The sequence below is a fragment of the Trachemys scripta genome, chromosome 3, assembly GCF_013100865.1.
Source record: "Trachemys scripta elegans isolate TJP31775 chromosome 3, CAS_Tse_1.0, whole genome shotgun sequence".
Lineage (NCBI taxonomy): Eukaryota > Metazoa > Chordata > Testudines > Emydidae > Trachemys > Trachemys scripta.
The window spans coordinates 80,497,257-80,569,345 of record NC_048300.1 but is presented as its reverse complement, the minus strand read 5'-3'; the positions used below and the strand labels follow the sequence as shown (position 1 = coordinate 80,569,345).

The 72,089-nt window shown below is 42.4% G+C and overlaps 1 protein-coding gene across 1 annotated transcript; it reads right to left on the bottom strand.

The window, feature by feature from the left end:
• Nucleotides 1-23,915: 23,915 nt before the first annotated feature.
• DACT2 (dishevelled binding antagonist of beta catenin 2) lies at nucleotides 23,916-39,962 on the bottom strand. The gene is made up of 4 exons (XM_034765191.1): nucleotides 39,514-39,962; nucleotides 33,685-33,817; nucleotides 31,262-31,549; nucleotides 23,916-26,927 (listed from the first exon to the last, which is right to left on the bottom strand). Exons 1-4 carry the CDS (start codon nucleotides 39,745-39,747, stop codon nucleotides 25,126-25,128), a joined length of 2,457 nt encoding a protein of 818 aa, XP_034621082.1. The 5' UTR covers nucleotides 39,748-39,962; the 3' UTR covers nucleotides 23,916-25,125.
• Nucleotides 39,963-72,089: the final 32,127 nt, after the last annotated feature.

Genomic DNA, 72,089 nt, shown 5'->3' with positions numbered 1-72,089 from the left:
TGGCAAGTCAAATGTAAAAATATAATTAGGCTGGTCAAAACAGAATCTGAAGAGCAACTAGCAAAAGACACAAAAACTACGAGCAAACATTTTTAAGTACATCAGAAGCAGGAAACCTATCAAAGAGTTAGTGGGGCCACTGGATGATAGAGGTGCTTAAGGAGCACTCAAAGATGACAAAACTGTTGCAGAGAAGCTAAATGGATTCTTTGCACTGGCATTCACACAGAGGATGTGACGGAGATTCCCACATGTGAACCATTCTTTTTAGGTGACAGATCTGAGGAACTGTCCCTGATTTAGGTGTTAATAGAAGCAGTTTTGGAACAAAGGTAAATTAAACAGTAATAAGTCACCAGGACCAGATGGTATTCACCCAAGAGTTCTGAAGGAACTCAAATTTGAAATTGCAGAACTAACAACTGTGGTATGTAACCTATCACTTAAATCAGCCTCTGTACCAGATGGCTGGCAGATAGCTAATGTAATGCCAATTTTAAAAAAAGGCTCCAGAGGCGATCCTGGCAATTGGTAAGCTTAACTTCAGTACTAGGCAAATTGATTGAAACTATAGTAAAGAACAGAATTTGCAGACACAAAGATGAAGACAGTATATTGGGAAAGAGTCAACATGGCTTTTGTAAAGGGAATCATGCCTCACCAATCTATTAGAATTCTTTGAGGGGATCAACAAGCATGTGGACAAGGGAGATCCAATGGATGTAGTGTACTGGGACTTTCAGAAAGCCTTTGACAAGGTCCCTTGCCAAAGGCTCTTAAGCAAACTAAGTAGTCATGGGATAAGAGGGAAGGTCCTCTAATGGATCAATAACTGGTTAAAAGATCGGAGACAAATGGTAGGAATAAATGGTCAGTTTTCACAATGCAGAGAGGTAAATAGCAGGGACCTCCAAATAGGTGTACTACAACCTGTGCTGTTCAACACATTCATAAATAATCTGTAAAAGGGGATGAAGAGCGAAGTGGTAAAATCTGCAGACGATACAAAATTACTCAAGATAGTTAAGTCCAAAGCAGTCTCTGAAGAGTTACAAAGGGATCTCACAAAACTGAGTGACTGTGCAACAAAATGGCAGATGAATTTGAATGCTGATAAATGCAAAGTAATGCACATTGGAAAACATAATCCCAACTATACATACAAAATGATGGGGTCTAAATTAGCTGTTACCACTCAAGAAAGAGATCTTGGAGTCATTGTGGCTAGTTGCCTGAAAAGATCTGCTGAATATGCAGCTGCAGTCAACGAAATTAACAGAATGTTAGGAACCATTAGGAAAGTGATAGATAATAAGACAGAAAATATCATAATGCCTCTGTATAAACCCATGGCACGCCCACACCTTGAATACTACATACAGTTCTGGTTGCCCCATGTCAAAAAAAGCTATATTAGAATTGGAAAAGCTACAGAGAAAGGCAACAAAAATGATTAAGAGTATAGAATAGTTTCTATAGGAGGAGAGATTAAAAAGACTTTGAATGTTCAGTTCAGAAAAAGAGATGACTAAAGGGGGATGTGATAGGGGTCTATAAAATCACAAATGGTTTGGAGAAAATGAATAGGAAAGTGTTATTTACCCCTTCACATAACACAAGAACCAGGGGTTGCCCAAAATAATAGGCAGCAGGTTTAAAACAAACATACAGAAATATTTCACACAACATACAGCCAACCAAGGGAACTCATTGCCAGGGGATGTTGTGAAGGTCAAAACTATAACTGGGTTCAAAAAAAAGAGAGTTAGATACGTTCATGGAGGATAGGTTCATCAATAGCTATTAGCCAACATGATCAGGGACACAACCCCATACTCTGGATGTCTCTACACCTCTGACTGCTGGAAGCTGGAACTAGAAGACGGGATAAATCTCTTGATAATTATCCTGTTCTGTTCATCCCCCCGAAGTATCTGGCACTGGTCACTGTCAGAGCCTAATACTGGCCTAGATGGACCACTGGTCTGGCCCAGTACAGCTGTTATAAAGTTTTCTACATTTTAAATAAAACTTCTCCCTTTCTTTTTCTTCGTTTCCCCCCCTTTTCATCACTGAATGCAATAAAATAATGACGTCCAGAGTCTGAAAAGTTAGAGTGAAAATAAAAAATGAAACGAAGGCTTTGTGTACACTAGAGAAGTTTTGCTGGCATAGCTATACTGGCAAACGCTCCTAATGTAGACATAGCATATACCAGCATCAAAATTCTTCTTTTGACATAGTTTGCACCTCTTCCTTGAGAGACATAGGCCTGTATCCACAAAAAGACCCAGACTCTGTGATGCTCAGCATAGCAACACCTAACTTTTAGGTACCTAGAAAATCACTAGAACTACACTGGGCTCCACAAACCCAGAGTAAGGCACCAAGGGTCCTTATACAATGAATAGGGAGAGACAGGTGCCTGGGAATGGGATCCACAAAGGCCAGCATGCTAAGCAGGGAGCCACCTAAGCTAGCCAATGAGAGATGCTGATAAGAGAGGTGTGTGCTAAGCCCCACCCCTCTCACCGAGTTCAGTACCTATCTCTGCTTGCGATCCACAACTGGGAACCACCCTCCTGGAGTCAGTCGGCTTAGGATGTCTTTTCTTGTGAGAATGAGTTAGGTGCCGGCCTAGCTCACCACTAAGCAGTCAGGAGGAGAAGGAGAAGGCAGAGGAGCAGCACCCCCTTAGTCCATTGGTTAGGGTATTCACCTAGGATGGGGGTGGGAGCCCCCACATTCAAGTCCTTCGTCTCCCTGATGAAGCAAAGGGATTTGAACAGGGATTTCCCACCCTTCAGATAAGTGCTCTAACCACTGGATTATGTGATATGGGTCCCTTTGCATCTCTCCTATTGAAGTTGTTCAACTTTAATTAAATAATTGAATATTAATTGGTCCAGAGAAAGAACATGAATCACTCTCTTGTCCAGAAGTTAGACAGGTGGGGAAACACCTGCTTAAATCCCATCTCATCAGGCAGAAGGGGGATTTGACCCAGGAGTTTCACATCTGGGGCAAGTACCAGCTGTTTTGTATAGAGATAGGTGGTCCCTGAGCACACCTCCCCTCAGCCAAGGAAGGCGCTCCTCTGCCTATCTTTCCCCAGTTCATAGATCTCACTGGTGCTTAGGTGGCAGAGGGCATCAGCATGCCTAAAGTGAGGCAGCTGTGCACATGCCCAGAGGCAGACATTTAGGCACCTAGGGAACTTTCACTGCAAAAATTGGGTTGCCAAGTGAGTTTAGGCAGTAGCCAAGCAGGAGTTTTGTGGATCACAGTGGATCCTTAAAATGGGACTTAGATGCCTAAATCTGGGGTGGGGTGGGGTGGGGTGGGGTTTGTGCCTAAGTATCTTTCTGGATCTTGGCCATAAGCTATACCAGCAAAAGCACTTACGTTGGTATATACGTGTCTACACTAGGGCTTATACTGTCCCAGCTATGTAGGTAAAAAAAATAAATAGTTACATCCCCATTTGACACAGCTACTCTGTAACTTTTAAAAACTGCTCCCCCTACCCTCACAACCCTTGAATCCAGATCTGAATTTCCCTAAGGTTTAGGACTATTTGGAGTCAGGATTTTGGTTTGTATAATCTATATTTTATAATATACACAGTCTACCATGTACTTTATTAGTAGCTGATATCTATACAAACAGCCATGTTCAGAATGGGTTAGCAGTTTACACGGTCATACCAAACAAGACATAATTAGGACTAACTTTGTCCCTCCTGACCCCCTGCCTAATTCAGTTTCCAAGTGTGGGATTTTATGAAGGCTCAAAGAAAGGCCAAAATTAGCCCGAACTGCATCTAATTTATCATTTAAATGGCCATCTTTTCCCAGCAAGGCTGTTTTTATAAATATCATATCTCTTTCAAGCTGATTTGATCTTTTTCCAACTAGGTTTTCATTAAACACAATGTAAAATGCAATTTTAATTGGTCGTATTTTTTGTAGAAACATATTTCAATATTTTTTATTGCTGTGAAATATTTTAACTGGGAAAAAGAGGCAGAAACGTACGAAATTAGGGGGTGGAATTCTGCAACAAATCTCTATATGCATTAGAAGCATTTAATGGTGCACTGGTGTTCTTCTCTTTTTGAACTAAACATTTTTTTCCAAGTCACAGCCAGTTCGTGTATGCTTTAGATCTAATTGTAGAGTAAGAAAACCCTCCCAAAACACTGGACCAGACCTCAGAGGCATCATTGTCTAGTGACAATAGCTTTCTATTGCTAATTGTAAAAGCAGGACAGTCTCCAGCAGCGAGTTGCTTGGTTGCTGAGTGATGCCTTGACAGATAACAGACAATCAATACAACATTCCAAAATTCCGAGTGAAAAAAAACAAAAGACATTTAATTTAAAAACAACAACCAGGCATCCATTTAGCAATAGCCATTATGCACTGAAAACTACTCTGGGCCATATAGACTCACAATGAGTGTGCTAAGAAACAGGGAAAGAAATGTTTTTTGTATGTGAGTCAGCATATGATGATGAACTGGCCATGACACTGATTAAAATACCAGACCTTTCTTATCTGTGGTGGAGCACTCTAATGTTTGCATATTGGGCCTCAGCATAAAGCGTGGACGCGTTCTGAGTCAAGCCAAAGATTAAATATTATTTTTAAGGATTTTATATCCTTGTATTTGTCAACATATGGGATTTAAACTATTTTCCACATTTCAAAGGGAAGAAATTAAGTTTTAAAGATGTCACTGGGAATTAACAGAGCAGACAGAAGCCATGTAAACAATATCAAAGAAGACAGAACAAAGATCCAATATTAATGCCATTGGAGTGCTTCCTGAACTGCAGCCAAATACATGGCCAGTAATAAGCCACAGGTGGATGCTGTATTCTTTATGAAACCAAAACATACATTAACTGCAATGGGGGTGTGCAGGAAATGTGAGAGCAAGCCCCAGTGAACAGCAAATAAAGCATTGTATCACACCCACATGCCATGAGGTAGATCTAAGTTTGAAATAGGTACACACACAATAAGACCTTTGCCCTCCCTTTAACACATCCATAATTCCCCACAGGTAACCTAACATTACGCCTGATGGGTGAAATTCACCCATGGCCCAGAAAACCAGCACAAGACCTTCCAGGCGGGCTACAGGTAGAACACCCATAAGGTTCCATTTCTGCACCTTGGATCTACCTTAGGTATTAATATGGTCCCCATTGCCATAGTACTGGAGTACCTCACAATCTTTAATGTATTCATCCTCATAATACCCCTGTGAGGTAGGGAAGTGCTGTTCTCTCCATATTACAGATGGGAAACTGAGGCATAGCAAGATGAAGTAGTTTGCCCCAAATCACACAAGAAGAGCAGTGCATTGAACCCAGGTCTCTCAGGTCCCACATTAGTGCCCTGACCACTGAACCATCCATCCTTTGCCCCCTGTACTACAGATGAGAGAATCTGTGCTGGTCCCAAACAGAGCTGAGGCTGAGTTGTAGAACAAGCAGCGATCCCCTCAGAGCCAAGCAACACAATTACTTGTGTAGACAAAGGGAATTGGGTGCTCCTAGTCCCTGCTAGCCTAGGATACATACATTCCCATGTCAAGTGTTCTTTTAAGTCAAATGATCTGTATTCTTCATGTACAGTGCAGAGCTTTCCTAGATAATTTATTATGGAAAATGTAGAGGGACGCATTTATCAGGAAGATATTATCTGATGTGGTCACAAACTATATGAACTTTGCTTTAGCAATGTACATCGAGCTATTAATAGCTTGGCAATCTATCTATCTATCCCCATTCATCTGGCCATGTTTGACTGAGCACAGGAGGAGGATAATACCCATATAAGTTCCTTTTAAGTACCATGCAATGCCATAGAGGCCTTGCTCCTGCATCCATTGAAGTCAATGGTAAAGCTGCCATTCACTTCAATGGTGCAGGATCAGGCACTAAAATGGGACCCTGGGATATCCGACACCAAGAATGAAAGAAGTGAAACCAATGAAATCTTTGTCCAGCTTCGGAAAGAGGAAAAACCCAGCATGCAATCACAACAGCTGGGAAAGCTTTAGAGGAAATGAGGGAGGGAGGCTGAGCAATAAACTTTCAGGGAGCTACGATGAAGGCTACATAGCACCACGATCAATTGAACATGATGAACAGTGTTGGTGTGTGTATCTGTCAATCATATCTCACCAAAAAGCTTGTGGCCCGGCAAGGTTGAGAATAAACTATTAATTCCCATCTGATATGGGAGTAGGGGAGAGTGCACACACCTTATTCTTATGGTAAGCTAAGGAAGTCATGAGGAAAGTAAGTGCAAAATGCAAATTTTTCACACTGGCATCACGTCTGTCTTTTATGGAGCGGAGTCATGGAAACCTACAACATTCAGAGTCCATTGAAAAGAGTTTCTTGCAACATCAGAAATTCTAAGTACAGCAAACCAACCCAAAGCATCAAATGTGGTAAGATAATGAAGATGGAAATATTTAGGACATGCTTGAAGGAAGCCACCAACATGACTTCCCCATCAAGAGCTAATATGGACACCAGCTGAAAAAAAGAAAAAGAAGGTGACCTAGAGAAACATTATGCAGAACAATAGAGAAAGAAGCCAGATCTCTCAACATGACATTCAGGCGGCTGAACAGACCAGCACAAGACCAAAATAAATGCCGGCAACTAGCGGCTACCCTATGGACCTGAGTGTGCTGGAGGATAAAGAAAGAACAATCTACATAAGTTAAATATTGTACCCAAGGGAAACAGGAAATTACAAACAGGACAGAGCAGACTTTTTTAGATGAGATGAGCTACAATAAGTGACCTTTTGACCATGTTCAGTGGATTTTAACACTGCGCAGGAATCCAGGCTAACAAAGAGAGATTTTTTGTGAAAACAGGTGCATTTGAGCTGGGCAACCAAATACAGAGAGATGAACAAAATGAGAATAGTAGAGAAGTTCCTCCCAGGCCCCCTGTGATGGAGCTTTCATTTAGGACCAGAGGAAGTTATCTGTTGCATAAGATACAGTTTGGTCCTGGGGCACCCTGTGGCTGAATGACCTGCCATCAAAAGCTATCCTAGTGCTTTGTCATGCAAGAAAATCAGGCTCTCACGAGTCCCTCTTCATTCATATGTACAGTAAGGGCTCAGAGAGCTTGCAGGAACATGATATAAATTTGGGGATTTTTTTTTAAACTTTTAAATAATATGTGCTCTATGATATTGGAGAACCTAAATAACCATACCACAGATGGCATCCAAAACTATTCAGCAACCTACCTTCTGCTGTAGGAAGGTGGGTCTGTAATTAAAGGGAAAAGTATGTATGTTAGCTTTACTCAGCCCACCCAAGTAAGTACTGCTGAGAAATTCCTAGCCTTTCTGGCCATTAGCCTGTATTTAAAAAACTTCTTTTCATCAGTTTGTTTCTCACTTTTACTGTAAATGGCATGGCTAAATTAAGTGGCTTAAGAGTGTGTGTGTGTGTGTGTTTAGTTTACATCTCTACATATCTATCAACAAAAAGGAAAAATGAAAAGTAGGAGTACAGGTTTATAGTTCCCGTTTTCACATGGGTATTTGTGATGGGAATTCCAGCTCAATTTCATTAAACACCCAAACATTCAGACATGTAGATAAACCCCTGGAGACTGCAAAATAGACCTGAGATCTAGGTCCTGATTTTCCATTGCCCTATACCTTGTGTAGTAATTCACACCAGTATAAAGTGGCTGCAAAAAGCTAGTGACTCAGAATGACAGCATTTTATCCCCACCTTGCTTTGGTGTAAACCATGCAGTGCAATGGAGAATCTGAATGCTTGTGAAAATAGGCTTTCTTGTGGCATTTCCACTACTGATAGCTTCCAGATATGCCACAAAATGCTTTGTGGTTATGGTGTATGAATCTATGAATTGCATAGCTATATGGATGATAAGGCCAGAAGACACCATTGTGTTCATACAGTCTGACTTCCTGTATAACATAGGCCAGGGGTAGGCAACCTATGGCACGCGTGCCGAAGGTGGCACGCGAGCTGATTTTCAGTGGCACTCACACTGCCCAGGTCCTGGCCACTGTTCCGGGGGGCTCTGCATTTTAATTTAATTTTAAATGAAGCTTCTTAAACATTTTAAAAACCTTATTTACTTTACATATAACTGAACTATTGTTGTATATTATAAACTTATAGAATGAAACCTTCTAAAAAAGTTAAAATGTATTATTGGCACGCAAAACCTTAAATTAGAGTGAATAAATGAAGACTCGGCACACCACTTCTGAAAGGTTGCCGACCCCTGACATAGGCCATAGGACTTCACTGAATTAATTCCTGTTTGATTCCAGTGATTGTATCCCTATGACTGTGACTGTGCACTGCACCTTTAAATCTACAAGGATATTGCAATCTATGGAAACTAACAGCCATTGTGTATTTAGTGAAGGCATTTATAGGATTCACACCCTGTATGCTCTTGCGTGCGCGCTCTCTCAGAGAATTTACTTCAATTCTCTCATTTTTGCTCTTTCAATCTAAGATCAAGACCATTTAGACTGAATAGTATCAGTTATCTCCTTTTCTATGGAAACAACAGGTATTATGACATTTCTGCTTCTGGAACTTGAAAGTGCAGAGTGACACTAAAATAAAAATAATGTTTAAAAAAAATCAGCCAACTATTTCAAAATCATTAAAAAAAGATAATGTTTTACACTCACTTTGCAGTGCTGTAAGTGACTGCAGAAGGTGCTGGCCAACAGTGAAGTGACTGATTCTTGAAAAAGGCTCAGGAACAGGACCTCTAGACAAGGAGAATACAGAAATGCATGGAAATCTAGAAATGAAAGGTGATTGCTTTTTAAGTGTTATTGCTTCTACTGCATTTTCACAAGTTTGTTCCTATTTTTCTGTCCTCCGGAATGCAAATAATAAATCACCTCTTCACAGGAGGAAAGAAAAGCAAGATTATGGGGATTTTAGGTTTAACTCTTTTCCCTTTGGTAGATTCTTGGTTTTTCTTTATTATCATTTTAATCCAGAGTTTCCTTATATTTTGCAACAATGTTTCAGACCAATGCTGCATAAACATTAACATTTGCCCTAGTTTGCACCTATCCAGATGTATTTGTATTTTACATAGTCTGGAATATTATTATACCAAAGTTACTAATACAAACATATTTTTCTTTAAAGACCCCAAATCTGTTAATCTCATTCAATTTCTTCCAATAATTCCTGAGCTACATATGACTAAAGCTACCTGCAGTCAAAGGCTGGTAAGCACACTAAATCCATAAATACTTGGGTTTAAGTCATGACGAGCTACTTCTAATTTGTTTTTCCAGGCTCACCAGAGAAAGCTGAAGTGAGTCTGAGGGCTACAGACCATTTCCCACAAAGATAAATTACAGTACACAAAATAGATTAAAAGATTCCGAGATTTGCAAGGCTATTAGATCATCTAGTCTGACTTCCTATATAACACAGGCCAGAAACCATAAATAAGGGTGTGTCAAGTGGGAGGGGGAAATTTTGCAGGATGAAAAAAAGAAAAATAGATTTTCACAGCAAAAAGATAATTTTACTGGAATAATGGCAACATTTCCATCCTGGACAAATTCATGGCAGGATGTAATTTGGTGTGGCTGTCATTTCGTATATTTCACCTGAAAGGGGAATTGCCCTGATCAAATTCACAAATGCCTGTAAAAATACTAGAGGTGGGCTCCAGCTGCAACCCTGGACTCGAACCTGAACTTGTTTAAAATTCAGAGGTGTTTAAAGATGAGGTTTTGCTGTCAGGTCACCTATATATGATTTCATAAATGATTATTCTAAGTGAATGGTGATCATTTTGCATAGCCCTCTTTGAAAGCGTAAGTAGGGGAATGTGTAGCTCAGGAGACTGACAATGGACAACAGAGTATGTAACTTCTAGGTAGGTGGACTGAACCTAGTCTGTTAGGCTCTCATCCTGCAACAGGATCAACAACCCTGGACTTTTGCACCCATGCAGAACCGTGCTGATTTGAGGGGGACTCAGAATGAACTAGAGAAACTTGTTGATGAATGAGAGTCTGGAGACAGGTAATTCAGGGACTGAAAATTGTTACAATTCAACCTGTGGAAAGGAGGTTTTTGAATAGAAAATATATTTAAAGGCCTGTAACTTTAAGAGGACTTTTGAATTTAGCAGTAATTTGTTCTTTCTGGGGACAAGTGAATAAATTAGACTAATGTGACACTGGGCAACCCAGACAAGGCTGACAAATACTGGAGTGGGTTATTTATCATGAAAGCTGCCTTAACTTATTTGTTGTTTTCATATTGTGGGTTTGTCTGTTCAGTAACATGGGTAATGACCTAGGAAGCTACTACTTACCTTGGTTATCTTCCTTCTTTTCTGGAACTTCTTTTCTAGCCAGTAGTTGGAACTTCTTATATCTGAGTTGTTAATGTGAACCCTGACCTGAAGCCCTTGGCCTTGTGGGTAATGTAGTTTAGTGGACATTTTGTTGCAGGCATTGTTTTTGCAACTGGTTGTATTAAAGAATGTGATTTAACTATGGAGATTTTTGCATCAAAGTATTTTTTGAATATACATGAAAATGGGAGCTCTGTCACAGGTTGGCAGGCACAGTGCAATTGAAATGCAGAGACCAACTGCAGCTGGTGAAAAATTGGAAGACCAATAAGTAAATTGTACCCCATGTCCCCTACCTCTATTTCCCGATATATGTTATATGAGCACGTAACAAAGGTGTAAAATACAGCTTCCTCAAATTACTCTAAAATACACCTCTTTGAATACCTACTGTGGCTACATTGGACTAGTGATGCAGAGAGTGTTGGTTTATTTGTAAGTCATGGTCAGGGGAGGAACAACATTAGAACCTAACATTAGTACCTCTAACCAGTGCTTAAACACTGAGAGACAAGGTGTAATGCAGCAAAAATATGCCTATTTCCTTGGTTTAAACTATTGCTGAGTACTAATTAGTGTCACTTTGATGGTGGGTTTTTTTTGAGCTAGCCTGAGACCAATTAAATCCCCCATGGTCTTCCTATTATCTCTCTTCTCCTCCTTATTTGTCCTGATTTTGCTCTATACCCAATAGATAATGAAAACAGAGCGATACAGGATAAGACATTTCTATGAGTTTTCCAGTAGAAGTGCTTAAATAACTCCCAGTTACTCATCAATAGATAGCCAATTTCCTTCTGAAATAGCTCATCAGTGCACAATACTGGCATCGAGAAGCAAGATCCTATTCCAACAGGACAAAACAAAATAAACTGCCATAGGCTATTCTGTCAGTCAGAATGAGTGGTTTCTATAGATTTGTGAATTTCTTGGCTTTTGTGTATTCAAGATTTAAGAAATAAATAAATTGTAGGATAATTCAATCTATTTTACTCATGTGTTTGGTGCAGCATTGAAGTTGGATGGGACAGGGGTGAAAGAGATGAAAAATCAGTGTTTGGTGATGCCTGACTTTTTAGTACGTCAGGTTAGGACCTTATGGAGATTTTCAGTAGAAAAAAGAACACAACAAGCATCATTTGACTGTTTTGAAACTCTCTCATAAATAGATTATTTGTTCTGAATGCTATCTCCTTAATCTTTACCTGTAAGTAAGAGGGCCTGAACTGATTCTCAGCTGGTGTAAATCAGTGTAGCTCCATTGCAACTGAAGATCTGGTCCTCTATTTAGAGCTGCCCCCTAAACTAAAATGCAGCTGGTCAAAATATTTCCCTCAAACATTTTTTTTTACCAGAACTTGTGTTTTTGATTAAATGATTTTTTTGAATGAAAAGTGTCTGCTTTCTCTGGAAAATGTTGACTTTTTGAAACTGAACTGAAAATATTTGACTTTTTGGCCAAAAACTGGGGGAAAAAATTGATTTTTGGAATTGCTGCCCCGGTTCCTCATAGGATTGATAACTCAGGTGCCTCATATGTCCATTTTCTTCTATGGGCTGAGTTCCTCAGTCAGACTACATCTCCCATGATTCACTGTGGTTAGGGACTCTCCTAATGCTCCATGGTGGCTCTGCACCAGGGGAGAGTGTGGTGCATGATGGGATATGTAATCCAACCAGGAAGCTAGGTTTATATAGGACAACAGGGGCACAATGCACCTGAACTAAAAGCTCTACGTGGCACAGCAGGGGTATTTTTTGTAATAGAAATTTTCAATTTTTAAGCCAAAAAGTTTTAGTTTTTGATTTTTTTGCTGAAAAATCAAAATATTCTTTGTGGGGTGAACCTCCCCACCCCAGAGGTTTTCAAATGGGTTACACCACATTATTTTTTTCTTCCCATCAGATTCTTATATTTTCCTCTTTTCTTTTTTATTTTCTTGACTCATTTTTTTAAAGAAAACCTCAGCTCAACCTCATTAAGTAATCTATAAGAAGACATGACGGACAATGCAATGTTGGGTCATTCCAGTTTGTCATGAGTGTGATGAAAAAAACAGGTGACTTTTTAACCATTAAAGAGCCTGATCCAACTTGCACTAAAGCCTATGGAGAGACTCTCTTTGATTTCAGTAGGAGTTGGATTAAGCCACGAGGAACAATAAAAAGATGCATGTCTCACATTGGGCAACCAAATATCAAGGCACCCCAAATTATTGGCCATAGATGAAAATGTTAAATTGTCTGCCTACTCTAGACTGGAACCAGGGGGGGGGTCAGAGATTAAAAAATCTATATCTCATCACCAGTCCCTGAACCATCAGTCCCCAAAGTCTATAGTCTTCCTACACTAGGAATTTTACCCATTGCTGACAACAGATGCCAGGAACAGACAGAGCTGAACCAGTGCTGAAAATAATCCTAGTGTAGACAAAACCCAACAGATTTGAGAAATCTTGGTTGAGCCTTGTTTTGAACAGAATGCTACTGTCCATCATCTTACATGTACAGTGATGTTCATTTGCCTCACCCCTCCTCAGAGATATTTAGTCTTTTCCTTTTAATTTCAGGATCCAGTTCAAACTTGCTACGTTGGGGCCTGGTTCTCCTTTCAGCTACTCCAATGTAATGCAATAGCAACTGTATTGAATTCAGTGGTGTTACGCTGCTGTAGATCTAGTATGAAAGAGGAATAAGGACCCTTGTTTTAAATTCCTCAGTGGATTTGCTCCGTTCTAATTAGAAGACGATGGCTTTGTCTGCTCTCCTTCTGTGTCTCCTGCTCAACTAGGACTCCTCTCTGGAGTCTCACATGGGCCTCATTTGCAGCTCTTGCTACTCAAAAAATGCTCCATCTCTTCACCTCATCAGTTCTCTATCACATTTCAATCCCATTTGAAAGAAGCCTCTCCCCTTTGGACTATTACTCTTAATTTCTCTTGCCTTCTGCTATTTATGAATTCCATAATTATATTATTTGATTGGCAGAGACATTCTGGGATAGAGTTTGTATGAAATAATCCATAAAAAATAAAGTGGTTTTATTGTTATCTAACACTTGCATCTAGCATTATGGCTGCCCAGGGTGCTTTCAATATAGAATAAAGAGACAAGGCCTGATGTTCCATGCACACTGGTGTAAATCAGGTGTAATTCTACTGGTGTCAGTGGTTCAAAACTGGTGGGAGAGGAGAATCAGACACATGTGGGGGAGGCAGATTCACCATTGCCTTGTTGGGTCATTCACATCAGTGTGAAGGGGTGCATAAGGCCACTCAGTCAGAGTGGTAGCATTGTACATGCATTTTGCACAGGTGTAAATGACACCACAAGAAGAAAGGCAGTGGAAAAACCAGTCCAATTGCCCTGGCCCTTCCCCAAGGAAGCCTACAATCTAATTTCTAAGATGTCGTCTGTCCTTTTCTGCAGTTTGTTTAGCCTCATGCCTGCCTCTGGGGTAATTACACCCAAACTCCCTTAACTTGTATTTTGACATGCATACCCCCGTGACATAGAAATGAACCCTAGACCAGAAAACGCATTTCTAAAGATAAGGCAGTGCTGTCTGAGTGCCGATGGATGTCCAAACATTCCATTATTAACATTTCGTACACACACTGAGGTTAATCTTCACAGTTTGATGAGTCTCTGGGGGAAAAGAGAAATTCTTTCAGAGATGATCTCTTGCCAATCTAGGAGATATTCCCAGCTGCTGAGAAGTCTGACAGAGATGTGATTGAATGTGGGTGGAGGGGTAGTGATGGGGAGTGGCAGGGAGGGAAGGTATGTAATCCCTTGAGCAGCTGTCACCATAGGTATAGCTTGGAAAGAATCCTTTGGCTGTTGAGGATGTAAACACATCTGTCATTCAATAACTCCAAATACTTGGCCTCCAATCCCTTTGTATTTATGTGACAAAGATGGTTCCTTGACAACAACACTGATGTTATTTAATATGTGAGATTGTTTGGTGTTTGCATACTAACTACAAGGTCTGAGAATTATTAACCTTGAAATAAAAACAAAACTTAAAATATCCTTTGTTATCTATCTCCCTGCCTATTTGCCAGCCCTACTGGTCATTATCTCAGTCCTCTCTTGTTATCTGGCTAGCTTTGGAGTGCTTTTTTATGCTAACTCATCTCCATATTGTGAAAAAGGTTTTCTTGTTTCAAGTACTGTGGAACTTGTCTTTCTTTTGGGCTCTTAAGACTCCTTATCCCAATTCTTGTTCAGCATCTATAGTGAATATTAGAAATTAACACTGCTAAGCATGTAGTATATTTGAGGCACTATTGAAATGGAAATAATAAACAATAAATTATGATTTTGTAACAACAAAGGTGGCTCAGGAAAAAACAGTTAATACACCAAGAACAAACAAGACCTACAAACAGCACCAAAAACAAGAAAACTTTTCAACAATCATACACATTTTAATAAAAGTATTTTACATTTTTATAGCATCTTTGCCCTGTTTGGGTTGTGTTTTCTAATGTGCCAATTAGTAATGGGTGAAATTGAAATGATTCAGACTTCAAGTTCAATTTGGATAAGCAAGTAAGAGTGTGATTTCTCATCGGAAGCTTATTTGAACCACTTGGGCTGCAAAACTGGGCTAAAAATCTTGCAAGAATTATCTCCTAGAAATTCAGCTCATTCTCAAAGAAAAGCTCTCAATCCTTGGTCAAATTGGCTCAAGTCTGTAAAAAAAAATTCGTCTGGTTTCAGTGTGTAAAAATTTTGCATAGTTCTACTTTTGGTCACTTGTACCTCCTTTCACCTTATTTTCCCTGCTTTTAACACTAGGGATTCATTTCATTTGATAATATAGCCAGAATCATAATGTGATGATACAGAAGCATAAGCATCCCTTTGTAGCCCAGAGTCCTTTCTGCTTTACTTCCAAAGCAATGGCTTTGAAGAGGACTACACACATAAGCGCGCACACACAGGCAAATCCCCTTCCTCCATTGAACACAAAATCCATTCATTTAGCCCAATGCAATAAAATGCTTATGGAGCAATTGAGACTGGGAATCTGTCTAGTTCCAATGCTGTCAGCATGGGATACTTAGGTTATATCCCCAGCAATTACCTTCTTTCAGCTTCTTACTATGGAGAAAGGTTAAAAAAAATAGTTTCCAAGTCACATATTAAGATGCTACCAATTGTCACATTGGTTGCAACTGTCTCTGCTACTGCCTTTGTGTGGCCAAGTGAAGTGACTTAGGGTCAAATCAGGTGACCTTCCCAATGAGGAATAGAGAACTAACTTTTCTAATTCTTAACTTATTTCCTGTCTTTGCTATTAAAATTAATTGCCTCGGGCAAAAGCTAAGAACCCCATGGCTGGAATCTCAAAATTGAACTGACTTAGCCTCAGTTACTCTTCAGAAACAATCTAGCACTATAAACTGCAACGTGTCTGTTGCTAAGACAGCCTGTAATGTACCAGGGAGGCAGTATGCTCAGTATGGAGATAGAACAATTATATTTTCTTTAACTTTTAATTTTTCTTGAAGCTCAACCTCCTTCTGCTTAAAACACAGTGGTAAGGGTACATTTCCAAAGCATTGTACAGAGGGTGCATAAATAGGTAGGGCTTGGAAAATACATTCTGATAAAATAACAACTTCCCCAGCCAACCCTTCACCCCGATATCAAACCGAACCAAACTTTCTGAGGCGATGAAAAGTTAACTCACCTTTTCCCCTCATTTTCCTGTGACTCTACTTTTGCAGCTCCCAGCCTGTAACAAGCTGAAATGTTGCACAAAAAGCTATTGATCCATGAAGCTCAGCTAAGCATCCAGACCTGAGGGTTCTTCTCAGAACTGACTCTCTGGATTTGTTTGAATTTGCCCACTGCTAGTTTTAGTTTGGATCATTGGCTTAGAATTGTGCTGCTGACCACCTGCGAGATGTCTGGAACATATAGATGTTGAATAATAAGAAGCTGTTCCCCTGAAGGTGCAAGTGCTTCAAAGGGTCCTCTGTGATTTTTTTTTAATTGGAAAGGATCTGAGCATTCTAAACCCCTGGCACCATGGAGTAGGAGTTAATTTAAAGGCATTTGGAGAGTGGACTGATGTAGCATCAAGGAGCATGCGGAAATATCATGGATCTTTTCGGAGGACTGTTAGGCTGATATTTTCTAACTTGGGTGCATAAAGTTTGGTACCCAAAATAAATGACCTGGTTGTCAGAAGTGTTGCTCCCACTGAAGTCAAGGTGCCTGATTTTAGATACCTGAGTTTGCAATTTTTGGCCTTAGGTTGCCTGTGGGATTTTGGGTAGCCTCGTTTGCAAAATTAATAGGTCTGTAGTGTCTTCATAGGTTTGTGGCCTTGTAGGGATGGGGAGGGTTACAATTTACTGAGACTCGTTTCTGTACTTGATTTTGCATTTTCCAAAACAGAAATGAATATGAAAAATGTCTCTAGTACAGCCCTATTACCGCCCTCACTCTACCACAAATATATGTGACCCCATGGAGGCCTTTCCCACAGAGAAGCCACAAATAAGTGTTGATATTTCTCTAGACTGTGGCCCATTAAAGAAAGAATGTTCTGAAATCCTTCTTCTCATTTTCCATCTGTTATTCCAATCATCCCCACTCACTGGCATCTTAAGACTTGCACGCAATAGGCTAAATTCATCCCTGGACTGACTTCAGTGAAGTTACACCAAAGATGGATTTGAACTACTGTGTCTTTATTTACAAATGCTGATCTACCTACCAACTGACAGAGAAGGGGAAAATGCTGGATCCTTTTTTAAAAAATCAATCTTAGTCAACAACAGTCTGTTCTAATAACATATGGACTTAACAGAATTAATGAGGCTAGACTTCTGCTCTTGGAGCAGCTCTTACTCTAGAAATCATCAGCACAACAGTGAAATTGGAAAAATAACAATGATTTTAAGTTTGAAAAATATCAATACAAAAACAACGAACTGAGTGTAACCCACACACCATCTGCGTGTGGTGGTCTGTCCCATCTAGTGGCACCAAGACCACTGAGAGAGAGGGTTAAATGAGTCTGCTCGACAGCCTTAGCTAGGAGCCAATTGTCTCTGCTACTGCCTCTGTGTGGCCAAGTGAAGTGACTTAGGGTCAAATCAGGTGACCTTCCCAATGAGGAATAGAGAACTAACTTTTCTAATTCTTAATTTTAATAGCAAAGACATGAACTAAGCTCCCAAGGTCCCAGATTCAATCCTGCCCGCTGATGACTGGGGTCTGTTGGCATTACATGAGCATTTACTCAGACCTCTATACACTTATACCTGAAGTGCCACAACAGCTCCCTGTACACAGAATAGGAAATAACCGTGGTATCCCAGATCCCACTATTTAGTGTCTGTGGGTAAATGCTGAGTTGTAAAGGATAATGGCTGGATGTATAGAGCTAGGCAATTGTATACTGCTCCATGGCAAATTTCAGAAATGCAGAATTTTTAAGGTTTTTTTCAAGATGGCTTTATAGTTCAATGTACATACAGAAGCAGTGCCAGGTTTACAATGGCTCCAGTGGCTCCATGGAGCTGGGCCCATGCCCAGAAGAGGCCATGGCCTGCTCTGTTTGCACTGCGCCCCAAGACCCCGCTGACTCCCCCTGCCTCCACTGCTCGTTTTGGTCTGCCCGCCTGCTGGCCAAGGGCTCCTCTCCGCCCCCTGGTCCCACCCCCCTGCTCCTCTCAGCCCCCTGGCCAGACCCCAGTGCACCTCTGGCTCTGGACAATCTCTGCTTCCCACCACCTGTGGAGCCCCACCTGTCTCCCCAGAGCTGAGCTGCCTGGGACTGGTACAAAAGCCTGGCCAGTCTCAGCCAGGTGTGTGTGTGTGGGGGGAACAATGTGGCGGGCTTGGCTGGGCCCCTCCAGGCAAGTGTGTCCTGAGGGATCCCGGCCGGGGCAGGTCCTGGCCTGGCTGATAGCACCACTCCCTAGGGGCCAGAGCAATTCCCAGCCCTGGGACCAGCCCTGGCAGCGCTGCCGGCTCAGCCCAGCAGACAGTTGCCTCCCAGCAGAGCCGGTGAGTGCAGCTGGGAGGCAGGGCTTGGGGGAGTGGGTCTGTGGGGAGTATGTGTGTGTGCGTGTGGATGCTGGGCTGTGAAGGGGTGGGGAGGATGTGTGTGTGTTGGGCCACTAGGGAGTGGGGGTTCTGTGGGGGGATGCTAGGCAGTTGTGGTGGGGCTGTGGGCAGGGGTGGTATTGTGCAGGGCACTGTGCATTTGTGGGTGGGTCTGGTGGGGTGCTGGCCACAGGGAATCGTGGGGCACTGGGGGCTGTGTGGTGTCGCATAGACCCATCCCCGAGGAGAAGGGGCATGCTGGCAGCACAGGGCCAGGCAGGTCACTCTGTGTCTGGCAACTGCCAATTTGTAAATAGTGCCCTTGCATTGGGCGGAGCAGGGCCGCCCCTGCCATGCCATGCCCCATTGCCTCTGGCTGGCCCCTCACTCCGGGGACTGACCTCCCCACGCCATGCTCCATTGCCTCCATGGGGGCCCACAAATATGTTTGGCGCCGGGCCCACAAAAGGTTAATCTGGCACTGTACACAAGCTGCACGTCTCAAAGCAATTTTATTGGTAGGGTATGATATGCAGAGGACTGGATTCATCCTGGGTGGAACCCAGGATTCAAATTGCACTCTCTGTGCCAGAGGGCTCACTGTGCCTTGGGAGGAATCTTCCTGAGGTAGTGCCTATGGTTTTTGCACTGTCGTTCCCTTTATAGGAGCCCTGACAATGAAGGTTGCCTGGAGGATGTGTTGAATCAGTGCAGTCCCTAGCCACCCCAACGTCCTTGATTTGTGCTGTCTTCTTATGGGAAGTGGCTGGCTGGATCCAGGTCCCCTGACAGAGGCAGAGATTGTGGGCACCTTGTTTCTCTGCAAGCCTTCCCTAGGCAGACTTCGCACCACTGGGGATTCTGTACCCAGGGTTATGCCAGTGAAAGCCAACAGAATCCAGAAACCAACACTTATTGAAAGGAAGTTGGCCCACACACAAGTTAACCTCTCTTGTTTTCAAAGAGTACCAAGGGATCTATTACCTTCCACTTGAATAGGCACCTTAGTGGACCAGAAGCAACCTCAGACTAAGGTTTTATCTGAAGGATGGCATTTACAATAGGATAGATATTTCCTGGTTCTGTCCCACAGCATAGACATTGGGAATGAGCTCTAGTCCTGGTGTGAACTTGAAAACTTTCAGCATTATGTTTGAAGCATACATAAACACACTCAATCTAAAGGAAAAATAATTTGTGTCAAGGCCAAGAGCGTCTGTAATTATCTAATGCCAACATTATTAAAGCAATAAATGAATTAATGAAGTCATTACATTCATCATTCTGTTCTGTACTGTAAATTCCTCCTAAAGCTCCTTTAATTCTCCTTCCTTTTTGATGGCTATGGGCAATTTGCTCCCATCCTTAAGTGTAAATTTCTGTCTTTGACAAAGGCAGCTCTTGAACTGCTCCATACATTTCACTGATGGATGATCCTGATTCAGTGGAGGTGTCTGGTAACAACAATAGATGTTAGCTGTTGCACCAGGAGAGCTACACAAAGTTATTTCTACCACAGGCATTTGAACTACACATTTGCTAATTAAAATCACTGTAGAAGTGACACATTTCTCACCCCTAAAATGCAGCAGACTCAGTGCTAGACATTTAAGTGAATCACTAAGTATTCTTGACATTTTTTGCATTCTTTCAGAGCATTACATTACTGAAGAAACATACGGGAAGAGGATTTGTTGGATTTCCTCTGTGAGGAACACAAAAGTGGAAATGTTTTTATTGTGTATTGGCTTGATCCTAATGAGCATCCTCAATTCACATTGACTTCATCTGGAGCTGAGAGGGCTCACCATCTTGCAGCATGGAGCCTTAAATAATCAGGGCGACTGGGGTCTTAGAATCTGTGATTCTGTTTCAGAGGAAGTGTTGAGCTATTTCAATCTACTGCGGCTTGCCCAGGTTTTCAAAGAGAGAATACACTAGTGGGTATTACCTGTTGTGAATTGGGTAAGGTGGGATTCAGGAGAAACCTTACCACCTTCTGCTTCAAATGCATTTGTTTGACCTTGCCTTCTCTAACATAATCACATAGCAACATGTATATTACCCCCCCCCCAAATATAAAACCCTACCAAAACAAGACAGTCCACTATACATTTTTCTCCCCCAGGAGAGGATGAGAGAATAAACAACATGTGACAGACATATAGCCACGCTGCTTACTGCGCTTCTGGAAGGTGCTCAGCCACTGCAGTAATGAGTAAGGGCTTGTCTACACTTGAAACACTATTACAGTGCAGCTGCAGTACTGCAGCAGTGCTGTTGTAGAGCTTCAGTGTAGATGCTACTTATGCCAATGGGAGGGGTTCTTCTGTCCGCATAGTAATCCACATACTCCAGAGGTAGTAGTTAGCACTGTCGATTCCGGAACCTAGGTTGGCTTAACTACATCACTCAGGGGTGTGGATTTTTCACAGCCCCGAGTGACATAGCTGGGTCAATCTACTTTTCCAGTGTAGCCCAGCCCTGAGGTATAAGAACCTGAATACAACAGAAATAGAGAGGAGTCAGGGAAACGTATAGAGGAGTTGGGAGCAATGATTGCCTATTCACCCCTTTCCTTTTTCTCAACCAAAAAATCCACCTCTTCCCTTTCAGAATAAAATTGGTGGGAAGCTATATTAAAGAGAATGAGGAGAGAGATGGGATTTCCCGCCTTGGTGTCCTCTTGGCTGGTTTTTCTCATTCCCAAACCCCTTCATTGTACTTTTTAACCCTGTACCTGCAGATCCAGCTCTTAAAAAACCCCAAAACCAACTCCTCTGCTTAGAGTCCTTCCTTATTTCTTGCTCATCTCCTTTTGCTTCAGAGCTCTCTCCTCTTCCATGGGTTTTCTGTTCTTGCAGAAAACCTGGTGAAATTTATGGCCTGTGATAGGCAGGTCAGACGAGATGACGATAATGGTACCATCTGGCCTCGAAGTCTATGAATTTTTTATGCTTTTGTCTTATTTTCTTAACTTTCTCCTTTGCTCAGACCTCCTTTCGCTTTCTAGTCTTCAGTCAACTCTCCCTTTTCTCTCTCCTCCTACTTCTCACACTCCTATCTCCCCCCTCACATTCTCTTTGTCACACTCATTCAAACAATCTCTGCTACATGCATGCTCACTCACTGGACAAATTAAAAGGTGATGCTTAACTTAGACCTGCTCTACCCCTTCTTACTACCTAGACTTTTTAGGCTTGATTCTCCACTGCCTTACCCCGTGTAGTCTTTTGCACAACCGCAAAGTGGATGCAAAATGTTACCACTTGTGCGATTCTGATTTGACTACACAAGGTGTAAGCCAGTGGAGAATCAGACAGAATCCCTTAAAGGTACTTATGCACACTGTTAATAAGGATATTGCATTAGTGTAATGTATATGCCAAGGAGTCAATAGAAAGCGTGAAAAGTCATAACTTTCAGTTGCTTGGGGGTCTTACTACACCATTTTTCTGGCTCCTTGGCATCTTAAGTTATTCCAATGCTGACTTTCTTACACTTTAAAAAAACCCTAGCATTGACAATTCCAGGATTAGACAAAAAAAGGGATGGATGGTCCAACTTTTGACCATCGTAGATTTGAAAGTTGAACTTGAATCCTAGAGTTACTGGTGTTCAAATTCCACTAAGGAGATACTTACTGTCTATAGAGCACCCATTTGAGCCAGCCTTAACTTGATGAGGTACTTTTTTCTTCCCAACACACAGGCTAGGATTCTTTCTTCCTTGCCTTTTGTTGTTTTTTACTTTAACCTCTTTTTTAGGGGGGATGGGTTTAGATTACAGAAAAATAAATACATCAGTTTAGACTAGTTTTCTGAACACTCAAACTTAAAAAAAAAAAAGTCAAGAGGTTCATGAACTGATCTCTAGCCAAAAATAATGCCATGGCACAGATAGCAAAACAAAATGTTATTAACCTAAGAAAACAAACTCCTCCATGCCATTTCAGCAAGAGAGATGCTTAAGAACAAGTTGTAAGATTTTTATGAAGGGAAGAGTGTGTATATAGGTCCTGATCATGTTATGGACTGAACTCAGGTGTTAAGGCTAAGCCCACACAGAGAGACCCAATGAAGTCATGGAATGGGTGAAGGTTATGCTTGCATGTACTCAGTTGCAGTAGTGTGGCCCTATTTTCCATATACACACAGTACTCAAAACCACTTAAAAATTTTCCATAAAATTCATCTTTGGGAACCAGCCAAGCATAAAGGATATGAACCTGAAAGGGAAGAGTTTCAGAAAATTCTGAATGAGTGAAAATGGGAGTTAGAATGGAAACTGTCATGCAACCTTGCTGTTTTTCATCCAAAATGGGCACTTCATGCACCAAAATGCACCCAACTCTGTGGTGGCAGCCTCTTGGTTACAGTTATATTTTTTTATAAAATGCATTGTGCTTGCAGAATATATTTGATAACATGTTTTTAGTCTTTATGGTATACGCTGTCCAGTTTTCACACTACTTAAATATATACATAAAGCACTTCAAAATATTTGTCAGTCTAGTATTTTTTAGAGTTGTTCACTCAAAAATCAAAGCACCTTGAGTGTTATTAATGGAGCTATCTTGTAGACTCAGATGTACAGAGTACTTTGCTACATACCTCAAAGTATCTACTTCTGTGTATGAATGTGAGGGGGCAGCAATGTACTTTTCAACGTATGTGATAATGAGATTGTGATCTGGTACAAAGATAGGATGCTCTTGCAGGTTGAAACTAAACTGGCTTAAATCAAAGGATTGGACAAAGATCTTCCAAGTAGAAGCAACAGAAACCCACACATGAAGAAAATTCATGTATTTAAAGTTCCTTATGTAACTTTTCCAATGTTCTCCAGAATCAAAGCTTTTATGAAAAATGTACCTCTGGTGCTGAAGAAAGCCATCATGCCATAAATCATCTTGTTTGTTCTGTAGCCAGACACACTGACACAATATAACACCAAGTGTGAAGCGTGAAATTCCCCCATTTGTCTTACTGGAGTGTAAACATCAAAGCCTAGCTTTGACTACCAAAAATTGCTTAAATTTTTACACCACTTTGTCTAAAATAGAAACACACAGTTCTAGTCACAGAAACATTTAATGTCAGCCTACAATTTAAATATGTTCATTTTTAAATGCGAAGTACAATTGGCTTCATCTTTAACTGGTAAATTCACATGTCAATATGTAAGTTTCTTTTACTCTCCCTAGTTAAAAAGTGAAATCACACTGGTGCCACTTGGTAGGTATTGCAGACCTCAGAGTAGCTGCTTGGAAAGACTTGTCTCCTGCAGCCCATAGAATGGGAGTGCACTCAAAACCAGGAAGGTTTTCTGTATATGTCTCAATTTTGTTTAAAATTTATTTTAATATATTATCAACATTAACCCTTGAGTGCAAGTCCTTTTTTTTTTTTTTTTTTTTTTTTTTAAAGTAGTTAACTCATTCCATCAGCATATAGTGGACTACAGGCCCAAGGATTCTTAAACTACAGATCCAAAAGGGTTAGTGATAAAGGTCAACCAAACTCTAGCAACTCTTGACTGAGAAACACCCTGTCTGGAAAAACAGACCCACAAAATCATAGTGAAACCATGGCCTTTTCTTTGTTTTCCTTTGGTACCGCTGGCAAGCATTGGCCCTTTAGAACCTTTGCATTTCAGATCAGCTGCTAATAAAACTGAATCGCTTTCTTTCAGGAAGCCAGACAGTAACAGTTTTCTGGAGTATATTAAATAGCATTTATTGAGTCTGCAACCACAGGGGCAGAGTTATTGTGCTCTCAGCCCCAGCAATTTGCACACTAGGATATGGAGCATTCGTAACATTCTTTTGCCCATTCAAAAAAAAACACATGAATAAATGAAATAACATAAAAGGGGGTTTAAAACCTTATTTATACCCTCAATTTTGTAAACAGAAACAGAATCAAAATCTTGTTCTTATTCACAAATACATCCCCTCTTCTCAAACTTTAATTATTTCTATTGAAGAAGGGGCCCGGCCTCCTAGTGACCAGGGCTGGTGTGGGAATGGTCCATCCTAATGTAGAGGAAACCAAGGAGAGCTCTCTAGTTCTCTACCAGATGGGTACAGGAAAAGATGGGTGGCTAATAGGAGGAGTGCATAGGTGTCTCACTGGGAGAAGATTCATATCTCAGGTTGTGGAGAGATCCTTAGTGTAGGGAAGCTTCAGTATCTTCAGTTGGGGAAGAGCTGCCCTTCTTGGGAGGCCTTTGTATCTCAAACTGGGGAAGCTCTGTGGGTGCACATGGGCAACAGACACTAAAAGCCTTCCCCAGAAAATCTTATGGACGAGGCTGTTTGGGCTTGCCACCTCGTTTTTAACTGCAGTGACCTCTGAAGTATAGGAAGAAAAGGCATCACGCTATATACACAAATACATATTTACAGACTACATGGCAAAAGAGGAAATTAGATACAGGGTCAAATATATGGCCATTAGCAAATGAAAAGGTCCCTTATGTGGATCTGGAGGTTGTTCAGAGTTCCTTTAAAACTGTCCTTTTCTTTGAGCATAAGTCCTTTTGTTTTGTAAATGAGCCAGAGCCAGCATGATATCTCATTGGGATAAACAGATGCTTGCTCTCACTTAAACCATGGTCATAACCTTTAGACTGGCAGGTTGGAATCTCCTAATCTTCTTCTTCAGTGCCTTTGAAGCTTTGATACGACAGATTTTGGGCATGGGGGGAAGAGGCTTGGAAGAGGCCTGGACAGCTGCTGGCTGCCTGACAGAAGCTTCGGGCCAGACCAACTCGCTTTCATCGGCATCATCATAGTCAAGAGTGAGGCTGCTGCTACTGCAGCTGCCCTCTGAATCACTTTCACTGGACTCACTGTCCCCAAAGCAGTTGGTTGTGTAATCACTGACCTCACCTTCGCTGGTCTCTGCAATGGTGGAGTGGAAAAGGGAAGCACATTCAGCGGAGTATTCAGAATGGTCTGAGTCGCTTTTGGCATATGTTCCATGGCGGTGATGTTTCGAACGTGCCCTCATGCTTACAGTACGCAGGACCCCTGCTCTCCTTACTGGCTGTCTTGGTGGCCCTAGGCCAAAGCCACTAGAGAGGCTGGCAAGGTGAGCCTTTGCTGAGATCTCCACAGTGGACTGCCATTTACGCTGTTTTTTCTTGGTGGCTGTGTCTATGTAAGCCGTTTCAAGAGAATACAGTGCATTAGCAGATGCCCGGTAAAGTTCAGGCCTGGATGGTGCTGGGGGGATTCGGAGTTGCACGGGGAATAGGCTGGACTCTGAACAAGACCTGCCAGTAACCTCTCCAGCATATGTAGATCTCCTGACAAGGCTCTTTCCTCCATGCTGTTTTTGAGGCAAATTCCACTCAACAGGCAGCCTGGCAGCTCCATGGGCTCCCCTTGACTTTTCTGCACAAAGGGTCTGCTTCCCAGGCCTTAGCACCTTCTCACTGTTCCTTCTCTTAACCTTCACAGACTTCATTTTGGAGCTGGCAAACCTCACTCTGACTTGATGGGATTCTGCAGGGACAAACTGGGCGTGAACAAATTCACTCTGAGTCACTGGCTCATCACCCCCTGCATTAGCCAGCTTGAGGGTGCTGCACCTTCTGTTAGGCTTTCTGGGAAGGATAGCTTTAGTGTTCAAGATACCTGGACTAGAGACCTTGTAGCATATCTGTGAGCAGGAGGAACTGTGCTCCAGGCCTCTCCCCACTGCTTCTGCCAGAGGAGAGCCTCTGGCTGTTGACTTGGCAGGGTAACAACTATTTACAGCTGATGACTCTGGGTCAGGCAGGTTGGATGGCTGCTCTACATTCACACCGTGAACAGTCCCCTGCTGCTTGGCACATTCCCCTTCAGGCATCTCCCTCTGCAGTTTCCCTTCAGCTTTGTTACCTTCCAGAGAGTTCCCTTGTTTTTCCAGCTGGCTGCTGCTGCTGCTGCTGCTAATTTTCACTCCACCAGTGCTGGGGGTTATAATGAGTCTCTGGGGCATTGTGGATGGCTGGCTCTTTGTTGAAACTCTCTCACTGGCATCTGCATGATTGTTCCCTTTGCATCTTGTCAGCTGCAGCAGTTTGTTGATATAACCCCCTGGCCTGGCCTCAATGACTGGCCTAGTCCTAATCAAGCTAGGGCCTGTAACACTAGGCATGGGTTTACTGGGGGAAGAGTGGTTGTCTGTTTCCAATGGTACCCCCACCAGAGAAAAAAGTGGGCTTTGTAAAGCCACAGCATGAAGAGGGCTTGGGTAAGGATACACATCATTGCCACTCTTGGAGACCAAGTCATTTTGGTATTTTGGGTCCACACTCTGGAACTGGAATTCCACTCCATGACAAAGGGGGGGCACGGATTTGGGGTCTGTCACTTTCTGAAATCCAGTGTCTTCTGGCAGACGTCTTTCCAGGTCACCTGGATATCAAATGGAAATAAATCAAAGAGTTATATCACAGGTAATTTCTTCTATTGCCACACCTTATATTTCAAGGAGATATTTCAGAGACTATTTCATATCCTTTGTCATTAATGAGTATTTTAGTGTAATCATGACAAAAATAAGTTTTAATACCCCAAGAACTCTGCATTTCTTTGTATTATTTTCTTGTTGAGACCATAAAAGTGTGAGGAAAACGTGCTTTAGAAACACACCCATGTAAAAACAATGAATGGTAAATGCAAAAGGGCAGATTCTCATTTCAGTTACACCAGTGTAAATCCTGAGTAACACGGGTTTACACTCGTATATAATGATCGGAATCTGGACCAATGATTTTAAAAGCAAATGACTGAACCCATGTCTTACTTGAGGTTTAAACTGTGGTCACTTAAGAAAAATTAATGCTTGTGCCATTAAAATGTTTTAAAACTACACAGCTCAAAAGGCACTAAAAAAAAAAAAAAAAAAAAAAAAAGATTATCTCCCAAGAGAGGTGTAAAAAGAATCCAAGTACCAGGAAGTCTAAAGTCAAATGTCATATAAAAAAATAATCCATTAAAGTCTAGCAGAATTTGTTAATTCTTTCTCTCAGGACCAGCTAGAGACTCTCTCAGGGTTAGGCTTCCTATAGCAACTGAGGAAATAAATTCTTGAAATTCCCAGGAGGTAAACAGTTAATATTATTGGTTCTAATGGTTAACTTTGAATTCAAACTGCTCTCCCCATGCTGGTTCATGTGTCTTTTGAAATCTACAGTCCTGAACCAACTGCTTTAACCGGACTTAATGGAGCTAAAGTCAAAGTGTCTCTTAATCCCTTCAGAGCTGGCAACTACTGCTGTGTTCCTTTACATTTTGCCTCAGTGAGACACTGCAGTGAGCACTAACACTTTAACTACATTGGAAAGCCATTTAGATGCATTTTGCATTTTACAGGCTCACTCCTTCTCCCCCGGAATCCAATGAAACCTCTTAATTGGATCTTTTCCCTTCATTTGAAAACAAAGTTGCAGAGGGTTGCCTTTCTGAAGTGAGTCACCCGCTGCATTCGCTGTTCTTGGAGTCTTTGATTCTAGCAGGCAACACTTAAGAGACTTTATTAAATGGGAGGTAAATTGAAAAATTCTTTTGCAGGTAGGTGTGTGTGTTTTAAAAAGACATTTGGAGGAATAGACTAAGAATTATCTTCACCCCAAAAGAGGAATAGACAATGGTTTAGATCCTCCACTGTGTCTGAGGCCTTGTCTAAATGCAGAGTTAATACCTGGCCAGCTGGGGAGTGAATATACACCATAGTAACTGGCTGTATGGACCCTTCTGCTCCACTACTGCACTTTGACCTACTTGCTGTTTCAGCAGTAGGTCAAAGCGCACTACACAACTTTTAGTGTGTGGTAGCAGGTTACACATGGCAACTTATTGCATGGCATGCTAGAGTGTGGTAGATTTACACCCCAGCTTGCCTTGCACTAATTCTCTGTATAGACAAGTTCTTAGACACGTTCCCTTGAAACTGGAGTTTCTAGGAACAAGTTCAGTCCCCATCAAAACTTGAAGTAACTTTAGGGCTGATGTAAGTTACACCTGGCTACTGACAGCCCCATAGTCCCCTTTTCTCCAGAGAACATCCTGAGCTAGGGGCTGGGAAAATAGGTCTTGTAGAGTAACTAACAGCTCTACACCACTCAGGAATTCCCCTTGCACACAGGGATTCCATAGGGAGCCAGATAAATTCCCTGTTTCGCTGCTTTGTGCTGCAGAGCAAACCCAAGAATCAGGAGAAATAAGCTTCAGAAAAGCTGAGTAAATTATGTTAACCTTTTCTGTACTACTAGAAGACGACATGGGGAGACTTACAAATGTTGAACTGTCTGCAGTTCATGCACTGGGGCATTTGCACCGGGACATTTGCACCCTTGTTATTTCAACAGTCAGGATGAAGTCTTAAATATCTATCTACACACACATCATGAAATTCCTTATATTGAAGAACTCATTCACAGGGTGTAACATTGGTATCTTTTTGTCCGGCTTTTAGTTGTGTGTGGCTGGATACAAAGGAAAGAGGGTTGTTCTGGCATCTACCTCTGTCTTCTGCATCCAGCACAGAACAAATTAGTCTGTTCCCCACATCCCATTCAAAAAAAGGCAAAGGGACTGGAGTTTAAAATTCTAACCCACATTCTAGCTTAGATAATGTTAGGAATATTTCTTTATGTGAGGACTCATGTACAGTTCTATTCTATTTGTCTAAAATGAGTCAATAGAAAGTTTCACAGGGCTGATTTAGTCCTATTACAAACATGGTATCAGCCCCACAACAAATTTACTGACCCACTCTTTACCAGGATGAAAATAAAAAAACTGTACAAAAATTCAAACAGGAGTAATGGAGCACATTTTCCAGGAGGTCACCATCACTACCCCCTTGAGGAGCCAACCACATGCTCTAGAGCAGTGGTTCTCCACTCTTTTTTGGCTCAGGACCCATTTGTAAACCTTGATGGTCTGTTGTGACTCAAAGACCTCCCAAAATGCCTCCAGACCTACTCCTGCCTCCCCGGGGGGCATGACAGAGGGACAGCTGGGCCAAAACTGAATGGTAATATGACCAGGTTGTAAAGCCCAGAGTGGGGAGCCAAGCCCAGCCAGCCCCGCAACACTTGGACACATACTAGCATGCCAATTTTGAGTCACAACCCATGGGTTGAGAAACCCTACTCTAGGGCAGTGATTCTCAGCCTGTGCGGTGGAACTGAGTAGGGAGTTGCAAGAGGCTGATCATTGGCTCCCAGCAAAATCACCCCTGCTAGAGAGAGCGAGTGACAAGGTAGTGAGGTCATATCTTTTACTGGACCAACTTATGTTGTCTCTAATGTCCTGGGACCAACACGGCTACAAGAACACTGCAAGCAGAATAAAAAGTTCAGCCCGTCTAAAACTTGCAGGCAATAGGGCCCAAAGACAACAAGCACTGGAGAGGGAAGGAGAAGTTTGCTCTCTTCTCCTGTTGACGCTATTCTGACCCACCGTAGCTATCCCTCACTTCCTTTGCACCCCACGCTCAATATTGCAGAAATTGCCTCTTCAAGATGCTGTGGAGTTGGCTGTCTGGACTCCACAGCCAGACTGTTCATGCAGCTCACAGCATCTGGAAGCTGCACTTCCCCAAAACAGAGCAAATAGCAGGCAGTGGTTTGGAGAGAAGGGATGAGCTATAGCATCCTAGAACACACCATCACTACCTTCTCCACCTTTCCCACTCAACATCACTCATTCCCTGACCCAGCAGCACCCCCCACCCATAGTGATTATCTGTTGAAAACTCAGGGGTCATGGAAAGAAACTGTTAGGGTGGAGAACTACAGATATAGAGGAACAAAGACAGGCCTGGAACCATTAAAATTCTATTTCTGCCTCTAAGGGTCTTTAATATTTTGCTCTTACATAGCAATTTATAAACATTCTTTAGTTAGGTCTTACAAGACCCCTATGTAGGAGGTAAATTATTATTCACCTTTGTTATATCTGGGTAAACAGAAGACTTGCAAGAATCAAGGTTACAAAGTAAGTCAACATCAGACCCAGGATTTCAACTCAAGGCTGGCTCTCAGGCCCCTGCCTATTTCAGTAGACCACATGGAGACCAGGAAAGATCAATTAACCTCTCTGTGTCTGTTATCCTGATCTGTAAATAGTAAAATCTGAATGTAAACAAGGTTTACGCTGTCCATAGCCTTTTCAATGTAGGTAGGTAGGTAAATGCGATCATTCTCACTATACAACAGAATGGGAAAACAGATACCAAAAACTGAAACACTTTCCTGAGCCAATCTATGCTCAAGGAGGCAGCTACTTCTGCTCAGATTTTTGCAATCTTCCTCAATAAATTAACAAATTTTTGCTATTTTCCCCTGGTTGAATTTTCACACACCTCTCTCAGCTCATGCAATATATTTCACAAAATAGCTGCTATTTTGCTGATTTCGCAAACTCAAATGCTGGCAAATTTAAGCAAAACTAATCAAACAAGTGTTACAACAACTTCTCAGGCCTTATATACTGATCTGCTTGCAAATATCCTCCTTGTCTGTTATTAGTTAAAGGTGCCTGACTATGCTATAGCTGAGAATTAGGCAGTAAGTAGTTTGATTTTATTTTTATTTGTTTGTTTTAGCTTTTGTGTGTTTTCAAATGCACACTATTGTATTAGCTGCACTATTCATACGTCACACTATGATGCTAAATGAATAAGTGGGACTATCAACGTTCGTCTTCCCTTCACGTCGTTCAGTTCTGCAACCAATTACCTGTGGAAACTGGCCTTGGTCTGGACCTGGCAGGAGTTCCAGAAATGTCCGTGCTAGCCTTGATTCCATATCCATCACTGACATAGACTCCTTGGTGCTGGAACTTAGTGGTGTGCACAGTGGTTTCGTCTGCAGACTTGGGCCGATAATCAAAGACACTGAGCCGTGTTTTGGGCTGCTGACAGTTCGGCAACAGACTGGTGTGGGAGGAGGATATGGACTCACTGTACACAGATGTGCAAGAGTTGGATAGTGAGCAGGAACCACCATCGCTCAGGTCGTAAAAGCCTGTAGAGTTCAAATAAATACAAAAATCTTTCTGGCTTACAGTGAATAAATAGGGCCCTACCAAATTCTTGGCCATGAAAAATGCATCACAGACCATGAAATCTGGTCTCTCCCCGTGAAATCTGGTCTTTTGTGTGCTTTTACCCTGTATAGTACAGATTTCATGGCGGAAAACCAGCGTTTCTCAAATTGGGGGGGCTGACCCAAAAGGGAGTTGCAGGGGGGGTTGCAAACTTATTTTAGGGTGGGTCACGGTATTGCCACCCATATTTCTGTGCTGCCTTCAGAGCTGGGCAGCTGGAGAGCGATGGCTGTTAGTTGGATGCCCAGCTCTGAAGGCAGTGCCTTGCCAGCAGTAACGCAGAAGTAAGGCAATAACATACCATGCCATCCTTATTTCTGCGCTGCTGCTGCTGGTGGCTCTGCCTTCAGAACTGGGCTCCCTGCCAGCAGCCGCCGCTCTCCAGCTGCCCAGCTCTGAAGGCAACACCATCGCCAGCAGCAGTGCAGAAGTAAGGGTAGCAGTATCGCAACCCACACCCCCCTACAATAACCTTGCGACATCCCCGTCCCACCACTCCTTTTTGGGTCAGGTTCCTTACAATTATAACACCGTGAAATTTCAGATTTAAATAGCTGAAATCATGAAATTTACAATTTTTAAAATCCTATGACCATGACATTGACCAAAATGGACCCTGAATTTGGTAGGGCCCTATGAATAAACAATAAATCCTCTCTGCCATTTGCTACAGTGGTAAATTCATGATCACTGGGTTTTTTGATTGAGATGGGATGTCCTTCTACAAGATGCACTCCAGTTCAACCACAGTTTATTGGGTTTGATCTATTCACTTTGGGCCCTCAACCAGCATAACAAGCGAGCACACACTTAACTTTAAGCACATGATCATGTTGAACCAGCTTGAAGTTCAAATGAGAGATGAGCCTTTTGATAATCTATTCCTATGTCTTTTTCCCCCCCGAAAATAACAGCATAAACTTTCAAATGCAACTAGTGACTGTGAGTGTCTCAGTTTTTGGCTATCCAACTGAGGCAGCTTAAAAGAGTCTCATTTTCAGAGCATGGTGAACTTTCTGAAAATAAGGCACCTTTGATGGGTCTCAAATTGGGCAGCCAAAAACAGAGGACCCAAAATCCTAACTGTACCTGAAGAGAAGGAAAGATGGAAAGGTGCCTATTTGCTGCTCAGCTCTCAGACAGCACTACAAAAATATTAATTGCAGGAATTTTTAATGTGCACCATTTAAAATATCCCAATATTTTCCATTTCACACAAGAGATATTTATGTTTAATTAATGCATTTCATTTAGCAGTTCCATACCTGCAGAAGGGAGGGAGGGGGCTGCATTCTGAGAAGCAGTGACTCTGGAAAGAATTTAGGGGTCATAGTGAACAAGCAACTAAACATAAGCTCCCAGTGCGATGCTATGGCAAAAAGGGCCAATGGGATCCTTGGATGTATAAAGAAGTGGATGGGAGTAGAGAGCTTGATTTTACCTCTGTATGGCATTGGTGTGACTGGTACTGGAACACTGCATCCAGACCTGGTGGCCGCATTTTTAAAAAGGATGTTGAAAAATTGGAGAGGGTTCAGAAAAGAGTCACAAATACAGTTTGAGAGCTGGAGAAAATTCCTTACAGTGAAAAGAGCTCATCAAAAAGATTGAGAGGTGTCTTGATTAGAGTATGAGTACCTTGAGAGGGAGAAAATACTAGACTATAATGGGTCTTTAATTTAGCAGAGAAGAGCATAACAAGAACCAGTGGCAGGAAGCTGAAACCAGACAAATTCAAATTAGCAATCAGATACAAATCATTAGCAGTGAGGGTGATTGACTGCTGGAACAAACCACCAAGGGAAGTGGTAGATTCTCCGTCTCTGAATGTCTTCCAGTCAAGACTGGATGCCTTTCTGAAAGATATTCTTTAGCCAAACACACCTTATTAGGCTCAATACAGGGGAAATCAGGTGAAATTGAATGGCGTGTGCTGTATAGGAAGTCAGACTAGATGACCTAATGGTTCCTTCTGGTTTTAAACTCTATGAGTCTATGAATTCATACAAATTCCACTAGAACCATAATAAATAAATTGTCAAGAGTGCATTACCTGAGCTGGGTCTGCTGTCACTGTCGAGGTATTCGCTAGAGGACTTCCTGACATCCAGCTTCAGTTCACTTATTTGCTGGTCCAGCTGATCCAGGTGACTTTTCAAGCCAACATCCTGTTTCCTTAAACGTGACTATTCACAGGTCATGGAAAGAAGGGGGAAATAAAGAATAGTCCTAGTAAAGATCTCAGGGCTATATAGTGAATTTGCCATGTATATTAGCCAAATTATGTACTCCTGAAGCAAAAGTACCACTGAAAGTTTTGCTCAGCTAAGGACTACAGTAATTGGCTAATGTAATGACTCTGAAATCTGACATAAGTATAAAACACTCTGCTTTTCAGAATATCCTGTATTCTGCCTACCTACCCTAAACATTTTCTATGTACTTTCACACTGAAACAGTTATTCTTCTCTTCCTTTTCTGTAACACCCTGGAACTGATCCAACTTCCTCTGATGTCAATGGGAAACTTTACACTGACTCCAGTGGGGTTGCATTGGGTCCACTGTGTAATTGTGTTGATATAGAATGGTAACAACATCTCCTACATTTCACCTCAGAAGGGTCTGCTGCATCTTAGGCCATGTCTACAATAATGAGCTTACACCAACACAGATGTATCAATGCAGCTGCACCACTGTAAGATTGCTCATGTAGCCACTCTTCCCGTCGACGTAATACAACCACCTCCCCGCCAGCGGGAGCGCTCACACAGACATAGTGCTGTCCACACCTGCGCTTCAGTCGGTATAACTTATGTCGCTCAGGGGGTTGTTTTGTTCACACCCCGGAGTGACACAAGTTATACCAACAAAAGTGGTAGTATAGACATGGCCTTAGTGGAGGATAAGCGATACGTACAGTCTGTAAGAACACTTTATCCTTCACGATGAATGGACACTATAGAAAGTAAATGTATCTTATTATCACACAGGGCACAGCAAGCATATTTGGTTTGCTTACAAGACCCGAGCTTTGAAGTCATTTCTCTATAGTTATAGGAGTATAAAACAAAACTAATGAGTTCAGGATCCCAAAACCACGAAGTTGGCTTAAAAATCATGATATATATATATATATATATATATATATATATATTTGGGGTTATTTTTATTTGGCTTCTGGTTTTTGAACCTTTAGGGTTCATGTTTTCAGGCTTTTCTCCACAACCATGAGAGCTAAAAACTTAAGCAAACAACAACAACTGATGCTGACATTCTGATGTAATTCCGAGGGGCCAGAAGCTGGAGCTTTAATGAGACTCATAATAAAATTGTAAGAGCTGGTAACGTTGCTCAAGGGCCTGAAAAGATCTCTTCAACCTGCTCTGGAATCCTAAAGAACTGGATGAAACTTGTAAGGCACAAGAAGTGTGAGGCCCTTTATTAGTGCCATATGTACAAGAAAGCTTAGGCACGAGCCAACAACTGCTTCCTAACAAAACAGGGGGGAGGGGTTTTGTTCTTCCTGTCACAAAAGAAATGTTAAGGTTAGAACTAAATAGTAAAGAACAACTTCTTCTCCATCTCATGATGAATACTTACCTTTTCAACTCTCCTTTAGTTTCTTTTAATTGTTTTGAGGAAACTAAACATGTTGTGCCTCCCTGAGTCCCCCCATTCAGGAAATCACAACGTTTTGTTTGGATGGCTGGAATTAATTGCTTAATGATTAATGTTTTGCCAGCCAATCCCTCAGTCTGTGATTTCTGTTTCTGATTAATGGCAGAGAGGCCACAAAGTGTTCAACAAGGCTCTCAGATATTCAGAGATTATTTATTACACCCTTGAGCTTTCGCTTTAACCAATATGCATGAGTTACATCATCCTTGTTAACCCTTTCCCATTGTCCCCCACTACGGGGTTTTCATGTTCTTCTGGGAGACTCCACACTGTTCATTAACTTCTTCTAGGCTTCAAGAGAACAAGTGCTCCTTAAATTATTCAGATAACTCAGACTATTTTTTAAAAAAAGCAGCAAGCAGCACCCTGAACAATAAATCCTAAACTCAAGGTTTCTCAGTTCACAAAATGAATTTTTCATGAAGCAGAATGAAACTATCTATTTGCTTTTGAGGCATGCAGATGTGAAGATATATTTACTCTGAGGCGTGCAGATGTGAAGAAGTCTGCAGTACACTGCTTGCATGGGCAACTAACTGGGACACCATTTTCACAAGCAACTAGTGTTCTTGATGGCCTCAGTTTTTGGGTGCCCAATTTGAGACCCTTAAAGGAGCTTGATTCTCAGAAGGCAGGTGGGCACACCAAACTGGCACTGAAAATCACTAGTCACCTTTGAAAAATCTTGGCCAATCATTTAGGGCCCAGTATTGCAGCTTTGAAGTGATGGAGGCTTTACTGTTGACTTCTGTGGTTATAAGTTTAGGCTCTGACAGTACGCATTACTTCATCTGATTTCTGGTACACATCAAATTTTTTTTTTTAAAGTTTCCCTCTCTCTCCCATATAAAACCAGAGAGATAATGACAATCTGAAGTGTATAGAATCTGTCAAGACCCAAGAGATTGGAATGTCTTTTCTCTTGACATTTCAGCATAAACCTACATGACCCTTCACCACATTTTCATAATCTGATAATTCATTTGGAACTAGATGATGCAAAATAATTGCACTCAATTGACTTCATTTTATAAATAATATTATTTGGGGAAACATTTGAGAAATAGTGGGTAATATTGCCCTGAATTTCTGCCCATTCACATACCTAAAGAACCTCAGAATTACTTATTTTTACTAAGCTTGAGTACCTTCTTTCCTCTTCCTTCTACCCAACCTACCAAAATGTCATCTCAGGAAACTAGATTAGCTTTCTTAATAGTCAGTGCAACTAGGTAGTGCCACTAAATGTTGCTTCCCTTCACCATCTCTGCAATGAGAGTCTCATCCTACCTCCACTGTTACAAATTGCTGGGGATGGAGAGGAGGGATCCAATTGCAAACCTGACATGATTTGCTCTTGCTATGAAGAAGACACCCAACTGTGTCCCTGAACAAGGCTACAACCTTGCTAAAGTCCAAAGGCTGTAGTGCAGTTCAGGAATATGTTTAAAGCTTGGTTTCACCTACACTGCAAGACCAACCCATGTTTAACCATTCCTATCTTGTATCTGAGTCTTCCAACTTAAGAGCTGCTTAGGGGAGGGGAAGAACTTTTCACCTATGTTGTGTTTGCCAATCTGGGACCTGGAAATCTAGATTCCACCATAGATTAATTAGAAGTGGTGTGTCGCTTACTCAATACATGGCACAATCCAATTTCTGTGAAAAACCTAACTCTATATAGCCTTTCTTGTGCCTTTTGGCATCATCCCCCAGGAAAAAGTATCTCTACTTATTTTTCATGACTGCAGTGACACCTCCTGGTGAAAGCAGTCCTTTTCCAAGGGTGAACTAGGACAACACATTTCTCATGATTTCTGCAGCTATATCTGCTTTTTATTTCAAAACTAGAATTATATGGTCTAGTTTGCCTCACCCCGTTGAAAGCATAATTAATAGCCAGACAAGTCCTGATAAAACTAATCTCCCACTTTCATGTCTTATTTGGAAAATATATAAACAAATGTGTAATTACAGCACAACACCTTGTGTCAAACACCAATGGATCACTTTGGTCAGAGGTCACTAAGTGTTTATATTAACCCAGTGGTCTTGAGCAGGCAATAAATGTTTTAAATCATCTTTTCTTTTTTGTTAAAAACATAAAGTGCAGCCATTAGTTAAAATTATCAACGACAGGTAATCAAGTGGTTGGCAGTACACTTGTGCTGCAATTTTGACTTTAATCAAGATATGCTTGCTGCTGTGTTTTCACAAGTGGTGCTTAGGTTCCCTGAAGGTTAAAGCCAATTTTCACTCTGAGATTCTGTCTGATAAAACTGCCTACACTTAATGAATATCCTTTCTGTTTTCACACCTGATTGATAACTGATGACCAAGTCTAACACCAATATGGGGAGGGAGAGAGCTCTGAATTAACTTTGAGCTTACTGATGTGTGTAATTGCCAGTACTAGAGAGATTAAAGCCTCTAGCCTTTGATTGTATTCTTTCTTATGAAACTAGTTTCAGTCCTAATTTAGATTTTTTTTCCTTCCACAAAAATGTACAAGTGTTAAATGCAAGGCTGATGTCAAACAAGTTCAATTATTTCCCTCTTTTGATCAGGCAATCCATTCCAGAACAAAGTATTTAAGGGATACAAGCCAGAAGTTTTCCTGATCCTTCCTCCTCCTTTACTCCCCCACATATATACATTAGAAAAAGTTTGATCTTCAGCTCTAAATGGTTACTTTTAAATAAGATGAGTGCTGACAAGTCTGATATGTATACTACTTAAATCAAGTTAATCATCAGCTTTATTCCTTGTCCTATTAAAAAACAGTTCAGGTTAGAGCATTCAGCATTTTGTCTGGCACATGACATGTACTTTAGTCTGATTAAAATGCACTCAGTAAAAACCGTAACCAAATCTTATTAAATAAAAAAAAAAACTTATAATAGTGTCTGTAGTCATGAATTCTGAAACTGAATGTACCAGTGCCCATATATTATGACTGGCATGTAGGAAGAATGTCAGTGCTGATTAATACTGCCTGTCGTGTAGTTTTAGTGATGTCTTCGCAAAATTATTTTCCTCAGAAGACATAGCTACATTTTCTACCTGACACTTAAAGATGCTTGTGCAGTGCTTCTAAATAATTAAGCACAGATTTCCTTCAAATGCATATTCAGACATGTAAAAGAGCCTACATCTATCAAGTGGTCAATCACTGCTCTAAACAAAGCTCCCACTCTCCAAAAACAAGACTTTTAGAGCTGATTTCCAGTTTTGTTAATTCTCCCCTATTACAAGTTGACGTCTGTAGATTTATGTACTTAGGTATACTCTATTTAAATAATAAAACATATAAAACAAACAAAATTACATACCACGAGTTGGTATGTTGTGTAGACAAAGTGTCTTTGACATACTTAGCCAAAACATACATTTTATGTGCAAAAGAACTAGATTCAATGCCAAACTACAGAAATAGGCTGTAAATCATTTGGCAGGAATGAATAGCTGCAGCAACTATTCTTATTTCAAGCAGGCTAAATTACAGTAAATCAAAAATTATTTATAATATTTTTATAATCAACAAAAGGTAAAACAGACGTTAATTTCAGGCACAAATACCAGTGTCTTGGAAAACACTCATCCCTCGTTCCTACCATTTTGCCCCAGATAATCATTTTCACACTGGACAATCCACTCACACTTTTTTATAATAAACTTGAAATGTCCAAATGTGTGGAGTAACCAAATACAAAACTTGCTCAAATCATCTGATACAGACAGGAAATGTTACTTTAAAAAAACCCAGGAGCATCATGATGTGAAGGGTGGGGGGAATCATTTTTCTGTTGCATTGCACAGTGGCAAAGATTTTTCTCTCACATCACACGTTAGGATAGAGTTATGAATGGAACAAGTTAAAGACAGCAGCGAGCGAATCCACAAATGTGCGCTTGTGCATGAGCGCGTGTTTCTACCGCTGCGTGGACTAAATCCTATACAGACACAGCCTGTTTACTGAGCCAGTCTGTGTTTCAGTTTGTTCTCATCATCGGAGTTCTAACCTCCCCTCTATAGGTGGGTATGATAGATGGAGAGAAATAGTTACACACACACGCTTAGCCTGCACTCTGCCCCCAGACACAAAACACACGCTCGGCGTCTCCGATGATTAACACCGTATTCTAGAGAAAACATCTGGCCGAACAGCTGGGCGGTTCGCTACCGTGGCGCCTCAGCCCTTACCAGTTGTTCCTTCAAGGCAGTCAGCGTGGCCTCCAGCCTGTGCTCCTTGCTACGCGCCTGGTCCCCTCGGGCTGCCGGCTGCTGCTGCATGGCCAGGGCCCCGCTCACCAGCGCCCGCTGCTTCTCCCGCAGCACCTGGAGCTCCTGGAGGCCGGCCAGGGCCGCCTGCAGCCTCTCCCCGACCCTGCAGCGATCCCAGCCGCCCGGGCGGTGCTGCTGGCTCTCCCCCAGCATCTTTAGAGGCTGGCACCCGCCCGGGCCATGGCAATGGGCTAGCAGCGAGGGGGGCGGGCTGCGCTGGGGCTGGGCCGGAGCTGCTCGCCCTCTCCCGGCTGCTGGCACTGGAGCTGAGGGAGTGCTGCGGAGCCACTGCGGCTCCTGCGGTTTTGGAGCAGGGGGAAGGGGCGGGAGGCAGAGGGGAGGGCTGTGCCTATGGCTCTGCGCCCTGGGGCCACCTATCTGCGTGGATAGAGGTGGATCGTCCTCCTTTCCCTCCTCCCCCGCCCCTTCCGCAACTCCCCTCCCCTTGCCAGGAGGCGGCTGGTGGGGCTGGGTGGTGCGGGTGACTGACTGATGAGCCTTCTGGGCAGGGGGCTGGACTAGATACCTCCTGAGGTCCCTTCCAGCCCTGATAGTCTGTGATTCTAGGATTATTTGGACAAGGGCAATTCCAGCCCCCGAGGTTACGTCTTGCTCTGCCCTCCCCGACCCTGGGGAAACGGACCCCAGCAAGAGAGGGAGAACTTCTCTGCGCCGTCTTGTGGCCCAAGCTTCCCCACGCGTGGAGGCTGCATAAATCCGGCAGCAAAGTGATTACAGGAGGCTTCGTGCAGCCTTAATCCCAAATTCAAAATACAGTAAAAGCCTGGAATGTGGGGCGGGGGGGGGGGGGGGCGTGCAGGAAGGGCTGAGGCTCAGCTGTTTTACATTACACAGCGAGCAGCTTTCTGAATATACACCTTTTCTTACCTCCTTCCCTGGGGCCAAATTCTGCACTGATTGCTGGGTCAACCCGTCTGAAGTCAGAGGGCCAAAATTCTGATCTCACTTACACCAACCACTGTAAATCTGCCAGTAACTCCACTAAAACCAATGGTATTATCCTGGATTTACACCAGTGTGAGGTCAGAATTTGGTCCATTGAGGTTTCACACAGTGTAAAGTTAGTTATAGCCATCTGTGCAATTTCATATACAAACTACACATTTTGTAACTTCATCTCTCTCTCTCTTTCTGACTCTCACCCATGATCTGCTGCCCTCTCCCATCCCTCAGATGGAGATTAAGCAACACTCTAAAACTGCACTCAAAGTTGCAATAACAGTGCTTGCTCCATGGTCACCCAGATAGGGTGCCAGAGACTTATGTGCAAGCAGCTGATGTGGCTGGCTTGCATGTCTCACCCCAGAAAAGGTCATATGGAGGGTTGAGGGTATGTGGTAAATGGTGCCTGAAAGCACAGCTGACAGTGGAAACCTAACACAACAAAGCCGTTGCTATCCAGAAATGCCTACACTTACAATTTCAAACACAGGCAGCCGCATGCAGGAATCCTAGAAGACATTTGGTCAGCAGCCAGCAAGGTTAATACACAGGCCAGAGCCATGTAGAGGAAGAAAAGAAGCACTTATGCTATAGGGGTCCGATGAACACAATGGACATAGATGAGGCACACTGCAGGAAACAAATTTCCTACTGCTGCCACTAGGATATGAATCATTGCTACCGTAGCCATCAGTCGCCCAGATCTCAGGTGCGGAGATCACTGTGTGCTGCATTCAAAATACTTGAGATCGGTTCAGCAAGGGCATATGCTTCCTCAAAGCAGCAAATAAGGCATCTAGTACCAGGCTAACAGAGACACTCACCACCTGCCCATGCTTCCCCTCTTCAGGTTCTATGGCATACTCTCTAAAGCAATCTTGCTTTACTTTGTGTATCAAATTGCCCTTGTCCCGAGTACATTGCTGTGATGGGAACATGCTGCACTGGCAACCATTCCTCACACATGTTCCTTTCACTATCTTTTTTGGTTGGTTATGTCCCCCTCATTGTTGCATCTATTCTACCCTAACAATTTTTGGGGAAAATCCATCTAGTTTCAGCAAGGGCAGGAGCACTAATGTAGGCAGGACATAGGGCCTGCTCAGATCACATGTAGAACTGATGGTGGTAAAAATTCTGGTCTACACTTGTGCCTCTGCCATTACTACCCTTTGTAGAACTACGTTGCTGGTAATACGGCAGAGGGCGATTTCCTGAAAAATGCTAAGGTAGGCAAGGGTATTGGCTTAATCTGTGTTACACACAGAACCATTCTGGGATACCTGGTTATAATATGGCTGTTCCCTGACCCAGTTGCAGCAAACTACTATTTTGTAGTTCAAATGGGATCGATCCTTATTTTTACTACGCCTCCATCTAAGGCTTTCCCATGAATATGGTTATGCTATTGCACTACAAAATAGAGCTGTGCTGTAACCGGTTCAGGGATGGAAACACTCTAACCAGATCTCCCAACATGGCTCTACTTGTAGTACAGATGCCACCCTTCCACGTGGGTACAATTCCCATTCACAGCATTATTGCACATTCCTAAAGGACTAACTGGGTATGCAAGAGGGTGGTCAATAGGGTACGTTGCGCAAGCTTTATCTACTCTTTCATGAACATCAGTTTTCTTTACTCACTGAACCCCTGTGTGCTGAGCTCAGCAACCAGGATGATTAGGCCTTGACTGTCAACAGACACAGCTGGTAGAAAGTGAAACCAACATCAGAACAGAACTACTCTTGATGTGTGCAGACTAACAACATGAAAGGCTGCCACCTCTGGGGTGGAAGGTGGCAACAAACCAGTGCACAACATGCTGTTAGATTCCTGCAAAATGCCATGACACACATAAGATAACTGCATCTGAAGAAGTGAGGTTCTTACCCACGAAAGCTTATGCTCTCAATACTTCTGTTAGTCTTAAAGGTGCCACAGGACCCTCTGTTGCTTTTTATAAGATAACTATGTGTTTTTGAAATTCACTTGGCTTAGCACATATTAAAATAGACATGCAGTACAGATTATTTTATTCAAACCCCACACAAGTCAGTCATACACCACTATTTATGCTATATATTAATATAGATTTAGATTATGTAACGTCACATTTCTTTCTTTCTTTCTTTCTTTCTTTCTTTCTTTCTTTCTTTCTTTCTTTCTTTCTTTCTTTCTTTCTTTCTTTCACAGAGAGCTATTATTCTTTGCTCTTTGTTCTTCCCTTTTCTTTCATCTTTTTATCTTCCCCTACATTCAGTCCCAAATGAGGCATATCTCAGTGCTATCTTTATCCTAACCAGCTTCCTGATTATCTCCTTGGTTGTATTGATTACTTTCTTCTCCAGAACCTTTGAAGATGCCACTTAATCTTTTTTGGCTAACTCAACAAATAGCTTGTTGTAATCTATTATCTATTACTAGATGAGAGACAGAGGTGTGACCCCCTGCAAAAATTCAAACCATAAAATTGGAGGTGGAAAAGAAATGATGGTGGGAAAAAGGTTCATACTGATGAACTATACAACTTTCACTGTACTGTACTTAGCACTGGATCAAAACAAAAGGGACATTAAAGCAAAATATTTGGTTTTGCTGACCAGCATTAGTACACAGAATCCTGCAGCAGTAAATACTATGTTTGCTTTTGATTTCCAGTAGATTTAGCACCTGGTTCTCCTTCTACTGATGTCAGTGTAACTCCATGGATTTCAAAGGCATAACTCCTGATTTACACCTACGTGAGTGAGAGAGAATCAGCCCCAAACTTTCCAATATACAGTTTCGGTGCTCACTTAATAAGTAGCTATGAAGTATTTTGTTTTAGCCTCATCCTTCGGTGGTCCCAGGCCTCATTTACTGCACACTATTCAAACCCCACTCTGAAGACAGATTTATTAATTTCCTTGTGAGCTTCTTTATAGTATTTAGCACTGTGGCATTTGAGTGCTTCATAAGCATGAATTAATATGTTTTCACAATACCCCTGTGAGGTGAGGGGTATTATTATCCTCATCTTAGAGATGGGGAACTGAGGTAAAGAGAAAGGTCAAAAGTATTCCCTAATTTTGAGTGCCCAATTGGAAATGCCTACCGCCTGATTTTTTTTAGAGTACGTATCATTAGATAACTCTTCATGTGTCCAAAGTCCTGCTCCTTTGACTTCAGTTGCAGTTGTGAGTCCTCAGCATTTCTATAAATTGGATCCCAGGTGAGAGCAGCAGAATGTAGATAGACTCCTGGGTTGAATTCTAAGCCCTGGATAGTAGTGCTCCCTAGTGTTATAGATCCTTCTGATCTAGTGCCCCAGCCTGTCTCTAGCTCACTCTACTCTACTCCACTACTCAGCCCACCCTGACCCCTGTCCCCTTTTTCCTCCTATACACTCGCCTTAGTGGCTGTTGTCCCCCCACTCTGGCTCCTGCAACCCCCTCCCCACCAATTCTCACTTCTCTTCATTCCAGATGGTGGGGCAGCTTCCTCCTTTTCCTCCTCATGTCCTGGACGTCAGCAGGGGGAGTATTGAGAGCACAATTGTGACAGTCTCCCAGCTCTCAGTTCTGGTGCCCCATGGCAGGACAGACTTAGTGCAGCCCTGAGGAGCAATTGCAGATATAGTCCTGTTCAGCTCATAGAGCCCTGGAATAGAGGATCCTGGTGAGATGGAGCATGGCATGGGCTATCCAGTCAGCACATAGGAGCTGGGAGGGGCTGAAGCATACTCAGTTGGAAGTTCTATAGCATCTCAATCAGAAGGTTGTAAGAATTGTTTTAATAACATTTTCTGTAACCTTGTTCTTGGAACCATTTTAGGTGACACTTTCTAAAGAAACTCAGCCTGAGGCAGACACCTGGCATAGAAAATTTCAGTCCAAACAGACACAGTTTGGCAAAGTTATAAGCATCTGAAAACAGGGTCCTATAATGGGAAGTGTTGGACAACCTTAACTATAAGTGGTGCTACCAGTGCCACCTCTAATTATGTAGCCAGAAGCTAGAACTGAACCATGTTTTGATGCCAGAACCAAGTTTCAAATATTTTTGTGGAGTTCCATTATTTTAAAATGGTGCAGTCACTGTAGAAGACATGTATGCTACCGTAGTACTGTACTCCTCTGTCTAGGGAATTATTGTATAGCCAGAACTGTCAGGAATATGGACTCAATTATCTATGAAGTCAACCTTGATGCCTCAAAGCTCAGGGCTACTTCAAGCAAATCTGGGGCTCCCTGCATAACTATTCAGCTGAGCCCCTTCACTGCAAGGGCTAAACTTCAGTGTGCAATATTCTCCCCACTACCTGCCTCAAATTTCTATGGCATGGAGGCTTTGAGTCAGTTCCACTGCAGGCAGGCAGGGAGGATAGGTGATGCGACTAGAACTAGTTTGTGGATGAGCTACTGTGTCATGACTGAGAGATATTTGGAGACAACAACTTGAGTCCCCGGCACACCAGATAGAGTGGATATAGATTTTTGCTCAGATGGGGAGGAGAGAACCCATGAGATGCCCGAGCCTGGGCCAAAATTGGCGGGGGGGGGGTATATTCCTGATTCCCCAAGGGATTAAAATTATTGTCATCACTTAGGTCACTATCCAAACCACACAACACAGAAGCAGTAAACATTACACTAGCATTTCTGGTCCCAGAGGTTCCTGCAGGATTTGAATTGACACTGCCTCAGCCAACCTTTCCAAGATTTGGTTCCTTACCAAAACCATTCTTTTCTCTTCATTGTGGCTCTCTCGTAAAGCTGGCCTGAGAACAATTCTCTTTTGCAAAAACCTTCAGGGGGTTGAAATTTGTTTTTATTCTACTTGGCAACAAAAACAAAACCTTTCAAAGATTTTTAATGAAATGGAATAGTCAAAATCTCTGTTTGGCATCTAGGGGCTTGGCTACACTTGGGAGTTACAGCGCAATAAATGAGCCCCATGCGCACTAGCTCACTCCCCGTTCACACTGGCAAGGCACGTAGAGCGCTCTGACTCCACTGCTACAGCACTGCTGGTACTCCACCTCGGCGAGAGGAATAACGTTTGCTGTGCCTTGGCTACAATGCCTGGGCGTCAGCATGAATGAGGTGTTGCATTACGGTGCTCTGATCGGTCCCATAATCCCCTTAAGTCAAGTGGCCACTCTTGTCATTGTTTTGAACTCCTGTAGGAATGCGGAAATGCCCTTCAAAGCTCCGTTTCTGACTGCCGGCATGCAAGCTGTTACTGTGGAATGCTGTGTGTGAGAGAGAGAGAGAGGTGGGGGGAGGGGGAGGTCTGCTGCTGCCTGGACTAACAAGACAGCATGCTGATATGCTCTCAGCCCCCCCCAAAACCCACTCTCTCTCCCCCCACATACACACAACATACTCCCTGTCACACTCCACCCCACCCCTCCCATTTTAAAAGCACGTTGCAGTCACTTGCATGCTGGGATAGCTGCCCATAATGCACCATTCCCAATGCCACTGCAAGTGCCGCAAATGTGGCCACGCCAGTGCGCTTGAAGCTGTCAGTGTGGACAGATTGCAGCGCTTTCCCTACTGTGCTCTACAAAGGCTGGTTTAACTCAAAACACTCTATATCTGCAAGTGTAGCCATGCCCTAGGTCTCTCTTTCCCTCTCTGGTTATGTCTAGATACTGCATATTAAGGTGTCATTGTAGCATAGGTAGGCATACCCATGCTAGCTTTGATCTAGCTAGCACAAGCAACAATAGCTGTGAAGCCATGGTGGTATAGGCTTCAGCAAGCATTAACTGTCCCAGTACAAGCTTGCCAGGGACCCTGGGTACATACTCCAGTTGCTAGTGCATGCTGGGGTCCATGGTGTGTCTGCACTGCTATTGTTACCCATGCTAGGTAGATTAAAGCTAGTGGGGGTATGCTTACCTGCACTACAATCACACCTTCATTTGCAGTGTAGACATAGCCTCTCTCTCTCTCTGGAACTGACCAGAGAGTCCACCCTAGACCTTAGAAATCTTTCCAGTTAAAAGCTTCATCCTTAATAATGTTTTAAAATTCACTCAGTATTTTTGACCAGAGGACTTGCTGTTGGAAAAGCTGTTAAGTAGTGACCTTAACATATCTAACCCTAGTAATTGCATGAATGCTTCACCCCAATCTAACACTGTCTCACATGCTCTCAATGTCCACCAGAACTCCACTGCTGCACTGGCATTCACACACTGCCATGCAGCCTCTGTGCTGCACCATTGCTTTAGGGAGTTCCAGCAGTCCACTGGCACACATCGCACTGCCTCACAGGGCTCAGTCAGAGGAACCCAAAGGTGATGTCCTCCTAGAGGGAATCTTTAGGATAAGGGTGAATAAACTTAACACCTGGCAAATCTTTGGGGGTTTATCTGGAGCAGGCAAAGTGGTTGAGTGTAGCTCAGGCTTAGCTAGCTTGAGTTTGCTTATCCCAACCTACCACCAATTTTACTTATATTGTAAATTCCTGGGGGAAGGGACCAACTTTTTGTTCTGAGTTTGTACAGTGCCTAGCACAGTGGTGTTCTGGTCCATGATTAAAATCTTCTAGATGCTACAGTAATACAAATAATATAATGATAATAGGATCTTAGTCAAGGCAAGGCCTAAGTGTTTCCCCAGCACTACTTTTGTGCATGCTCCCCACTGCCCTCTCTCATGCTCAGGACTTATACTGTCCTATGAGCTGACGGAGAAGGGTTGGGGCATATCTTAACAGCTGCAGGGTTCAGGTTGTGGGGGAGACATTTGCTGGTTTTCAGGAGGTGTACATTTAGCCACCCTGCATGTTCTGGAGGTGCAGAAGGCAGTGTTAGGCAACCTTTAACTCTGAGTTAACAACACTTTTTCAACAAATGTGCCCTATCATGCATCTCTGTGTGAAGTGACTGTAAGTAAAATAATCTCTGAGCATTATATCTGAGTGGCAGAAGAGCTGCCTTTGAAAACATTCCCCCTGAAGCAGCTGATGTCGCAAGGATTACTTCCTCTAGTTAGAGAGAAAGCAATAATTGGTGAGACAACCTCTTGTCAGAGTTCAGTGAATTTGATTTGAATTGAAACAGTGACTTTTTGACCGACGCTTATAAGGTGATGGATAGGAAGTGAGGAAATCAGAGCATAGCTGGCAGCTACAGCATCTGCTAGAAAAAACAAATTTTGGTTGATAGCGGTGTTTAGAAAAGGGAATCTTCTAAAAACATGAGTAAAATCCTGCCCTAGGCTAGTGGGGATTAGGAGATGTCCATCTGTTTTTGTGATTATTTCTGTTTATTTTTCACAGGGTTATGTTTGATTCGCTTGCAACATTCCTAGCCCAAACATGGGGATGAGTTTTCCCACACAATTGTGACTATCCAGCATTAAATACGCCATTGTTCACCCTTGTCTCCTTCCCATTCACACTTTTGAACTTTATTTTCCACATGTAAATGCCCTTATTTCAGATAATGCAAAGATGCACATACATGTGTGTCCACACACACCAATATATATATATATATATATATATATATACACACGTATACATACACACACATATATATATACACAAACACACGTAGGGAGCACAGCACCCCCCCTCCCCCAATATATACAGTATACACACATGTGGGGAGCAGGACACACAGATGGGGAACGGGACACACCAATATATACACAACATACACACACACACACACACACACACACGGGGAGCAGTGAGAGAATATGAGACCTAGTGGTTGGATGGGGGAACTGGAGAAACAGAATGCTCAGGAGATTGTGGAAGTGTGGGGAGACATCAGAAGGCCAGAGTAGTTTTAAGAATTTTTAGGTCACATTAGTCAGGGTGAATCAGGGGAAAGAAGGACTCAGAATAACACTGAAGACAAGATTCATGGAGGAGACTGGAGAGGTTGGGGGACCAGAAAGGGCTGGAGAGCAGATTGGAAAGTGAGCAATGGAAACCAGGAAAAAAGTATAATGTTTCTTTGCACAGATGCAACAGATTCCAGCCCAGGATCTCAGTAAGTTTTATCTCCATTTTGCAGATGAGGCTACTGAGGCATAGAGAAATTAAGTGTCTTTTCTAAGGTCCCACATTCTGTGAGAGACCTAGAAATAGAATACTGGTCAACGCCTTTCTGAAATCATGTGCACAGAACTGAATAAATATGGCCCGGGCTGTCACATCAGAGCCTTGGAGAGTAATGATTACCTCCTGGCTGCATGATGTGATGCCTTCTTGTACGCAGCCCCAAATTGCATTGGCTTCTTTGCTGCCACACAACATTGCAAAATCATCCACAAGTCTCTTTCAGCCTTATTGCTTTCCAGGTTTTCCCCAATCACTACACGTGGGGCTTAAATTCAGCCAGAACTGTCCGGAGGAGAGCTCCAATAAATATTTTCAAACCCATGGGGTAGAAGCACTGAGCCCTTGCGTGCCCTGTAGGGCTGAAGTCCGGAGTCCCCTCACCCCACAGCTGAAGCCCAGAGCCCCAAATGGAGGACTCCAGGAAATACTGTATGAGAATTTAACCCCTGACTACACAGGTGCATTTCAGGTTACAGTTTGCATTTTTTTCAAGCTGAATCTAATTTTCTGCCTATATTGCTATTCTCGCTAGGCCTCTCTCCACTATCTCTTTGTCCTCAGTGTTCATAACACGTCCCAATTTCATATCACCTGAAGATTTCATTGAAGTGTCATTTAGACCCTCTTTCTGATCATTATTGTTAAACAGACCAAATACAGAGCTCTGCAGTATCTTATGAGGCACCTATGCTAATTCAGTACTTGCTCTTAATTATTACCATTTGCTTACTTCATTACCCAACAAGTTTTCAGTCTAAATGACAGTGTTCCTATTCAAGCCACTATCTTTTTGGTATGCCTCTACTATTCCAAAATTCAAGTAGCCCATAATCACCAATTCCAAGTTCTGATACTATTCTCATACACTGTATCAGATCTTACCAATTGATTTAAAAAAAAAAAATCCAGGAAGGTTTATCTTTACATTGGATTGTCTACTTTGTGTGTAATAAAGCGGCCCTCTACATCATTTTGGAATCATATTGACTGTGCATGTTTGATAGTAGTTGTAAAAAGTTCCCTGCTCTCCTGTACACTGGTTTCAAATACTGTGTCAGTTTGTCTAAGAATTTTTCATTCTCACTCTCCTCCAGTTCTGAGGCCTTATTCTTCTATCACTCCAACTAGTGTAAATCAGGAGTAACTGTATCAAGGTCTATAGAGTTATACCCACGTGAAACTGGTATAAATGGGAGGAGAACTGGGCCCTTGGACTCTCTTGATTTTCATTCATTCTACCCCTAGCCAAAGAATTTCACACCACACTTTTAACTCACATTTGTAGTATTATAATTTTCCCCCCTTCCTTCCTCCTATGGGATTGACCATGATTTAGGCCATGTCTAAAGTATCACTTATGTTGGCAATACTTATGTCTCTCAGGGGTGTGAAAAAAATACCCCCAAGTGACATATGTTTCGCTGGCATAAGTGGTCGTGTGCACAGTGCTATGTCGGTGGGAGAACTCTCTCCGTTGGCACAAAGCGGCTACAAGAGCAATTTTATGGAGGTGCAGCTGCATCGGTACAGCTGTGTGGCTGTAAGCTTGCTAGGGTAGACATGGTCTTAGCTTTTATACTCTGAAAATCGCTTTGGTGGCTTGACCATTCACATGCTGAACTGGGGTTGCAAGGAAAGGCATACGGGCAACTGGGCTGCATGCATGTGGTGGCATTCACAGTAGAGATTTGGTAAATTTGCATTTTCCATGTAAAAACTGGAAAAAAGCTTAAGCCAAACACAATCTTTTATGTCAGTAGGAGGACAATGATCAAGAGACAGGGCCTAATACTTCTCACATGCCACCAGTTTTACAGTAGAGTAACGCCACTGAGTTCAATAGCATTGGTCCTGACTTACACTGGAGTTCTCCTCTCACTCACTGGATCATGCAAATTTACAAAGCTTCTTTATTAATGTGAAATAGTCACACCCCATCCTGCTGCACTTACCCTGAGAAAAGATAAGACTTGTCATATGCAATGTTTCATCGTGTCTTTTTTCATTACAAATATATTTCTAAAAGGAAACAAAAATATCAGTATACAATCCTTGATCTTACAAATTCCTTCTGCCCTGAAGAGGGAATTTCCTTGACTAACACTGAGTTCCTGAGAAGAAAAGACATTCCCATCCTACAAGACAGGTGACATTAAAGGTTCAGCTCTTGCAAAATCAGCATAAATTGTTTTTGCAAGGAGTATGAATCTGAAAGTCAGAAAAATGTCAGACCATCTGTGCATTTCCAAGTTTAAACATAGCAGAAGTTCTTAGGAACTAGTGAGATTGAGAATCCTGAGGTCCCAATTCAGCAAGTATACTTATCTTAAGTACATGAGTAGTCCCACTGAAGTCAATGGGACTGCTCATATGTTCAACATTTGGTATGTGCTACAGTGTCTTGTTGAACTGGGGTCCAGAGGCCCACTGAAGTCAGCGGGTGTCCATTTATTTCAATGCGTTTTGGATTGAGACCTAAGTGACATCAAACTAAATGAAGGAATGAAATTCCATTTGTTACAATAGGTCAATTGGTTTAACAATTTCTAGGGAGAGGACAGACAGGAAGAGGAATTCCTCTTGTTAAGTGTTTACTATTTACAGATAATCGGGGCAGGTGTGTGTGTGTTCCACTTTGTTTCTTTGAGATGAAGATCTAGATGGATAATGGAAGTGTGATTGTGTTTCTGGAGTTACTATGGTAGCACACATTTTATTGACTAGCAGCCTCATACATTTAGCACATTAAGATCTCACAGCCTCAGCTTGGTGGAAGCTCATATGCCTGTTTCTTTATGGACATTTCCCCTTAAAATAAGGAAAAAAAAAAAAAAAAAAAAAAGAAGAAGAAGAATACACAGATCTGTATGAGGTTCAAAACTCACCAAGCATCCCTTAGATCAGTGGCTCTCAACCTTTCAAGACTACTGTACACCTTTTCAGGAGTCTGATTTGTCTTGTGTACCCCCTAAGTTTCACCTTACTTAAACTATTTGCTTACAAAATCAGACATAAAAATACAAAAGTGTCACAGCATGCTATTACTGAACAATTGCTTACTTTCTCATTTTTACCATTTAATTATTAAATAAATCGACTGGAATATAAATATTGTACTTAACATTTCAGTGTATAGTATATAGAGTAGTCTAAACAAGTCACTGTCTGTATGAAATTTTAGTTTGTACTGATTTCGCTAGTATTTTTTATGTAACCTGTTGTAAAACTAGACAAATATATAGATGAGTTGATGTACCCCCTGAAAGACGTCTAAGTACCCACAGCAGTACACGTATCCCTAGTTGAGAATCACTACCTTAGATCAGTAACTGAAATGTTCTTTCACAGAGTTTGGGCCAAGTCCAATTCACTTACTTACCTGAATAGACCCATCAAAGTCAATGGGAATATTTGGGTGAGTAAGGCAAGTAACAGCTGACCTGCTATAAAGTGCATAACAGTGCACAAAAGTCATGCTGTATACTAGAATTAGGCAACATTTTTTGACAGAATAGTTTTCCATCAGAAAATACAGTTTCATTGAAATCGAAAGATTGAATGGGAATGTGTAGATTGACAATTTGTTTCAATAATATTTCTATAGACTTTGATAATAAAAATCTTATTATAAATAAAATATATAATTTCTAAACAAAATGAATCTTAATTATATTATGTTTTGACATGACCAAAATGAAACGATTCAATGTTTCTGATCTGAAATTTTTCTAAATTTCCTTTCTGCAAGAAATTTCTTACTCTGGACTTCTCATCCATACTGGAACAAAAACAAATGTCTAAATGTTGGATTCTGTCACAGAATAGAAATTCCTTTGTTTTTGACAAGTTCCACTGTGCACTGAGCCTGGATCTACTTTAAATAAAAATAATAAATAAATAAACAAATAAATAAATAAAAAATATAAGTTGCCTGTAAAGTGACTCTGACATTTACTAATCCTGACTTCTGCATCAGAATATCCATTTTAGGTTATACTGATGATGATCTTTCCCTTTGAAGAAGAAGACTATTAGCCCTTATACAGATATTAATCAATCTCCACAACAACTCTGTCAGGTAGGAAAGTGTTATTATCCCTATTTTGCAGAAGGAAAATATAGATAGTGAGATCAAAGTGACTTGCCAAAGACCACATAGGAAGTCAGTGGGTACATCTACATAGCAACCCCCCCCCCCAAAAAAAACCCAAAACAAAAACATCCCCGCAGCAGTGAGTCTCAGAGCCTGGAACAACTGACTTGGGTTTGTGGGGCTTACCCTGTGGAGCTAGAAATTGCAGTCTAGATGTTCAGGCTTGGGCTGCAGCCTGGGCTTCCAGACCCTCCCCCAACTTACAGGGTTTCAAAGCCCAGGCTTCAGCCTGAGCCTGTATGTCTACAATGCTATGTGAACCCCACTAGCCTGAGTCAGTTGACCTGGGCTCTAAGACTCGCTGCTGTGAGTTTTTGTTTTTTTGCTGTGTAGATGTACCCTGTGACAGAGTGCAGGGGTTGAACATGTGAGCCTATACTCTGATCACTCAGGTATTAATGAGTTCCCCTTGAGAAAGCTGATGGGGTTATCAGGCTGGATGGGATAAGGAGCCAATTAGCCCATCAGCCCAAGGGAGGAAGGAAATGCCAAGGGGAGAGAGGGGCCCAGGGCTAGTTGAGCTCAGTTAGATGGAGGCCTCAGAAACGAGAGACCTCAGTTTCCCTCAGGTCTTGGGGAGAGGGCCAAAAGACACGGTGATGCTGTAAACAGACTATTGCATGGGGATTGTGGAAATTGTGAAGGGAACTTAAAATAAAAGGGTTTGGTGAAGGCACAACCACTGGAACCTGTGAAATTTCTGTGGGGAAGAAGGTGGGGGAATAACCACACTCTGTTACATACTCCTTATCAGACCTTGTATTCAAACCAAGGTGCTCTTGACTTAGAGTTCCGTGCTCTTTACTTTACTCCTGTCTAAAAAAAATTGAGAAATCTCCAGCACAAATATGCCCTGGTAAAAAAGTTTCCCCACTGCTTGTAAGCTGGAAGGGTTTAACATGAGGTCTTAATTGTTTTTTACTTTTTCCTAAGCTATATTTGGTCTCTCTCTCTCTGTACTGGGTTTTTTGGAGCTATGCCAGTGCCAAATGTGCAGCTGCAGTTTGGCAGAAGTTACCAGGTCAAGTCCGACCAGTGCAGAGCATCTACATTTGGGGTTTATACTGGTCTAACTACTAATCTAGACAAGCCCTGGGCTTTCTTCATACCTTAGAGCACCATTGGGGGAGCCTCGGAAAGGGAGAGAAAGAGGTTATAACCATTTGCTTATTCACTGCCCCAGCCCCCTTGCCTGGGGGGGCAGGGATCAGATAAACCTGTCAGATACTTTACAGCTAATAGTTCCTCACTATTAGAGGTATATAGCAACTTCCATCATTTCAAAATGAGTGGTGCTGGTGGGGAAACACCCATGATGAGAAGCTGTGTTTGCAATCTGACATACAATATCAAGAGATTATAATAAATCCCTCTACATGTTCATTTTGACAAGCTTTGAGCCATTTGCTTCTTGTCTGATCGTGTGGAGGGTCAGCCTAATGCGTTGCGTCTAGCACCAGCTGTGGTGGTGACCAGCTGTAGGGTCAAAAGTAACTTAATGCATTACAGAAAAACAAGCGGGGATGTTGTTAAAGGAATACAATGAGAGACGGACCCGAGTCAGAACATTGAGTCTGAACCTGTTTGAACTTGGCAGCCGAAACCCATCTCTACGAGATGTTCCCAAAGTATCCTCTGAAAGATACTGGATTGACTCCAATTCATCCATCCTCCTGCCCTCAGATACAAATGATTTACTTATTAAAAGGCATCTGATCAAATTCTCTGCTGGTATAAATGGATGCAGCATCACAGAAGTTAATGGAGTTGAGCCTGTTTATGCCTGTGGGGAACTTGCCTCATTGCGTTTAAAATAATCTATTGTGCCTGAAAGTAGGTTTATGGACAACTGCCCTTCTTCCACGGGGATTAGCAGCAGCACTTGTGCTGGAATTGTTGCAGCTCTGGTTCCAGTGCTTGAAATATGAACTCTGTGGTATCCATTGACATACACAGCCTCCTAAACAAGGGTTGGACTGAATAGCTGAAGTAGTGACATAAATAGCTCCCTCCATAGAATGTCAAAAACAAGCCACTGCCAATTAGGGTGACCAGATGTCCTGATTTTATAGGGACAGTCCCGATTTTTGGGTCTTTTTCTTATATAGGCTCCTATTACCCTCCCACCCCCTGTCCCGATTTTTCACACTTGCTGTCTGGTCACCCTACTGCCAATGGAATTATAGGGAAGTACTTATCCTTATTTTTGGAGACTATAGGAATTGTAGGTGAGTATTTATCCCTGAATTTTGGGATAATGGCATACTGGCACTTGTGGCTCATGCAGGCCAAATTTTGACCAACTGCCAGTCCCTAAGTATTCATTAGGCTGACGCCTGAGGAAGGAAAGGGGTGAGGACACAGTCTCCATCCTGAAGTGTTCCCACAGATAGAAGGGGTCAAAGAACTACAGAGAGGCACATCAGTGACTTAGAATGAAATTGGGGGGGAAGAGGAAGGAAAACCAGGAAGTGCAAAGTTGACATTTACTTAAATGGTTTATTAGACATTTCTGAACCTGGAAAAAAAATCCAGGTTGATTTTGGATTTAAGGACTGGGCTGATCCTTGTTCTATCTGGACTGGTTCACCCTTTCCTAGCTCAAATCTGACAATTGTCACACACAGCAGAGACTATTACATTTTCTATTCTCCTGCCCTAATCCTCTGAGCTCTGGCATGAGCAGGCAAAGAGCATCTTTCCAGTCTTCCTCAGAGTCATTGGAGCCCTCTTGTCTTTGTGCTGTCTGCAGCCACTTTAGTGAGAGGAGGAATGACACAACACAGGCCATTCCTTCCCCCAGGCAATTTCTATTCCCAACCATTCCCCACCAGGTGACACACATTCAAACATTTCCACTCCCTTCTGTGCACATGAATATTTCTTCAAAGAATTTGTTTCCCCAGCCAGGAAGGAGCAATCTCCCACTGCAGAGATCAGAATTCTTGCCACTTCACAGATTCTACTTAAGCAAAAGATGAAGGTTAACACCAACTCTTTTGCGAGCCGCATGTCTACCTAAGAGACATTATAGGGCAATGTTGCAAATTCCCTCACATAGGTCACTACTATATATTTTGATCTCACTCACTAAGCACACAAGACCCTCTAATGCTGGCCCTGCATCTAAGCACTGGCGTGAGGATCGAGTTTTGTCTATCTTTACCACAAAACAGATGCAGTTGCTGTCTTCACTGTTACCAAGAAGAAGAACATCTCCCGCTGCAGAGCCCAGAATTGCCACACTAGATCAAGAGTTTGAAACGTTAGCTAGCAACTAGCCTGCTGGATGTTTTTAATGCTGGTAGAACTTCAGTGATGTACCAGCTGTTGCATTTAAGGGCAAACACAGGCACGCTTGGAAAAAGCTATGCGTCTCTGTGTGCCTGAAGAAATAGTTAATCTAGTCACACAATGGGGGGTTTTAAATGAGAGAGACACATGGCCCTGCTGATCTGCAAGTAAATTCTTGTGTAAATCCTGTAAAGTTCTTCCTAGAGCAAATTCGAACAGGCTGGGCTTGTTCTGTACCATCCATATGTGTGATAATAAACCTATTCTGTTCAAGACTTTTCCTGTCTAGAAGTCAGTACAAGCCATCCTTCCCAGAACACTAGATTATAGTGGCAATAGAAGCTCTTTCTTGTTTTTTATATTCCCTATACATTATTGAAGCTACTATAACTGCCTTATTTCTTACCATATAAGACAGACACGAGGAAGCATCTGCTATTTGGCTTCTCTACAGCAAAGATTTTTGTATCAGACTTTGTCCCCCTGAACATCCATCGGGGAGTTGTCCAGAGAGAAATATTTAATTGGTCAGAATGTAATTAGAGTGCACAGGCCCTGCTCCTTACTAGTATCCCCGTAGACCGGGAGAGGAAAGATGAAGTTGGGACCCTGCTCTGTCCAGCGCTTTCCACACCACCTAGACACAGCGTGAGGAGTGCTCTTCACTGTCTCCCAGGCTGGCTGACTACTCCAGCCAAATATATGCACCGTGGGAGCCCCAAGAGGGATTCTGGCTAAGACAGGCATAGGTCCTTCTGGGGACCATGGTACAACTATAGCATAGACCCTTGTATGCCTCCTTCCAACAGCCCTCAGGAAACAGCAGAAGCTTGCCCTTGTGGGAAGGTTGATGGTGACTGCGAGAGGTTTAAGGCCACTGGAGGCCCCATGGGAAAAAGGCCACATCCATTTGAAATACCAAAGTTTTACTCCCTCTACCTGAAGAGCATTCTCCAACCTGGGGAAGATGGTCTGTGAATAGGTTACTGGCCTGGGACTGGGAAAATTGGAGTTCTCTTCCCACCTCTGCCACAGACTTTAAGTGATTTCCCAAGGTCACACATCTCTCTAGGAGAGATGTCGGCTATGTCTATACTACAGACCTTACAGATGTACTGCAGCTGTGCCACTGTAAGGTCTCCTGTGTAGCCACTCTTTGCCAACGCAAGAGAGCTCTCCCACCGGCATAATGAAACCACCCCAACGAGCGATAGTACCCCTGACTGACAAAAGTGCTAGTGTAGTCATAGCCTGTGAGCCCTTGACACAAGGCAATACTCATCATGTGGCAAATCATCCAGCAAAGCTTGTACTCTGGAAGCCCATCTCTGGTGGAAGGGTGAAAAGAGAGGGTTAGGCTCTTTGCTTCCCTATGCAGCCCACTCTTTTTGGGATGATCTCTCTGGAGAAGGGCTGCCAGTTCCAGTGTGGAGTCTCCCAGGATGGCATTGTGATGCAGAGATCAACACACTGAGATGCAGGTTCGGTATTATATATGTGGCCACCAAGATTTGTAGTTACCTATCTCCTAATTTCTTTTGGCTAGTCCCTCTCTACCATAAATAATAATAACAATAGCTTTGCTATTATAGAGTGGAGCCAATAATAACCTTTATGTTTATAATCCTCTCTTTAGTTTCATTTTGAGCAGAAAGAGGAGCGAATCCAGTTCTGTCTTGCTGAGGCACATCAGGCAGTCTGCCTAAAAAGAAATCCTCTTGATTAGATTACAAGTTATTAGTTTAAACGTGCCCCAACTCCAGCAGTTTGTGAAACAAGGTTTGAATTAATGGCAGTCACATAACAATGGTCAAAAAGATAAAAAGCCTATTTCTGATGACGGATTTAACTAAAAATCCAGGGGGAGTCAAAATCTGTAGCTGATGTCAGTCACGAGTCCATGTCAGCAGGAGGTCTGGGGTCTGTTTAGAGAAGGCAATTCTGTTCCTCCTTAGAGCTATCATTTTAGTTTAGAAAGAGGCAATAGATCATAGTGAAGGGGAAACAATACGACAATCAGGTGTGCAAAGACCCTGTTCCCGCTCCCACAGAAGTCAATGGGCCACAGGATTAACTCCCAAACCTCTAAGAGCTGAGGCCCTAGCAGTTTTTCCCTCCCTCCATCAAGTTCAGAGTAATAACCTCTTCTCCTGAGGTAACCACAAAAAGCTGATGGACTGTTTTACCTGGAACAAACATGCAAAGACTGGCAGAAAGAAAAAGGAAGATTAAAGGAAACACAGTTAGAAAGAAAAAAAAAAAAAAGGAAAGAAGCAACAAAGCAGTTAATTTGCTGGTCTACCCAAGTCCATTCTGCAGAAAACACCTTTATCCAGTGCTTAACGTAGTCTGAAAAAATGAGGGGGTGGGAGAGTCTGAGCTTTGGTAAGATCCTGCTTAATTTTTTGGTGGGAGGAGAGGGTGGGACCTAAGTGTGCGACCCATGCCATAGCCCCCCACCACATACACCCTTTAAGCACTGCCTTTACCATATTTCCCTTGAATGTGGGACCCAAGCTCAGAACTGCACTGCAGCACTGAAGGTGCTCCCCATCCTTTCTACTTCTCAGTTTGAGCACCGATTGCAGTTCTGGAAAGCATGAGCCACTGGAAAGTTCTGGAACGCTTGAACCACTGACTTTAGAAATGTTCCTTCCTGAACAAAAGAAACAGGGGACAAGACATCAAAGGCTGGTTGTGGATGCAGGTTAAACACATTTGCTTGATCTCTTGCTGGGAGTACAAAACCTGTATTTCTGCACTCAAAAGAGCACTGGCACCATGAAAATGGAGACTGAGGCACAAACACTGGCTGTTCACATGCAAAGGGTGCATATGCACTTTTTTGGAGCATAATACAAACATTGGTCTTTGAAAATTTGCCCTACGTTTTGATCATTTATTTATTGAGTTTGTATTTTAAAACAAGTTGTTTGTTAATCCCCTTTTATGTGGTCCAGAGTGACACCCAGTGGTACAATATCAGGCTGCAGCTTGACTGGGGATAGCTAAGCAGTCATGTTTACACAGCAAAGAAAAACTCATGGTACGGAGTCTCAGGACATGTCTATACTCCAGTAAGACACCTGTGTCAGCTAACTTGGGCTCACGGGGCTATAAAACTGCAGTGAAGATGTTCGGGGTTGTGCTGGAGCCCGGGCTCTCAGACCCCATGACGGGGGAGGTTCCCAGAGCATGGGCTCCAGCCCAAGCCTGAACGGCAACATTATTGCTCCAGAGCTCAAGCCCCAGTCAGCTGATACAGGCCAGCACTGGGTGTTTTATTGCAGTGTAGATATACCCTCAGAGCCCCAATTGACTCAGGCTTGGGCTGCGGGACTAAAAATGTCCAGAGACGTTCCTGGTTGGGCTGGAGCCCAGGCTCCAAGACCCTCTGCTCTCACTGGGTTTCAGACCCTGAGCTCCAGCCTGAGTGGGAATGTCTACACTGCTATTTTTAGCCCTGCAGCCCATGCCCCATGAGCCTGAATAAATTTACCTGGACTCTGGAACTTGGCACTGGGCGTTTTTCTTTGCAGTGTAGACATAGTCAGAAACTACAGTTACCAGCATTCACCAGATTAATATAATAGCAGATTAAAGCAAAATGGTACACTGGGCTAGATCTTCAACTGGTGTAAATTGGCATAGTTTCATTGAAGTCAAAGCTGTGCAGGGAGTGAGTAAGAACAAGAGAAAAAGTCTGGCACACCTAGCAATAAAAGGCAAAGAGCATAATAAAAGGGCCCAGTTCTGCTCTTGATTACACTTATGCTAAATTGTTAAGTAAATGGACCATATTAGACAACAATGTGCTCTATATGGGGCTACACCTTAAACCCATATTGCACACATAAAACCATTAACATTGGAAAGTCAAGCACCCAAAGATTAGGAAATGCTAGAATTAAGGTTGCCTGTTTAACCTTATGACACAGTCTTTAATTACATGATCATGTACTATTTTTTCCACAGCACCCTGCCTGAGATGTTTATAACAGAGCTATCCCACAGGAAATTCTAACATTTTAACATTTGTTTTTATCCGGAATTGAAAGGAAAAAAGTCAAAATCTTGAAATATTTTGGAGAACAAAATGTTCCAAAAAACATTGATTCAGAAACATTGAGATGTTTTGTATCGATGCTGAAGCATTGTAATATAAATATTAATATTGTGTTTATATATTATTATTATAAAACATAATATAAAAGTTAAAATGAAACAATAGTCAAAACTAAGCAAATAATCAGAAGGAAATACTACATTTTGAATAATTTCAAAACTTTTCAGATTAAAATTGCATCAAAATTGACACATTTCCACAAAACATAGATTTTGACAAAACAACAATTTTCAACAAAATCCATTCCACCAATATTTTGACCAGCTCTACTTTATAGTAACATAATTTTTAGTGATACAGATAAGAGATCTAGCCACCCTATTAATCTATAAATACATCTGTATGTGCCCTGACATCTCTGAACTAACGAAGGAAATTCTGCATTGTTAAAAATACCTTTGGAACAAAGATACAGTTACAGAACTGCAGAGGAAGGAAAGAAATACGAGGCATAGGATGCGGGGGCAGGAAATATAGGTTTTCAGGTAAGATTTGAAATGTTCAGACCTGGAGGTATATGCAGTAGGGGCTCAAATCTACAAACACTTAAGGCATGTGAGTACCTGTATTCACAATGGGCCATATCCTCAGGTGTGTTGGAGCAGCCCATGTTGCACCTGGGAGAAGGGGTGGCCTTCCATCTCCTTTCTACACATCCCACTACATACAATATGATAGCTGGGAGCCAGTTTGGTCCCCAGTGCAGGACAAGCAGGGCCGGTGCAAGGAAGTTTCGTGCCCTAGGTGAAACTTCCACCTTGCGCCCCCCCACCTCCCCTCCGCCCTGAGGCGCCCCCCCGTGGCAGCTCCCCCCCCCTGCCCTGAGGGCCCCCCCCCGCCACCGCCCCCCCCCCCCCCCGGGGAGCTGTGTGGCAGCTCCCCACCCCAGCTCACCTCTGCTCTGCCTCCTCCCCAAGCATGCCACCCCCGCTCTAATTCTCCTCCCCTCCCAAGCTTGTGGCACCAAACAGCTGATTGGCGCTGCAAGCCTGGGAGGCAGGAGAAGTGGAGCGGCCGCTGTGCTGGAAGAGGGAGTCTGAGCTGCACGTGTCAGTGCGCCACCGGCAGCCCAGCCCAGGAACGCTGTAAAAAAAAAAATTGGGGGCACCGCTTTTTGGCGCCCCCAAATCTTGGCGCCCTAGGTAACCGCCTAGTTTGCCTTAATGGTAGCACCGGCCCTGAGGACAAGTCATCCGTAGGGCTCCTCTAATGTGCACTGGCAGTAACCACAGCCATTCTGCTGGCCCACAATTGCTGGAGCACTGTGCATTTTAGCCATGTTCTTTTCTGTACATGAGAAATTCTGGTCTTGTCTACCATTATTCTTAGAAGACTCTATGGATGATTGAAAAACTAGCATGTTTATGACATCAGGGAAACCATATAAGTGAAACCTGAGTAACAGATGGGAAGTAATTTTCTTACTCTTAAATTCTTCTTGTTAACACCTATTCAAGTTAAACAGTTGGGAGAAAAGCTCTCTTTGTTAAAGATTCAGCACTCTCAACCCTTTAATAGGGATTGAGAAAATGCCCACTCAACTTTTCGGAATCATCTAAAAAGTCCTCTAGCAAAAACACAGAAGGTGAAACATGACATTCCTATATTACTGTGACTAAAAAACATCCTAAATCAGCAAAAATTGCCTCCCAGTTTTTAAATTTGTGCTGTGCAGGTCACCTTTAATGCATTTCTTTCTCTAAGGGTGTCTAGAATGAAATTTACAAGTGACTTAAAAACCGGAGCTGTATTTTTTTAAATAAAAAAGTTAATTGCCACTAAGGCCACCTTATTTCAGACAGATATTCACCGTCTTGGAAGATGACTGGGTTGGTAAATCTAGAAACGTAATCAACATCTGGTAGTCTCAAGTTGCAGTCTTCTCTGTTCGTTTTCTTCTTTGTGTATTGATTGCCCTCAGAAAGGGCTTTCTGGTAAACATCTCTAGCCTGAAGGCATGAGGCTTTGTGTTAAGTTTTTGGCAGCCAGCAGCTGGATGCCCATATTTTAAACACATTTGTCCTTTCTTCAGGTCTACCAATGCACTTTAATTATATATAGTTTCACATCAGCCCCAGGGTGTTGCCTGCTAATGCAGTGGCAACTCTGTAGCTGCCTGTGTAGCAAGACAAAGGCTCTTGTATTTTCAACATGTTTATGTCTGTCTTAAAGACCTTTTCATCTCAGAGAAGAACTGTGCAGTGTTTGGGAAAATAAATACATCATTAGAAATAAGGTGCAAATTTTTAACAGTGAGGGTACTTAAGTATTTGAACAATTTATCAAGGGTTGTGGTGGATTCTCTATCACTGGACATTTTAAAATCAAGATTAGATGTTTTTCTAAAAGATATGATCTAGTTCAAACAGGAACTAATTCAGGGAAGTTCTATGGCCTATGGTGTTGTGTACAAGAGCTGAATCTGGGGCATTCCCCCTTTTCCCTAGATCCCAAAGAAGCTCCTCCACATAAGCTCTGCAAAAATACAGGTTAGCAGGTGGGCTGATGACATGGCTAGGTGGGGCCTGTTGTTTGTCATGTGATCTATTTCACACAACTGCAGGGCAAAGTTTTTCAAGGTGCTGCTAAATGAGTCCACCATAGCTTGTCCAGGTTCCTTCTATGCACTGTGGACCACTTCCAGCCTGAAGGGGGTTCTGAAATGGCAGCTGAGAGATCCTGGCAGTCTGGACCCTTCAGGCCCTATCAAGGGGCTGCAGGGAGCTGTGGAAGCCTGTAGGTAGCGTGGACACACAGGGCCTCAGCTCATATGGCCATTGCCTCCAGCAGGTCCCGTCCAATGAAAAAAGCAGATTAAGAGGATGAACCCTGGCCTCTTCGGTGGTGTGGGGAAATCTTACCAGCTCCTACAGAAAAATGAGCAGGAAATTCTACATTTCTTCTCCCTCATGTGAGATGAACCTGCCTAGATGAGGTATAGAACCTTCATTCCTATTTTCTTCCATTCAGTTTAGAATCCTCATTTCTTTTTTCTTCCTCTATGGGAGACACTATTCTACATATGGGTGAATCAAACAAAAGGAGCCTGATTCTCTTTCTGATAAAGACTTCTTATTGTAACTTATACTGAGTGATCTAGGAGCTATTGATCACTCTAGAACAAGCAGCTCTCTCCTAGGCTATGGCAATCTTCCTCCCATTAAAGTTAAGGAAAGACACACTCATTTCAGTGAAAACATGACCAGAGGCTGAATCAGCATAATAAACTTCTCTCAGTCCCATAGAAACACAAAAACATAGTTTTGCAAAGTTCAGAAATGTTAACGTTCATTATTTGGGGGAAACGAAGGTGGCATAAGAACATAAGAATGGCCATAATGGGTCAGTCCAAAGGTCCATCTAGCCCAGTATACTGTCTTCCAACAGTGGCCAATGCCAGGTGCCCCAGAGGGAATGAACAGAACAGGTAATCATCAAGTGATCCATCCCATCGCCCATTCCCAGCTTCTGGCAAACATGATTGATACTGGTCCCATATCTATCAATTCAGAAGTGAATTGGGTGGAAATACTATCTGCTAAAGAGTACAAATTATGAAGTGCCTTTCACACATTACGTTGCCATCAAGTCCTTCAGAACTTTGTCCAGAATGTTTTCCACAGCTGTAGTGTCCCAGAACATTAGAATTTTCTCACTTTACATCACTTTCAGTTTAGTTGAAAACACTATTGTCCTAATTCATAGATTTTAAGGCCAGAAGTCTGACCTGTATATCACAGCCTGTTACGATTTGGCTCAACACAAATTATTGGGCTTAATACAGAAATAACTGAGTGAAATGTATCTTCCAGAAAAGCATCCAGTGTTCATCTGAAAAAAAAAAATCATGAGATGGAAAATTCACAACTTCCCCACTGGTAGCTTGTTCCAAAGGTTAATACATCTCACTATTCCAAAATAAAATAAAATTAAAAAAAAATTGTGCTTTATTTCTAATTTGAATTTGTCTGACTTCAGCTTCTAGCCATTAGTTCTTCTTGCACCTTTCTCTGCTAGATTAGAGAACTCTTTAGTACCTGGTATTACTGCTCATGAAGGTAATTATACACTGTAATTAAGTCACCTCTTAGCCCTGGTCTGCACTATGAACTTAGGTTGGTATAACTGCATTGCTCAGGGGTGTGGAACCTGAGCAATGCAGTTATACGGACCAAACTTTGGTGTAAACAGCACTATGTTGGCGGGAGGGCTTATCCTGTCAACATAGCTACTATCTCTCGGGGAGGTAGAGTACTTATGCCAATGGGAGAAACTGTCTCATCAGCATAGGTAATGTCTTCACTAAGCACAACAATGGCACAATGCTTTAAGTGTAGACAAAGCTTTAATCTTCTTTTTGATAAACTAAATGGATTATGCTCCCTAAGTTTCTCTAGTTCTCAAATAACTTTTTGACACTCTTTTCTGCATGCTCGCCAATTATTTCAACATCTTTTAAAAAATGTGGCCAGCAGAACTGGACACAGCATTCCAGTACTGGTGTCACCAATGCCACACCTAGGTAAAATAACTCCTTCTCATTACTCCCCTCTTCATACATCCAAGGATTGCATTAACCCTTTTTTTGCCAGAGCATTGCAATGGGAGCTCGTATTCAGTTGCTTTTCAACTATAACCCATAAATGAGCTTAAAAGTCACTGCTTTCCAGGATACAGTCTCCTAGTCTGTAGATATGGCCCCGCATTCTTTGTTCCTAGATAGATGATCTTGCATTTGGCTGTATCCTAATTTGAATTGGATGGGCCGAGCTTACCAAGTGATCCAAATTGCTCAGTGCAACTGGCCTGTCATCACCATTATTCCCCACTCTGCCAATCAACAAATTTTTGTGATTTTATAGTTACTCCTAGATCATTGATTTGATGAAAATATTGAATAGCGTTGGACCTAGAACCAATCCCCGCAGAACCACAGTAGAAACAGCCCCCATTTGGTGATCATTCCCTACTGACAACAACTGTTTGAGATCTGTCATCTTGTTCTTAAACCATTTAGTTACCAAGTCTATAAAAGCTTTCTTGGTGATGGGAACTTCCTTCCATCTCACCTGTATGGCTGGGCTAACATCTAGAGTAGGGGTAGGCAATCTATGGCACGGGTGCCGAAGGCGGCATGCGAACTGATTTTCAGTGGCACTCACACTGCCCAGGTCCTGGCCACCGGTCCGGGGGACTCTGCATTTTAATTTAATTTTAAATGAAGCTTCTTAAACATTTTAAAAACTTTATTTACTTTACATACAACAATAGTTTAGTTATATATTATAAAGACTTATAGAAAGAAACCTTCTAAAAACCTTAAAATGTATTACTGGCATGTGAAACCTTAAATTAGAGTGAATAAATGAAGACTCAGCACACCACTTCTGAAAGATTGTTGACCCCGATCTAGAGACTGGGAAAGAGTCTTGTTGCCCTCATATGTCATGTCTGACTGCATGTGCTGATTTAAGTAAACAACCATCAGAATTGTACTTGCAGATTTCCCCTACTTCCATAGCTTCCGTATTAAGATCCTGAAGTATCAATGTGGATAGGATAATTTTTAATATTCAGATTATACATTGAGGGAATCATGTTGCCCATATAAACTAGTAAATCCAGATTTCCTGTATTGTCTTATTAAATGTCAAATTTGAGAGTACGTCTTATCTGATCTTCCAAATTTTCAGAGTGACATGACTGCTGATTGAACAAATGTAATGAGTGAAGCTTTCTTACCTACTTGCCCTCTGTTATTTTAATCCCCAGTTTTCATAATCCACATTTGCTTTTCATAGCTATTGATTTTTAGAAATCTCCTTAAGGATGGGTACAGTGATGATACTGAATGTCCATGGGTAAACAGAAAAAGCAAGCAGTATTCCTTCAGCTTTGAACCTCACTCTTCAGGACCAGGGCCGCCCGGGGGGGTGGGGGAGGGAGACAAGTTGCCCCGGGCCCTGCAGGGGTCCCCATGAGAATATAGTATTCTATAGTATTGCAACTTTTTCTATGGAAAGGCCCTCCGAAATTGCTTTGCCCCAGGCCCCCTGAATCCTCTGGGCGGCCCTGTTCAGGACAGCACTAGAGCACAACTTTAAGCATATTCTTAAATCTAGCTCACTTCTATGGGACTTAAGCATAAATTTTTTGCTGAATATCAGCAAATATCACAGACACTCCTCAGCCTGATATACTAGTTCCAGTACACCCCTCAAACTAGGATAGTTTTGGATACAGACAGTTGTAGGCTAGGGAGTGGGGCAATGTCCCTGTATTCCTTATTCTTCTCATGATTACAGCAGTATTGCCAATACCAAGAGTTCAAAAATCCAAGTCAGACCCCCCAAAATCATGAGATTGACCTAAAAAAATCATGAGTATCTTTAAAGAGATTAAATCATGTGTTCTGTCTTCAGATTGTTAAACTCCCCCGGCCTGCTCCCAACGTGTGTGACGATCACAGTATTGCCAACTCTCATACTTATTGCCAGAGAGAAGATTCTGGCCCCTGCTGCAGGCGTTCTCACAATAATGCAGGTCCCGTGCTCTCTCTCACACCCTCCCAGACCATGGCAGCCACCTGTTCCCACAGATGCCAAAGTTTGCACAGCTCCATGCATGACATTTCTCACCAGTGTGACAAAGTCATTAATCTCCCCTACACAGACTCCTTCCACTGCTTGGGGGAGGAGGCGATCATGTGAGGAACTTTAGAGATTCCCTCACTGACAGGGGACCTCACACATGGAGCTGCACAAAATATTATGCCCCCCACCAAAAGTCAGTTGCTAACGCCACTACCTGCCTCACAGAAGTCAATTAGTGCCTCTCACCTTTTTGTGGGCCTAGCTACTGCCCCTGATCCAGCTGCTCTCCTGCAGGAAGCCCTCAGGCCTTGGGAAAGCCTTTTTTCAATTTCAGGGTATTACTCCAACCTAGATATGAGCTACCCCCGAAGGATCCCCAGCCCACTGAGAAGAGAGCTGGGAAAGCCCCCTCTGCCTTTAGAAGGCTGGGGCCTAGAGCTCAGCTGGCTAAATGTGGGAGCCAGCTGTTCCAGCCCAGCCCAGCAGGTGCGGGAAGAGTCCCTCTCTGGATGATAGTGGCGGGATGGCTAGCTTTCAGAACCCAGGCTCTAGGGGTTTGGAGGAGCAAATGGCAGCAGGGGTTGAGGAGTGGGAAGGGCTCAGGGCAGCAGCAGGTACCTGCTGAGGAGCCCAGCATGAGGAAGCAAGAAGCTGGGGAGCAGGTACCTGCCAGGGCTGAGGAGTGGCGATGGCTGGGAGGGGAGAGAATGACTTGGGAGAGCAGAAACTTTGGGAAGAGGAAGTAAATGGAGCTTAAGGCAAAGGAGGAAGGGGATGGGAGCAGGTACTGACTGGCAGCAGTGAGCCAGGAGAGATCAGGACAGAGGGAGGGAAAGCAGGAGCCAGAGTAGGGTAGGCTGGTGGGGGGCAAGGAACCATGTAGCAGGTACACCTGGGGTGCCCCCAGAAATTTTTCACATAGCACACACAATTGAACCACTCAGTTCAGGAGGGGCAGTGTCAGTGTCAGAGCTACCAGACCAAGCTTCATTGAGTGGTGCTGTGACCTCATTGAGTGGTTGCAGCACCAGTCAGTTTGGAAGCACTCTCAAACGAAGGGCTTGGGACAAACTGCCCTTTTTGCTCTGGCCTCTGTCAATTGTGTGCACTGTGTGTAACATGGGTACAGCTGTGGGGGCCACCACAGGTACCTGCTGGGGACAGGGAGCAATGAGAGTTGAGATGGTGGGAGAGGGGAATGTGGGGCTAAGGTGGGCAGGGGACAATGCGGGGAGGGAGGAAAGGGATCAAGGAAGTAGGCAGCTGCTGGGAACAGCTTCAGCAGGGGGCAAAATCATGTGACTGGCCATAAATCTGCAAGAGTTGTCAACACTGTTAATGCTTACAGGTTATAATCTTCTCCATAGCTGTGCAGGAGGAGTCGGTTAGGAAACCTCTTAAAAGCAGTTTGTCTATCTGCTCAGACTTCCGCAGCCAGAGAGAGGCAAAATGACTACTGCCAGGAAGAAATTCATTGAGAGGTTGGATCAGGCCATGGCTACTGCTGAAAAGATGGCCCCAGAGGACCTGCTGTGCTCCTATAAGGGGGTTTTGTACCCTGTTACCCATTGCAGTGCAGAAACTTTCAAAGCTCTCGAGTCCTTTGAAGCCAGGAGTGATGATGTATTATTAGTGGGATACCCTAAAACAGGTGAATATATTGTTTTCTTTGCTTCAAGTGAAAATAGTGTTAGGTCATTAACATTATTAATGTAGACATGTAATTTAAAACAATGAGACTATTCCTTTTTGCTGATGCTAAGCTAGCTTTGCTATGAAGATCATGTACTGGAGATTGTTCAAGTGTACTCCATGAGGATGGGGGTAATATATTGTCTTGTATTCACTGCAGAACAATTACTGTAAGGCTGAGAAGATAAACAAGAAAAAGTCAGTTATGGTTTGCAAGGCTTGATTTCCTTGCACATATGTAGTATTTGGTATCAATATGCACTGTCTGAGCCACATCAGGCTGTCTCATCCACAAAAGGGGGAGGGGGGAAGAGGGGGCAGGAGAACTGAGAATTAAAGGGGGACTCTTGTGATTAGGGGGCTAGGAGCAGTTCATTTGGTCCTTAATGCAGCCACTTTATATTTTGACCAGATTCCTTCTGTCATGGACAAGGGAGCTGTGTGCAGGGGCCCTGGGCAGGCTGGATGTGGGCTCACAATAAAGCTGCTGATTGAGTTTCAGATGTGGGTGTTTAAGCTTGTTGGATGTTACCACTAGCCTTCAGAGAACTGGGTAGCTTGCTCTCAGGCTTGGTCTACACCAGTAAATTAAGCTGGTTTAACGATGATGCTCAGGGGTGTGAAAAATCCACACTCCTGAGAGGCGTTGCTAAGGGTACATCTACACTACAGCGGGGAGTCGATTTAAGATACGCAAATTCAGCTACGTGAATAGCGTAGCTGAATTCGACGTATCGCAGCCGACTGACCCCGTTGTGAGGACGGCGGCAAAATCGACTTCTGCGGCTTTCTGTCGGCGGCGCTTACTACCACCTCCGCTGGTGGAGTAAGAGCGCCAATTCGGGGATCGATTGTCGCGTCCCAATGGGACGCGATAAATCGATCCCCGAGAGGTCGATTTCTACCCGCCGATTCAGGCGGGTAGTATAGACCTAGCCTCAGACAACTTAACACCTAGTATAAACAGCTTTAGGTCAATGGAAGAATTCATCTGCCAACCTAGCTACCACCTCTTGGGAGGTGGATTAACTACGCCAACAGAAGAACCCCTGCCATCTGCATAGGTAGTATCTACAGTGAAGCGCTACAGCAGCCCAATGGCAGCAGTGCATCTGTGCACTGTACTATTTCACGTGTAGACAACCCCTCAGATTTTCTACTACAGCATATCAGGATTTCATTATTAATCCAATGCTCCTAAGTGTCTGAGGCCATTTATCAGATGTAGATTCAAGTGAGGGAAATGTAAGTTTTCTATTGATATTTTTTCTAATGTATTTTAATCTTGGCTTTTTGTTTTCTTATACTAAGTTTTTAATGATAACTTGCACTTAGTTTTTGAGGTTATTAGGCATCAGAAAGGGCATATGGAAAATCCAGTTCTTATCTGTCACAGTTTGCTGTACATGGCCAGCTTCAAAAACTGAATAACAAATGAAAAAAAAATTAGAAATGCAGTTTATCCTCAAATAATCAGATAGTATGAACTAGCAGGCACCAGCATGAAACTTCTAAACAATGGACAGAAAGCTAGCAGGAGAAGGAAATTAAAACTCATGTTTTATAAGATGTTGCATATTGTAAACTGCAGTCTGGAAAAATATAGTTCAAAGGTAGATGGCAAATGTTGGAGATGTGATTCAACAGCAAATTACTGGGCTCAAAACAAGAGTAACTGGGTGAAAGTCTATTATCTGTGTTATATAGGAGTTCAGACTAAGTGATCTAATGGTCCCTTCCAGTCTTTTTTTTTAAATAAGTAAATAAATAAATCTGTGAAGCAAGGAGAATTTGACTCATTTAGAGCTGTGTGAATAACTGATTTTTCATTTTACTGGTAGTTCTGAAAAAAATTTTGGGGTCAAGCCGAAACCAAATATTTTCAGAATTTTCAGTGAATCAGAAAGATAGAAAAAGTTCATTTTGGGTCAAACTCATCATTCTGCTTGACCCAAAATGAAACATATCAATATCTGGCATCTTTAATAATTTTGTGTAATAAAAGCAAAAGAAATTAGGAAATGAAGGGCTAGGTTCACAAAGGGTCTTAAGGACCTTACTAAAATCAAGATACATCACATCTACTGTTCGCCCTTATCAACTTGTTTAATTTGTTCCAGGATCTTTCCAGGTACCAAAGTTAGGCTGACTGGTTTACAATTCTCCAGGTCCTCTTTGTTCCCCCTTTTAAAGATAGGTACTATGTTTGCCCTCCTGCATTCCTCTGGCACCTCACCTGTCCTCCATGAGTTCTCAAAAGATAATTACTAATTGTTTTGAGATAACTTAAGGAACAAGAACAGGAGTACTTATGGCACCTTAGAGACTAGCTAGAACTAGATGAAGCACCGTAGGATTAATTTCATCAAGCTCTGATGTCTTGAATAATCTAATTTATCTAAATGTTCTTCAACTTGTGCTTTTCCTATTTTGGCTTGCATTCCTTCCCCTTGCTGTTAATATTAATTGACTTGAGTATCTTATCACCATTAAACTTCTTAGTGAAGACTTGAGCAAAAGAGGTATTAAACACCTCAGCCTTCTGGGCATCATCAGTTATTAGCTCTCCTTCAATGCTAAGTAAAGGACCTGCACTTTCCTTTGTCTTCCTCCTAATGTATTTGAAGAACCTCTTCTTATTGCCTTTTATGTCCCTTGCTAGGTATAACTCATTTTGTGCCTTAGCCTTTCTGATTTTTTTCCTACATGTTTGTGCTATTCTTTTGTCCTCCTTCCTGGCAACTTGTCCATGTTTCTACTTTAATTTTTAGGTCATTAAAGAGCTCCTAATGGAGCCATATTGGTCTCTTACTATTCTTCCTATCTTTCTTTCACATCACAATAGTTTGCAGTTGTGCCTTTAATATGGTCTCTTTGGGAAACTGCCAGCTCTCCTGAACACCTTAGATTTTCTTCTCATGGTACCTTACCTATCAGTTCTCTGAGTTTATTAAAGTCTGCTTTTTTGAAGTCCATTGTCCTTATTCTGCTGTGCTCACTCCTTCCTTTCCTTAGAATCAGGAAATCTATCATTTCATGATCGCTTAGTTTCATTCAAATTGCCTTCCACCTTCAGATTCACTACCAATTCCTCCCTATTGATCAGGATCAAGTCTAAAATGGCTGTCTCCCAGTTACTTCCTCCATTTTCCAAAACAAAACAAAAAAAAGTTATCCCCAATATATTTCAAGAACTTATTGGAAATTTTGTGCTTTGCCATATTACTTTTCCAATAGATGTCTGGGTAGTTAAAGTCCTCCATTACTACCAAGTCTTATGTTTTGGCTGTTTCTATTATTTGTTCTAGAAATGCCTCATCCACCTCCAGTTCCTGATTTGGTGGTCTATAGTAGACCCCTACCATGACATCACCCTCTATTTATTTTTTTTACTCCTTTTATCTTTAACCAGAGACTTTCAACTGGTCTGCCCCTTACTTCCTTATCGACCTTGGAACAAGTGTATATATTCTTGATATATAATGGAATACCTCTTTCCTTTTTATACTGCCTGTGCTTCCTGAACAAGTTATACCCTTCTATGCCAATATTCCAGTCATGAGACTTATCCCATCAAGTATGAGTCAGTGTTGTGAGGGAC

What these genes read in the sequence shown, in the direction of transcription:
- DACT2 (XM_034765191.1), bottom strand. Translation starts at nt 39,747, where the DNA reads ATGCTGGGGGAGAGCCAGCAGCACCGCCCGGGCGGCTGGGATCGCTGC. An exon ending in CTGCCTTGAAGGAACAACTG is followed by an intron (nt 33,818 to 39,513) that starts GTAAGGGCTGAG and finishes ACCTGTGAATAG; the next exon opens with TCACGTTTAAGGAAACAGGA. An exon ending in TGACAGCAGACCCAGCTCAG is followed by an intron (nt 31,550 to 33,684) that starts GTAATGCACTCT and finishes TGAACTCTACAG; the next exon opens with GCTTTTACGACCTGAGCGAT.